This window comes from Anas platyrhynchos, chromosome Z, assembly GCF_047663525.1.
Source record: "Anas platyrhynchos isolate ZD024472 breed Pekin duck chromosome Z, IASCAAS_PekinDuck_T2T, whole genome shotgun sequence".
Classification (NCBI taxonomy): Eukaryota; Metazoa; Chordata; class Aves; order Anseriformes; family Anatidae; genus Anas; species Anas platyrhynchos.
The window spans coordinates 51463506-51535594 of NC_092621.1; the positions used below are offsets into that span (position 1 = coordinate 51463506).

The 72089-nt window shown below is 40.9% G+C and overlaps 2 protein-coding genes and 1 long non-coding RNA gene across 3 annotated transcripts in view; 2 read left to right on the plus strand and 1 right to left on the minus strand.

Annotated features, from left to right (window-relative positions):
• Nucleotides 1-1238: 1238 nt before the first annotated feature.
• PHAX (phosphorylated adaptor for RNA export) lies at nt 1239-11308 on the minus strand. The gene is made up of 5 exons (XM_072031155.1): nt 11111-11308; nt 8755-9374; nt 5892-6012; nt 4140-4223; nt 1239-2557 (listed from the first exon to the last, which is right to left on the minus strand). The coding sequence occupies exons 1-5, from the start codon at nt 11213-11215 to the stop codon at nt 2288-2290; spliced, it is 1200 nt and encodes a 399-aa protein (XP_071887256.1). The 5' UTR covers nt 11216-11308; the 3' UTR covers nt 1239-2287.
• A 12468-nt stretch (nt 11309-23776) lies between these two features.
• On the plus strand, nt 23777-25359 carry LOC113840307 (E3 ubiquitin-protein ligase Topors-like). Its single transcript, XM_072031512.1, has 2 exons — nt 23777-23983; nt 24106-25359. Exon 2 carries the CDS (start codon nt 24190-24192, stop codon nt 25171-25173), a length of 984 nt encoding a protein of 327 aa, XP_071887613.1. The 5' UTR covers nt 23777-23983; nt 24106-24189; the 3' UTR covers nt 25174-25359.
• A 45212-nt stretch (nt 25360-70571) lies between these two features.
• Nucleotides 70572-72089, plus strand: part of LOC110351618 (uncharacterized) — a 5069-nt gene continuing 3551 nt past the window's right edge. Inside the window, exon 1 of the long non-coding RNA XR_005261773.2 lies at nt 70572-70712. This is a non-coding gene — a long non-coding RNA (uncharacterized lncRNA). The remainder of the gene's footprint in view (nt 70713-72089) is intronic.

The window sequence follows — 72089 nt, forward strand, 5'->3', positions numbered from 1 at the left end:
ACCTCTGCAAGTACCAGTGCAGCACAGACTAAATAAATTCAGTACACCTGTCAGTTGAAAAAAACACTGAAGCCTTAGCCTGTGCTTCTTGCTCTGCAGTTTTGGGAAAAGAAAGCATAGATGAATGCAAAACTGATTGATGAGGAAGCTGCCAATGATCACCAAAACGTTCCTCCCACTTTTCAGCAAACTCAGTTAAATACAGAGAAAAAAGCCTGACCTCTAGCAATACATAGGAAGATCACAACGTGTTCTCTCTCACCCTTACACATTTGCATCAGGCCAACGTGAAAACCAAGTTGGACTGAGCATCCCACTCTTCCAAATCTCTGGGCTCCTCAGCTGCAGAACTGAGCTCCATGCTCAGCTCAAGTCTTGCCTCTACCAGCCCCAAACTCCGTCACCCACAGACTTAGGATGTGGCCATTGCCACGCTGTGCAAACAGATGCAGCCCACAGGAGATGTACTTCCTTTTGAAAGGACCACGGTAAAAGCCATAGACAATAGGCAAGAGGGAAAAAAAAAAACACACACAGAAAACAAGTAAATGCCAGTTAGACAGTAGACATCGTTGGCATGATCTTCCTTTCGTTAAAAAGACAACTTTATACACTGTTTCAGTAGTCCATACCTGGGAAATAAACCCTAAAACCAGTAACATTAAAAAAAAAATACACAGTAACTAGCAGCAAATCACCTGACAACAGAAAAAACAAAAAACCCCCAAACCTTAACCTAATAAAAATTTGCTGTTCCATCTACAATATTTTGAAGATATTCCCAAAACTAGGATCAACTGCTACAGCCCCAAACTAATCAAGTGGTGCAAAATTCTGTATCTTACATGAGTTACCAGTTTAGTACTCTGATCACCACAGGTGTGTTAGGAAAGCCGACGAATAAATTAAAACCTTCTGCTACTTCAGTGACAGCAAATGTTATCAGCAAAGGTGTGCTTCACATCTGATGAACAACAGGCGCATGAACAGAAAAACGCAGAACAGCTCTAATTAAATTTGGAAAAGCACATAACGGAATGTGTTGCATGTTTAAGATGTCTTTTTCAAGATATTTAGTGCATTACATTTTAGTGCTTTAAATGTTACTCTTGACAGTAATTTCTTTATGTGCTTCAGTGATATGCTTTGCTTCTGAAATCCAAAGACTTCCAGGTAAGCAAAATTCATGCCCAGAACTTTGTTGTTGGGTTTGAAAGTGAATTAAAAACGCGGAAAGATTTTATACTGAAAAATAGCATATATTCACAGAAAACACAACTTATTAGTGACCAAGATATCACACATATCAGTGTTGCAAATGTTCTTCAATTATATTAAACACAATGTTCAATGTAAAAGTTATCTTCAAACTTACGAACTACATAAGTCTTCTGCACCAAATAAAAATTATCTTTTGCATACTATTATTTTCTTTAGATTCAGGCAAAGAAAAACTTCTGAATTTTTGCAAGATGCACATTGCTTAATTCTACTTCACATGAGAAAAAGCATGGAGACAAGAATTGCAATATTCATACCTGCACATAGAGCTTACAGACCCCTCAAATGAAACACAAATTAAATCTCTGCTCAGGAAGAATTCACTTATGTTTTAGAACAAAAAAATCTGTATAAGTTGTCTGTGGGTTCACAGAAAAAGCTTAGTCAGAACAAGTTGGAAGCTCAAACCACTATTATAAAATGGAGTGAACTGCTGCAGAAATTTACAACATCCATTGTTCAACAGTACTTATTTACAAGGTTGTTATCAAAAAGTCAGTAGCTATGAAAATTTGGTTAATTTCACAAGCCAATCTGCTTTTACAGGTCTTCATCCTATAAACATTGCTATTCTTGTCAACTCACTGTCATATTAAGACCACAGGATCTTTCACATCAAGACTGACTTTATAATCGTGTTTCTGTCCAGCTGTAACTAGGAATATCCCCCATTTGATGGCAACTTTGTTAGCTTCAGCAGATTATGTAGGATGTATTTGGTTAAAACAGACTTAATGCCTAAATTTAATATATGGCTAGAAAGAAGTTCCTAAGGGACAAACATAGTGATGCAGTTGTCATCTAGAAAAATCTTATCAGTTTTTGAAGACTTAGCAAACAAATAACAGGACAACTAACGTTTCATGCTGTTAAATTTAGCTAGGAATTATGTCACTTTCTTCACCATCAAATATTTCCCATGTTTCTGCAACTTACGAAAACATGAAGTCATGGGATAATAAGAAACACTCATTTAATGTGTTTCATGGAGACTTATCACTGTGAACTAAAAGATCTCCAAATCATGAGCATTATCAATTTCTATAATATCTTCAGGTTCCATTTTTGCTTCATGGTGTCCATCCTGTAAATCATCCAGAGAAGCCAGAGCTTCATTTGTATCACTAGCAAAAGTCTCACGAGATGCATCATCGTATTCTTGCAGGTTAAGCCCTTTGATGGCTTTTTTCATCTTCTTTCCTAGAACTTGTATTCTCCTCTTCTTTGCAGCTTTCTTGTTTTCATACTCCTTTTGGTTTTCCAGATAGAATATTTCCTTGAAAGAAAAAAAAAAAAAGTTTGGTACATTCATTTTACTAGTGCTTCCTAAAGAGAACATGAAGTAAAATTCTTTTTATGACTAGCTGAGCAATAACTAATATATACATTGTTCAGAGTAAAAGTATGAGTAGAGATAGCAATTAAGAAAAATGCCCCATAAATAATTCTATTATATAATTTCTGAGACGTGATCCTTCCTCTTTCCTCAGCGATGGAGAAGCCACACCTGGAGCGCTGTGTCCAGGTCTGGGCTACCGATTGCAGGAGCCATACAAACATATTGGAAAGAGTCCAGTGACGGGCCACTAAGATGTTAGCCTGGAGAAAAGTAGGCTCCAGAGGGCCCATATCTCATTAATATATACAAATACCTGAAGGAAGAGCGTGAAGAAATCAGACTGAGGTTCTTTTCAGTGGTGCCCAGTGCCAGGACAAGAGGCAACAGGCACAAACTGAAACACCGAAGGTTCCTCCTGAACACTGGCAGATATTTTTTGACTGTAAGGATGACCGTATATTGGCATAATTTTCAGTTGGCTGAATTTCTGAAACAATCAGAAGCTGCCTGGATGTGGTCCTGGGCAACCTCTAGTAGTGGGGCCCTGCTTTGTGCAGGCCAGAGGATCTACCTCCAGAGGTCTCTTCCAATGTACACCACTCTAAGAAAAATGTTTGCCAAGTTGAAAGAATTTTTTAAAGGTGACCTGTAGAGAAATCCTGACAGAAAGTTTCTATTACGAGTTTTTTTTTAATTTGGAAATGAGGTGAAGCAATTAAAGTCACATCTTCTTGTGACTACTGTAAGCTGTGGAAGATTTTTTTTTAAACATATAACAAACAATCACATTTACATTAATTCATCTCTTTCCCAGTACAAGATACTGGGATGATACATAGAGTGAGCTCTAGCCACTAGCCACCTACAAGCAAGTAAGTGAGTCATTCTTGAAACACACTTAAATAAATGGCAAATACTGTTCAAGAACCAAGTTGTTTTAATAGCATGAAAAATACCATATAAGACCATTTCATACTGTAAAATGAAAGGCAGTAATATTTACAAGCTCTCAAAACTAAGGTGGTGATCACCACACATGAGGCCAGAGAGCAGTTAAAACTACGTTCAGATCACAGTGTGACAGTCCATACTGCCTGGTGCTACAGTTGGAGCTGTGCAGGACAGAAGTATTTTATAAGAGAACACCATTAGTCCAAACGGAAAAATATTGTAATAACTAAAGTAACTGTAGGTAACATTACTGCAAAGCATATACAAAGTAAAGAAAATACAGCATTTAACTCTTCAGACTCTACAGTCTCATTATTCCTGACAAGTTTTTGTGACTAGCAATACATAAAAGGTGTTCCTTTTGCATTGTGTGAATGTACTTCATCAATTGTTATTTGCTTGTATTTTTAATATGAAAAGTTGGCTTCTTTGGAATATACTTCCTTTGAAATAATAGAATTAAACTTGCTAAAAGTTATGAGAAGGATTCAACTGTAACATTTCTGGCAGAATACCCTTCCCTCCCCAGTTTACTTTGGACAACCACTTGTACTCTTGACAATTTTACCTTGATTTGTTCTTCTTTGACACTGGGTGTATTCTTCAGCAGGTTTAAATAAACACCCCCTGGTGTTCTCCTCCTGGTACCATTCTTAATAGGGAAAAAGTGAATTAGTGATAACAGCAAACCTAACAAGAACTTTTTAATATAAAAACAGCACAAAAGACGATGCTTTCTACTGAGACAAAGGTTAAGTTCTGCTGTGCTATGTGTTATATAACCATCACCATGGTTCTTTTTTACCTGTGGCTGTTCTAATCATACGAAGGTCAACTACTAGGTTGCTATATTTTGACAGGTAATGCATGAGGCTTCAAAAAAAAATCCGTTTTAGAACATCACACCAAACTGTTCAGCTACACTCTGCTTCTGATTTTGGTAGTGAAGACATAAAATGCTTATGTATTCTAACTACCCTCACAGCTATCTGCAATAATGCATGTATTAGGTTAGATATTCAAAATATTCCTAACATAAAAGCATAGTACAAAGTCAAACATTAATTTCATAAAGTTATGTAGAATCTAATTTATTTATCCGCAGAATTTTGCATTTTTGCCTAAGGCGTAAGTTTCTCCCCACAATGCAGTAGTTTTCAGCGGAACAACAGTGGCGTGATGCCTAATACCAAAGCATGAACAGACCCAACTTTGAAATCTTTATGAATTATAAATACTAATTATCAGAATATTTTTCAACTACAATTCACATCATATAAAGTTGAGCTGCTGCTTTAATACACTAATACCGTAGTAAATGACACTTTTCTACTGCATAACAAACACGATCCAAAAGTTTTAACAAGGAGCCTCAATTTTTATATCTGTTCTTGAAACAGCAGATGCCACATACTTTTATCAACCTAGTTGCACAAAATCCCAACCAAGACAAACAGTATACGAAATCTGCCTTTCGAATGGTATACTCAGATCTGCAAGCCAAAGAACCTGACACAACTCCTAGTGGTACCTTTCATCTCCTTTGTAAATACTTATTAAACACTTTAATCCTTCATGACAATAGACGGACCTGATCTGCAATGATTGAATGTAAAAAATATAAACTATATACAAGGTTCTTCCTGCTCCTCCTTCAATTTTTGTTTTTACTTGCCTTATAGATCGTTATTTAACAAAAACATGCGCAGAAACTTACAGCCTATTCATTACATATAGGATTTTTACTATAATTTGTAATAGAAATCAGTGATTGTTTCTGCTCTCCTGGTACAGAAACTAGAAGTCCTATAATAAAGCTAACAGATTCGCTTTTTTAAGTTCGTTTTCAAATGTGGTATTAGATATGCTCAGCACAGTACGTTGACCTCTGACTGCATGCTGATTAACCTAAGTAGGCTAGTGCTGGGAAACAGCCTAAAAATAGAAGCTTTTATTCAGGATTTAGAATTCCTTACTCTTAATTTTGTGAGGGAAACAACACAAGAGAAGGCAGGTTACACATGTTAATGCTGCAAAAGATATACTGATCTGAGGACACAAAGTTGGGCAATTTCCAGTTTCATTCATCTCACTGTTTTCACTAACCCTGCTGATGGTTACGTTAGTATTTACTGCTAAGTCACTTTCATGGCTCAAATGAAAGACCTCCTTCCTGAAAGAAGGCCATAGGTTAACGCATGGCATCTGGGAGAACCTGTTAAATGTGAAGGCTATGCAATAGCACATGTATTACTTAAATGTTCTGCAGGTAAAAAGCATCCTCCCCACCCCCAAACCCACAATATCACATCCTCCTTACCACTATGAACAGTCCACCGTTTTGTTCCACTTCGGCTGTTTCCATGAGCAGTTCAATGGCTTTTCGCTTTCCAATTATTTTCACTACTCGGGCAATTAAATCTTTCTTTGGCTCACAAAGTCTTTAAAGAGAGAAAACAAACAAACAAACAAACACGTGTACAGTCAGCAGAATTTCAAGTAAAATCAGCCAAAAAACTTCCATAATCACCAACGTATTCTGCAGGACGTGGAACTGTGCTGAAACCTGTGTCTACAAATTTAGATGTGTTTCTGTGGCTTCTAAAATCTAATTTTATAATATTGAGTTTCTAAGTACCAGTAACTTCTAAAGTATGCATTTTAAATAATTATTTCAATAAAAATGCACTGCTTACCCTCTATTGAATTGTACGAAGTTAAGTCATATAAGAAACTGTAAAGCTCTTTTTAAACATCTGAAATTACAATATAAAAGAAGTGTTACACCAGACTGTGACTTTAAAAGAATTATGAGTACAAAGTCAGCAAGGAAGACGGACATTACAGTAAATGTAACATTTAGGCTAGTTAGAAAGTTAAATCAACAAGTAACAGGAGATAACAGCAAATGTAAAAGTTACCCTCTAGCATGTGCAACTCAAACAAACCCACATAATAAAAAATAAAACAGGATGTTGACCAACCTGTGATCCAACCTATCGAACTATCTACCTAATTTATCAAATGCCATCAGAAAAAAAAAATCATTACTACTGAGTTAAATTGCTTTTTTTTTTTCCTCCAACAACGATGTCCTAAGTAAAGTTTTCTATTGTGAGTCTGCATGAAAGAGAAGTTTTTACACAGCATCAAGTCACGGTGCCAAACTGTGAACTCCTACTGGAAAAAAACCTAAGCCCACAAACCAAAACTACCTGTCCGGAGCAAGAGTTCATGCTCTGAACTCTCTTTTTTTAAATGACAAAGCTAATTATGCACAGTCCCAAACAGTAGGTTTAACCTTTGAGGACCAACAGATCAAAGCAATTACAAAAAATTCTTGAAAACCATCTCCAGCCCTCAGCACTCTTAAGTGACATGACTGCTACACAGCTACATACATTACATGTTGAATCTCCCCACATAATGACAATTGTCCTAACCATGCAAATGTTCACCAAGCCAGCTACATTTTATACTGTGCTTAACTGAATTCAAAGAATGATAAGGCATCAGAAAGTGAATGCTTTCTTATATTTTTACAGGATTGAGTTCTAAATTGTGAATTACTGGAAGAGAGGAAAAGGTTTCTCAAAGATGCAGACAACTTTAAGATAACCAGGACTCCTTGCAAAGGTTTCTGTTAGTAGCAGCAGCAGCAGCCTGACGAAGTCAGATCTCCACCTAGCGCTCATTCTACCCCAGTACAACCCTCTTTTGGGCACTTCAATGCTGTACAGAGCCAACAGGGACTGAGCAAGATAGGAGGCAAAAATGATACAAGACTGACAGAAAACCTCTTTTATTTCCATGCACTGTGTGGGCCAGCACAACACAAGGTTATGAATCCACACACAGATGGCACAGCACAGCTTAAATAATGGTGCTGTCATCTCTACAAGCACAGTTCTACTGACAGTTCAGTGCAGCTATTCCTATAAGCAATTAGAAAAAAAAAAGGGGGGTCTTCTGCCCTTATTGTCACGAAGCTAAACAGAATAAAGAAAAGTTTATTACAAGAGACATGCTCTAGGTTTTCAGATTCACAAATGAAAAGATAGTGAGAACTGATAACAGCATTAATCACTGCCTAAATGCTAAATTTCAGCATCTGGCAATACCAATATCATATGTCAGAAATCAACAACGATCAACAAAGCCAGCTGAGATGTCAATAGACAAATCAGTAAGTCTTTTAGCTCCTGTTGCCTAGTTATCAATTTTGTTCCTTTGCACTGCTGAAAAGACTACAGCAGCTTAAATCAATCTTAAATCACTACTGCCATGTGCTCCCATATCCCCCTGCATCAGTCAGCCCTGCCAGTGCAAGCTTAAAGGAACCTGTGAAGCAAACTGATAGGGGAAACAAACTTACCTGAAAACTAACCCTTAAAAAAAGAAAAAAAAAACAAAAACAAAACAACCAAACAATAGGATTTTGAACAGGTAAATTCTCAGATTCTCAGCTCAGTGTGCAGTCAGTAAAGAGCAGGACTGTGAAAAGGATTTGATAATGTGCGTGGCTGAAACTTGATAACCCTAACAATGGCTGGCATAGATTAGCACAGAACAGCAGCAGTTTTACAACACAGAAAGAGACAAGACGCTTGATTTCAGTGCTGGTGTCTAGCCCTGGCACAGCCCTCAGAGATACAGCAGCAGTGAAATGTCTCTGCAGACAGGGATGTTCCATGCATATGAAGCAAACTTGTTTCAGAAGCCATGCTCCAAAGCACTACACTACCTAAGTCAACTACAGTTTCAAACATTTGTAACTCAGATTTTCGTGGTGAAAACAGCATGTGTACGTTGGTGTCTAACTTTAAATTCGCATTTTCAAATACAGGGTATTTCCTCAAAAAGCCACTGTTAAATCTAAATAGTGAGAAACAGTATTTGTCCTTGTCACTGCTGTCAAATAACACATCATTCCAGTCAACCTCTACCTACCTTTTTCAAAAAAGAAACAAAAATTTGGATACCATTCCTGGATGCCTCTAAAAGACAACAATTATAATGCTGTATTTTCATTTCAGGACTTTGGAAATTGCCACAAGGCACTCATGCTTTTTGTAGATTGGTATTACAGGTTTAGCAACTAGAAAGCTTTTTATTTTTTTTTGCCTTTGTTTCTATCAACATCTTACCCATATTTGAGGCAGATGCATCATTACCCAACTTACCGATAAGCTATTTCATCCGCCACTTTTTCCTCTGAATCTTCTTCTGTTATTTCATACCTTCCTTTATATTTCATTTCTTGCCTTTCACCCAGTCTATCTTTTACAGGCCGCTTCCGTTTGAGAAAGCCTTGTCCATTTTCCTCTTCTGCTGGAGTTGTTCTCTTGTCGTCATGCATGTATTCATCCAGTTCTTTATCTAACGTCTCTGCCTCCTTTTGCTGAGCTTCCTTCATCAGCTTTTTAGCCAATAAATAATTGTAAGTCTCAGACTGCCTGCTTCTGTCAATACTGCCATCCATCCCTAGAATCCCAAGTTCAGTAGCCACTGCATCCTGATTCTGCTCCTGAAGCACAACACCCCAAATATTGTTGACCTTCTTACCACCTACAGCAGTTTGTTTTTGGTGGCTCTGGCTAAGTGGAAAAGGCTCAGGCTTTGCAGGAGGAAGGTTGAAACATTTCTGTCGCTTTCGTTTCCACAGACAGCTGTCATCATCAGATTCGGAAAAGCTTTCATCACTTGAATCCACACTTTTGGTTGTTCGATAAGGAACGCTTGGTGCACAGGATGAAATGCTGCTCTGGAAAGGTCTGCCTGAATTACTGCCATCATGAGATTTCTGGAATGAAGAAATAAATGTCTGTTAATCCAATTACTTCTGTAAAGAAAAAGAGCTATCAAGTCATGCCAAAAATTTCATTAGTTAGCAGTTATTAATCTTGATTTATGGCTGTTTGGGCAGTCTTCTATAAACATGTTATGGACTACAGTTGACACGAGCATCTTATGAAATTCCTTCTATTTTGAATGTTTCTACAGCATGGTTGCTACAGGAAAAAAAAAAAACACAAACGAACAAATCAAGAGTCACTGATCTGCTTAACATAACTTTTATTGAATCACATTAAATTAGATTATTAAGAGACTGGCAAACCTATTTATTACAAATCCCAATTCAGATGAGACACATGCACAGAGGTTTTAAGGAAGTAAACCACCAGATCAACTTAGTGAAAGGTTTTGTAACAGTAGAGAAAATAATGTTTTCTCTGTAGTCTGACCTGCCAGAATGAGATCTGAACTAGTGTGACCTGTAATGACAATAGTGCTCCTCAGGTCGTTAGCGAGAAGGAAAAGAAGAAAAAGAACTACAAACCCACAATACTTGGATGCTGCTTACACTTTGAGAAGTGAACTGGGCGTGCTGATTCTGATTCACATAGGACAGGACATGAACAGTTAGTGATGGTAATACCTTAGATAAGAACTCTGTTTTCACAGAATCACAGAATGGCCAAGGTTGGAAAGGACCTTGGAAGATCACCTAGTCCAACCCCCTGCTGAGCAGGATCACCTAGAGCACATTGCACAGGATGGCATCCAGAGAATTTTGAGTGTTTCCAGAGAAGCAGACTCCACAACCTCTCTGGGCAGCCTGTTCCAGAGCTCTGTTACCCGCACAGTAAAGAAGTTCCCCCTCATATTCAGCAAGAGCCTCCCATGCTTCGTTTTTTTCTTCTTTTAAAGCAAAAACATGCTATTGACTCATTGTAGTTACTTACTAATTTAGACTAAAGAAACAAACAAACAAAAAAAAAAGACCAAAAAAAAAACACAACAAAACGAAAGGTTTTGTTTAGAATTTTCTACAAACAAGTCCAATTGCTGCAATATTCATAAGACAGTTAATAACTCACCTATCTGATAGGTAAGTTTAAAACATCAATTCAAACCTGCCTAATCCATGGAAACACCGCAGGCAACATAACCCAGAATGCCTATTCGCACCTGGAGGGAGATTCTGGCCACGCTGCCCATACAACGAGCACTTTCGTTATTGCTAATCCCAGGCCTCCCCCGGCCGGGATTTTTCTTATCACAAAGCTGTGCCCTGTGCTGCGATAGTTACATTTCGGCTTCTTTTACACCGAGGTTAAAATCCCTCACTGCGCTCACCACAATTAGGGTGACACCTCTTCTCTTCCTATAAGCAGGGAGAGAGGCCTCCGACTTATTTTTCATTACAAAACACCTGTATTTTACGTTACCGCACACGCCGCGGGCGCTGCAGCCGCACACCCCTTGCCCCCCTTCCCCCAGCGCCCCGGGGCGCAGCCGGGCCTCCAGCCGGGGCAGGCCGCCCGCCGCCCCCACGCGTGCCCGGGGCTGTGTGTGCCTTTTGTTCCCCACCAGAGCCGCGGGGCTGCCCCCTCACAGCCCCCAACCCCCGAGGGCCACCGGAGCCTGAGGGGGGCTCCCCAAACCCCCTCCCCTCCCCCCCAACAGCCCGGCCGCGGCCCGCACCCACAGCGGGAGGCGGCGGGGCCGGGAAGGCCGCAGCCGCCGCGCCCTCACCTGCTGCTGTCCCCCCGGGGAGCCGGCCCCGGGCATGTCGGAGTCCGAGTCGGAGAGCTCGCCGTCCTCCACGTCCCCCTCCATCCGCCGCGCCTCCAGCGCCATGCCCGCCGCCAGCCCGCAGCGCCGCGATGCCCCCGGCCGCCGGGGCGGGGATGCGGGGCGCGGGGCACGGCGGGAATGGCGGCGGGGAGGGCGGCGCCGCCATCTTGTGGGCGGAGAGGGGTGGGAGTGGGAAGAGGATGGCGGCGCGGAGCCGCTGTGGGGGTGTGACAGGAGACACGGATACAGCCCGGCAGGGAATAAAATGTACAGCCCCGGGGCTGCCCCGAGGCACCGGCTGCTCCTCGGCGCCGGGAGCGGGGCAGGAGGGTGGCCCGCCCCACCAAAATGCTCAGTGTCAATAAAAAGAAACAAATAAAAGAACAATCTAGAAGCGTGTGTGTGGGGGAGAGAGAGAAAATGTGTGTCTGTGTGTGTCTGTTTGTGTGTGTGTCAACCTCCAGGTACTCTATAAAACTATAGATATCTATAGTATACATTATATATGTGTATATGATATATACAACGAATATACTCTATAATGTGCGTGTGTGTCTGTGTCAATGAATATAGAGTACCTCCGGGTACTCTATAATAAGTATAGATATCTATATAATATATACTGAAAGGTATATGTATACTGCATATATATAAAGGTATATATTTCTTTACCGAAAGGGTTGGTAGACATTGGAACGGGCTGCCCAGGGAAGTGGTGGAGTCACCATCCCTGGAGGTCTTTAAAAGACGTTTAGATGTACAGCTTAGGGATATGGTTTAGTGGGGACTGTTAGCGTTAGGTCAGAGGTTGGACTCGATGATCTTGAGGTCTCTTCCAACCTAGAAATTCTGTGATTGTGTGATTCTGTGATATATTATAGATATATATGTATACAATATATACAATGAAAATACTCTATAATGAATATAGAGTACCTCCATGTGGTATTCCCTGCAGGAAGACAAACAAGCAAACAAAACTTGCATTGGATTCCAGACACAGAGACTTCAAAATGTTATCACTTGTACCTTGATTCTTCAGCACGCAGTAGCTCTTAGCTACAGAGCATTTTAGTTCTCAGAACTCTTCTGGCTCCAGTGACGATCTCCTTCCCAGGGATCCAAGATGTTGTATATGGAGTGGTAATTCGTGTTGAGAAAATGGTTGATATTAATAAAGAAACGGGAGATGTGGGAGTGTGGCCATGGGGGTCCACAAGCCCCGTGGTCAATGATAACATCAGACTCTTAACGATGAGGCCATCAGGAATGTAAAAGAGTTTGGAGGGAACAAAGAAGGGTGATTCAGGAGATGCCATGCCATCTAGGGTTGCTTGTTTTCCAAGTTCTTTGAAAAGAACTGCTGTGGGGAGAAGGGTATAAGAGGGGAGCCTGCCCTCAAGGTAAAAAAAAAAGGCAACACGATATAATGAAGTTATGTCATCAATGAAGAAGCAGAAAGAAGGAATGAAAAGGAATGGGCTAGCAGAACGGAGACCAGGATGGGAACAGGCACATTGATCGCCTCACTGAGGTAGGTTTGGCCAGACTCTGCAAACCGCTCAGAGAAGCTCGTACTCAAAGTCGCTGGAAATGGGTGCACCGGATCTGGAGAGAAGCTCAAGCTGAGAGAAGCGGAGCCATGCACACAGCTGCCCCTCGCTGGTAAGCAGTTGCTCATTATGGGGAATCATACGTCCTTAGAAACAAAGACTGTCCTGGTAACCTTACAGCTTATTCTCCTTATTAACAATCGGACAGTTTGTGATCCCGAAACATGGGACCAAATTGAGGTCAAGGCATGGGACTCTGCAACTAAAAACGACAAGGTTGCAGTGGGATTGTTTGGCACCTAGCGAGCAGTCTCTGAGGCCTTAAGTAGCCATGTGGGATCACAGTCAGAAACGTGTGGTTTGCCAGACAGTGAGGGAGCTGCGGGCTGCTTTACTGATCCGACTGCTACACCATCGCTCACCCCCCCCCCCCCCCCCCCCACTACAACCATTGCAGGCCTTTGCTGTTATGCCCCCTGGTGACCTGGACGTGCCTTTTGACACAGACTATTGGCCTTGAAGAGGAGATGGATACGCTTTTCTTCGATCCAGGAGGAACGGGATACATAAGGCTTGAAGACCGAGTTGCTTGACAACTTAAAGCAAGAGTTCAAAAGGAATGGAAAACGGAGACTTATTTGTAATCAAGAAAAGGAATGGAAAATGGAGACTGTTATAAGTCATGGAAGATAGGGGAGCACTTCACCCAGGCCAACTATGCGCCCCCAGTCATAGACATTGATAGTAATAGACTTAAAGGATTGTTTGTTACCTTTTCTGATTGTACATATGTACAATCGGGCATACTCGGGTTTAGTATGTAAAAGCAATGTTCTGTGTATTTAGAATGTTTGATGTTCGTGTGTGCGTGTTGGTGGAGCGTAGACTCCCTGTACACCCAGCGCTGTTTACTTGCCTTTTATACCTTTTATAAATATTTCTTTATAAATATTACTCAATTCAGATTGAGACTTCATTTATAACAAAGATAACCCCAATGTTGAATGTTCTTGCATGCATTTTGCATGCGTTTGTTTGTTTTTCTTTCTCTAAAAACAGCAAATTTGCAGAACACATGTGAACTGTTTAGTTTGTCTAACATAGTGATAAACGCTATCTTTAAGAATGTAGTCAAGACCAAGTATATCACAAAGACCAAAAAAAATCTCACACCCATGCTCTTTCCTTTCTATCATTGACTTTAGCTGAGCTTGAGAGAGTACAGATGTATCTGATCAGAAAACTTATAAACTCCAGTGTATCTTGTTGTTCTTGTCAATATTCCCCAACTGGTAGAGAGTTGTGCAGTTGTGATTCAATGAAACAACAATGAGGTGCTGAATCTTTATTGTTCTTTGCCCTTTACAAATACACTGTGTGCAGGAATGAAAAGAAATAAATATTGTCTCAGTGCATGTGTTTAACAGAAGACATTTTTTTTTTTAACTGTTCTTCTCTAAGACAGCAATCAACCACTGAGAAGGAAATGTTTCATATCAGTGATATTGTTGGGATTGCTAATCCAGACTGAGACAGCAAATGAATCCACACTAGTGGAACTATGTTGTCTTTTCAAAGTGCTAAGCAAGTAGGACTCTCAAAACTAATATATATATATATATCCAAAAGATTTTAACCATGGGAAAAAACTTCTGGAAAAATTAGGGCTATTCCATACATCTCTTTGCATAACAATACTGCACTCAGCACTAAAGTGTTTCTCTAATGCACATGGCTTTATATTCACAACCATTCACATGTGCACTGACTGTTTTCATGAAACTGGCTGTTATAATGATCATCTTAGTACCCACTGCTTTGTATGTAAAGTTGTGTGCATATATCTTCTTTGTCACGTGAATCTAGGGTGCTCTACGCTATTCCAAAGAATGTTGCAGTGTGAAGTATATTAGCTCATTCTAGCAGCATTCCTGTTGTTATTACCTTCTCAACCATCTATAGGATCCTACTGGACAAAATGTCCACCATACAGCTAAATAAAAACATCATACGATGGGTGAGCAATTGGCTAACGGGCAGGGCCCAAAGGGTTATGGTGAATGGCGCTGCGTCAGGCTGGCGGGCGGTCACCAGTGGGGTCCCTCAAGGCTCCATTTTAGGGCCGGTACTTTTCAATATTTTTATAAACGATCTGGATGTAGGAATAGAAGGTATTTTGAGCAAGTTTGCCGATGACACCAAACTTGGAGGAGTTGTGGACTCGAATGAGGGTGGAAAGGCCTTGCAGAGGGATCTGGATAGGTTGGAGAGCTGGGCGATCGCCAACCGCATGAAGTTCAATAAGAGCAAGTGCCGGGTCCTGCACCTGGGATGGGGAAACCCTGGCTGCACGTACAGACTGGGCGATGAGACGCTGGAGAGCAGCCTAGAAGAGAGGGATCTGGGGGTCGTGGTAGACAGCAAGTTGAATATGAGCCGGCAATGTGCCCTGGCAGCCAGGAGGGCCAACCATGTCCTGGGGTGCATCAAGCACGGCATCGCTAGTAGGTCGAGGGAGGTGATTGTCCCGCTCTACTCTGCGCTGGTGAGGCCTCACCTCGAGTACTATGTGCAGTTCTGGGCACCACAGTATAAAAAGGACATGAAACTGTTGGAGAGTGTCCAGAGGAGGGCTACGAAGATGGTGAAAGGCCTGGAGGGGAAGACGTACGAGGAACGGCTGAGGGCACTGGGCCTGTTCAGCCTGGAGAAGAGGAGGCTGAGGGGAGACCTCATCGCAGTCTACAACTTCCTCGTAAGGGGGTGTCGAGAGGCAGGAGACCTTTTCTCCATTAACGCCAGAGGCAGGAGACCTTTTCTCCATTAACAGGACCCGCGGGAACGGGGTTAAGCTGAGGCAGGGGAAATTTAGGCTTGACATCAGGAGGGGGTTCTTCACAGAGAGAGTGGTTGCACACTGGAACAGGCTCCCCAGGGAAGTGGTCACTGCACCGAGCCTGACTGAATTTAAGAAGAGATTGGACTGTGCACTTAGTCACATGGTCTGAACTTTTGGGTAGACCTGTGCGGTGTCAAGAGTTGGACTTGATGATCCTTAAGGGTCCCTTCCAACTCAGGATATTCTATGATTCTATGATTCTATGATCTATGAAAATTTCTTTACCTCACCAGCAGGCAGTTTCCTCTCTAAATTTATAAAGTAAAAACAAAATCACTGTATTACAGTATAGCTGTAAGCAAATGCTTTACAATTACTAAAACACTCATTAATATCATGTCTCACCTCACTGAGTCTAGTATCTATATATAGCTACACAATCTTTGTCAGAGCATACTGCGAATGTGAGAGGATTTACATCAGCTCAAAAGGGATTACAAATACAAAATCAGTCAAAAAGCTGTATGAGTTCAAAGATACCTTTGGCTTGGCATGTATTTGAGAACTAAATCTGAGCAGAGATCACACACTATGACAGGGATAACTGGGAAGATTTACTTCTTTATCTGTCCTGTGCTTAACTGCTTCCAAAGCCAGCTATTCTTCACTATTTTGATGAAAAGTCAGCCTGCTCTAGTTTGGCTTTTTGTTTCTTTTCATATGTATGAGTGGGAAGAAGAAGGACTCATGTTTTAAAAGCAGCTATTTAAAATAGTTTAGAATATGTGTGAGTGATCTCTGCCCTGTACAGCAGTGTAGGGACTGGCCACAGGACTGGCCGCAGCCTCCTCTGTCTCTTTCCAGGGCACTTCATTCTCAAGAACAGGAAAAGGGACAGAAGAGGGGTGGGTCAGACCACCATGAGGAGCAGTCAGTAGAGGATCTCTGGCAGGGCTGGTGGTGAGGAACAGGGCAAAAGTGGGAGACTCTCCCAAGGACACAGCAGATCCAGGGGAAGCTACAGGACTGCCTTCCTGCCTCGTGGCAGTACAGAAGTCCTGTAGGCTCAGCAAATGGCAGTCCTCTTGAATGCATTGGTGCCTAAAGTCAATAAGCTGGTGAACAAACATTGCTGTAATACTTTTCAGAAGGAACCCCAGCAGCCTGATCAAGACATTTTCTTGCAGCCTGAAGGTGCTTAGGCTGGACATCATTAGGTCCTCCACCACATCTGCTTGGGGATTCTCAGCCCCAAGAAGTAGCTGCAGTTTTTGGTGCAACCAGGGCAGCAGGGACTGGAGCAAAGCTGGGTAGTCTTGGCAAAGTGATGCTCAGATGTGGGGTTGGAGGCCACACAGAGGAACACTAGCCAATGATCCCACAGCCAAAGGCTGGGATGCTGAAGGGTGAGGGAGACTGTGTGCAGCTGGGCTTCCAGGAGCTCTCCTTGCATGGTTGTGTGCAGTGGTGCAAGTGCTGGTGCAGGCTACAGCTATTGTTGCATGTGAGGATGGCCATTGTGATGTCCCTGACTGGCAGACAGTGATGTCTGCAAGTGATGGATTGTGACCGCATGGTCATCACTGCTGATATGCTGATACAGTCTCTGTACCAGCTTGTGCCTGCACTCCAGCTAAGCGTGGTTTGGAGGTCTGGAGTGAGGAGCAAGGGTTGCCTTGGTCCTGGCGCTGTGCTTTGGGAGTTGCTGGAGCAGCCCTCGAGCCAGCAGAGCTTCTCCCACGGCCCTGCCTGGTTCAGGCAGCCAGGGCACCCGGGAGGTGATCTTGGAAGAGCAGAGATGAGCACTGTGGGGCACATCCCCCTGGTCATCTGTAAGGGTTTCTTCCTCGAGGGTGCTGGACAATTCTTCCACCACTCCCCGGCTCAGCCAATGACCTTGTCCTCTCCTCCTTTTGTAGTGTGACAGCAGCTGCTACAACACCAGTGGGAGGGAGCAGCTTGTCGTCCCACCTCTGCCCAGCCCTTTAGAGCATGTGGAGAGTATGGCCTCAGTACTGGATAAGCGCTGCCCAATCTGCCTAGACATGTGGAGTAATGCTGGCTATGTACTGCCGTGCCTGCACCGGTTTTGTTTTAAGTGTATCCAGCGCTGGGCAGAGGAAGCCTGAGTGCCCCCTTTGCAAGGGGAGAGTGACCTCCATTGTGCATTCGGTGCAGACAGATGACAACTTTGAAGAAGTGACCATCAGACCACCTGTGGGGGCCTTCGTCGTCATCCACCGTAGAAGGAGAGCTCATGGAGGCCCAGCCATACGCAGCTCCCACCGCCCTGCAGCATCTCAGTCATTGACCGTAGGATTTGCGCCCAGCTGTTCTGTGGGTGCCGTTCAGGCCAGCACCTGGGCATCGCTCTTCCGAGAATACCCAGATTTGCTTCAGTCCCTGCTTCCCTGGCTGCGTGGAGAGCTGAGGCAGTTCTTTGGGCATGAATGTTGGGAAGCAGCTGCAGCGGAGGGTGTCATCATGTCCAGTCTGTGCCTCGTTGGCTTGGATGAGAATGCCCTGATCCGGCTGCTGTGGCTGTCTCTGAGATGGCACACGGTGATATTTGTGCAGAAGCCTGTTGACATCATTGTGCACCACTGCAGCAGGGAGGCCCAACATCTGCTGGGCCTCCCAGCCTCCAGCACTGCCTCTGCAGGGACAACTCCTGCCCCTGACCCGTCCTGCCATCACATCCCCGCTGCATCCAATGCGGAAGAGCTTCCCAGCAGCTCCACAGCTGCCCTGCGTAGGGGTCCCAGCTACTTTCCCCCCACCCCTGTTCCCATCCCAGGGGAGGAGGAGCAGCTGCAGGAGGGTGGCGAGGCTGCAGAAGGCCCAACAGGTCCTGCCCAGGGCACGCATCATTCACATGGTGGGCTTTGGTGCCCCCAGTAGAGGAATGTTGGCAGGTGCCCTCATAAGCAAGCTCTTAGATTACACTAGGAAGGTGCCCTGGGATCTGGCAATAGCGGGACCATGCCAGCAGCTGGGTCACTCTGCAGTCACCAAGGAGATAGAGGGGGGGGAGGGAGCACTTTCTTTAGTATTACAGACCTAATGATCAGATATAGGCATGAAAACTAAAATAAAGGCATGAAAACTAATGAAAACTACAGAAGAGTCTCCTAACATGCTGAGACGAGTGACCCGGAGATGTAGAACGCCTATTCTTGAAGACATTCAAAACTCACATGGACAGCACTCTGAGCAAACTTTTCTAGGCTTGATACTGTAAAAGTTGGTTGAAGAAATTCAGTTTGGAGTTTTAGAAAGCAGGCATTCTTTAATTGCGGTGCCAGATGCACGGGGAATTGCTTCACCTAGAGTGTGTGCCAAATTGTCCAAGCTACAGGGGGTATAAACAGCCAACACATACATATCTGTTACATTCCTGAGAGATTATCAATATAGTCAATTTCCCATAACTTGTTAAAAACATGCCAATGTCCCTGAATGCACTGGTGGTCTTCTGAGGGTCTCTGGTGGTTGTCCGTGTTCTTCCTCACTACGTTTGCTGCTTGTTCTTGTGTGTGCTGAGCACATCCCGCTCTCCCTTACCTTGCTGTCCCTGCTCAGGTGTGCACACCAAGCCAGGTCACCTGCACACCCACAGACACGAGTACTTCACCACCTGGTCACAGGCACGTCCCCCAGGACCGTGTTATCTTCCCCCTCGATGTCTTTAGAGATCACGCTGGGTAATTACTGAGGTGGCACCAGAGACACAAAGTTTCCAGCCTGCCCTCCCTCTGACCAAACACAAAACACCCCAATTTTGGTCGCATTTTTCTGTCACTGGGAGAACCCAGACACAAAACTCTTCAGATTTGGTCCTGTTGCACCACACAAATCACCACATGCCCTCCTGCACCCCAGCACCCATTCCACATGAGTTAATTGTGGCCCACCCAGGAGGGCAGGGTGGGGCATTTAACAGAGGGAGGGGCATTTATCAAAGGGAGGGGCATTTAACAGAGGGAGGGGCATTTAAGGGGGAGAGACTGATCAGCATGGAGCTTGCAGAAGCAGAAGCACCTGCAGGAGGAAGAGACTTCACCTGAACCCTGAGGTACTCTTGTAGGCTCTCTTTGCTCCTCTGCTGACTGGAGAGAACAGGCTGCTTCAGGCTAACAAAGCTGTCTTAACTGGCAAGACCAGCCTTTGTGAATCCCAGAGGCCAGAGTGAAAGGCTTGAGCAAAGACAAGATATATGTGGTAGAAGAGAGTCAGCTCAGGCAATATGGGCAATGTTATGTCCGTGGGCCCTGATGGGATGCACTCATGAGAGCTGAGGGAGCTGGCAGGTGTCATTGTGAGGATATTCTTGATAATCTTTGGTTGATCATGGTACCTTGGAGAAGTGCCCTGTGACTAGAGGAAGGCAGATGACGCTCCTATCTTCAAGAAGGGCGGGGGGACTGTCCAGGGAATCCGGCTGGTCAGCCTTATGTCAATGCCTGGGAAGGTGGTGGAATAGCTACTCCTGGAAAGCATTTCTAGGCAAATGATAGAGAAGAAAACTATCAGGAGTAGTCAATGTGACTTCACCAAGGGGAAGTCGATAAAATTCTGCAATGAAATGACTGGGTAGGTAGGTCTCGGGAGAGCAGTGCATATTGTCTTTCCTTACTTCAGTAAGGCCTTTGATGCTGAGGCACAAGATCCTTATAGAGATGCTTAATCAGCAGATAGCGAGACAGAACAAAAACTGGCTGAACAGCCAGAATGAGAGAGCAGTGGTAAGTGGTGCAAAGTCAGTTTTGGGGGCCAGTAACTAGTGGTCTCTTCCAGGGGTCAATAGGGGTCGGCTCTTATTAAATACCCTCACTGATGATGTGGGTGATATGCCAGTGTGTACCCTCAGCAGATCTGCCGACAACCCAGAAGTGGGAGGGGTGGCATATACATGAAAAGAACATGCTACTATCGAGAGGGACATGGGCAGGCTGCAGTAATGATCTCACAGATCTCCATGAAGTTCTACAAGAAGTGCAGAGTTGTGCACCTTCAGAGGAACAACATCAGGTGCTAGTACATGCTGAGGTTGACCCGGCTGCATAGAAGAGAAGGCTGTAGGGGGCCTGGTGCACACCAAGTGGAATATGAGCCAGCAGCGTGCCATTGCCACAAAGAAGGATAATGGTAACCTGAACTGTGTTAGGCAAGGTATTGAGAGCAGGTGGAGGGAGTTCATCCTTCCCCTCTTCTCAGTGCTGGAGAGGTCAGAGAAGTGGTGGAGCATCCCTCAGAGATAATCAAAAGCTGTTTGGATGTGGTCCTGGGCAACCTGCTATAGGTGGCCTGTTTGAGCAGGGGTTTGGGCCAGGTGATTTCCAGGGATGGCTTCCACCCTCAGCCATTCCTTGTTCTCTGACTCTGTGAAAATGCAAACTCATTGCAGTCCCTGTGTTTCAATAAAGAATGCTACTTGTGGGAAATGAAAAAAGTGTACAGGGGGAATACCCTTTCCAGCTCCAAAGATAGTATTTCTCACCAAAACAGTTTTGGACGCAATGAACTCAAGATAAACAGGCATTCAGTGGCATTTGTGTAGTCTTGGGAATCTCAGTGTCTGGTGAAACTGGTTTTCTTCAAGCACTGTCCATGCAATTTGTTAGAAACTCTTGAACCATAATTTTTTAACAGGTTCCTTCCTATCCTGGGGACTAAATTGAGGCTGTCTTCCAGGATACATAAGTAAATTTGAGAATGTCCAATGGTGTTGGCATTTAGCAATGGAGCTTCAGGAAAGTCAGAAATAGCATTTTTGTTAGCTTTGGGTAAAAGTCACACTTGGCTATGAATTGTTTCACCCTTGGTGTTTAAGAGGATTGTGATCTTTTTGCAGAATGAATGCTGTTGGGTTCATCCTGCCTGCAGTCATTGAGGTACTGATCCTGTGTCACTGCTGGAGGTGTCTTGACATTGCTAAGAAGGATTCTAAAATTTTCCCAGGGATATCCTAAGAAATAAATTAGTTATAACTGCTCTTCTCACTCCTATATACTATTATCAGTCAACAAATTATGCTTGGATCATAAGGCACAGCACCAGGATCAGCAAGATTAATATATTTTTGTTACATTTTTGTCTGCACAGTAGCTCATCATTACCTTGAAAAGCTGTGTTTGTGCAAGCAAAGGAGGAGAACAACACTTCTTACTGTGGAAAGTGGCTAGGGTGAGACTGTATTGCTATCAGTGGAATTTACAGGATAGTTTGATAGGACCTTTGAAGATCTTGTCCAACTGCATGAGCACTTCAGGGCTATCCAAAAGCTGAAGCTTATTAGTGAGGGCATTACCCAAATGCATCTTGAATGTTGACAGGCACGGGGCATCAACAACCTCTCTAGAAATCCTGTTCCGGTGTTTTCCTGCCTTCATAGTAAAGAAAATTCTCCTAAAGTCCAGTCTGAACTTCCCCTGGTGCAGCTTTCTCCTGTTCCAAGCCCTGTTGTTGGTTTCCAGGGAGCAGAGGCCAGCACCTCCCTCTGTCCTACCTCTCCTCAGGGATTTGCAGATAGCCCTGAGGTTGCTTCTTGGCCTCCTTCTCCAGACTGGACAACCTAAGTGTCCTCAACTTCTCATAGGAGGTGCCTTCCAGCCCTTTTACCAGCTTTGTTTTCCTCCTCTGGATGCTTTCAAGTACCTTGACACCTTTCTTATATTGTGGAGCCCAGAACTGCACACTGTATTCAAGGTGAGGCTATGCCGATGCTAAATACAGTGAGAGAATCATCTCTTTATGACTGTCTAGTTGTGCTGTGGTTAATGCACCCCACAGTGCAGTTTGCCTTCTTGGCTGTCATGGCACACCGCGGGCTCATATTGAGCCTGCTGTCACCAGCACTCCCACATCCCTTCCTGCTGAGCTGCTCTCCAGCCACTTTTCTCCCAGTTTTTACATTTGTTGGGATTATGTTTTTCTTTTCTTTCTTTTTTTTTTCCTTTATAATTCTGTTTCTTATAGCAGCGAGTGTCCCAGAACCTTTAAGAGTGAGAAAAGCAGAGAAATACTGCTTTCCCTACTGGCTGTATTGATCCAGCACTTCTTCAGTGTTGTACGCTTTTTCTTCCCCTTGGGGGGATTATCACCACCTCTCCATTAACTGTAGAGGAAAAATAGACAATTCAGGTGTAGTCATCTATAGTAAACAAATTAACTGAGATGAATTTCACTTCTCTAGAACTTTTCATTTTGTCTTTTCTGCAACCATTAATTTATTGCATTTCCTATGTATTTTTTTCTTTAAAGCTAGTATTTACTACTCAGAGCTTTCTTGCCTGTTCTTGGTGCCCTTTGTCCAGTTTCTGAAGTAATTAGAAAATGCTGTACTTCTGTACTGACATTCTGTCTGTCAGTGAGTTTGGGCCAAATGCCACTGACACTCAAGAGAAATGTTTGTACCACCTGTTCAGTACAGGCATGTAGTTTCTACATTCAAAGTGCAGAAGACTGAGGCAGTAAAAAATTCCTCAAACATTTGTTCAAAAGCTTAATTCCAAGACAGTGAGTATTTCCTTCATTGTGAGTGGGTTTGATGGCTGGAGCATCAGAATCAGGATGAGTTCTGGTGAGTACATTGAGGGAACTGTGGTGACTTCTCTAGCATTATGTTATAGGTAAGCATCCAGCAGGGACTGTGAAGAGAGCACACTGATGCTATGAGTGCCCTTTTGTTGACTGTGCCAAAGCTTTCCTTCCACTGGCTCTCCATTTAAGTCATCAATTGTGAACATTAAGTGTCAACTAGGAGCAAGACTTTCATTCATTTCTTGGATTCTTTAGTTTCATTGCACACTTTGTTGTGTTGGATAAAAAGTGAATTTTCTCATATGTTGAGGGATATATCACTTTTGGAAATCTGTTGTGGGGCGGTTTGGGTTTGTGAGACCTGTTGTAGTTAATGTTCTGACTAATCCTTGCAAGAGATGTGTACCATTGCCTGAGTGACTTGACTGGGCCCTGGGAAGCCATGGCCAGCCAAGGCCTTGTCAACTGTCATGAAACTTGGAAGTTCATCAGAAGCCAAATGATGCGGGGGATGGAGTGGACAAGGGCATTTTGTAGGATGGCATAGACACGTGTGTAATGGTGCAAGTGTTGATGCAGGCTAGAACACTGTTAGGGCAAGCGCTGTGGGTGAGAGCCAACTGTGATGTCACTGACTGGTGGACAGTGACATCTGCAAGTGATGGATTGTGACTGTGTGGTCATCGCTGTTCATCTGGGCAAGGTGTCACGCAGTCAGCTTGTGCCTGTGTCCCAGCTGAGCTTTTATGTTAAGTCTGGAGTGAGGAGCAAGGGTTGCCTTGGTCCTGGCGCTGTGCTTTGGGAGTTGCTGGAGCAGCCCTCGAGCCAGCAGAGCTTCTCCCACGGCCCTGCCTGGTTCAAGCAGGGCACCCGGGAGGTGATCTTGGAAGAGCAGAGGTGAGCGCTGTGGGGACACGTCCTCCTGGTCATCTGTAAGGGTTTCTTCCTCAAGGGTGCTGGACAATTCTTCCACCACTCCCCAGCTCAGCGGATGACCTTGTCCTCTCCTCCTTTTGTAGTGTGACAGCAGCTGCTACAGCACCAGTGGGAGGGAGCAGCTTGTCATCCCACCTCTGCCCAGCCCTTCAGAGCACATAGACAGCATGGCCTCAGCACCGGATAAGCGCTGCCCAATCTGCCTAGACATGTGGAGTAATGCTGGCTATGTACTGCCGTGCCTGCACCGGTTTTGTTTTAAGTGCATCCAGCGCTGGGCAGAGAGGAAGCCTGAGTGCCCCCTTTGCAAGGGGAGAGTGACCTCCATTGTGCATTCGGTGCAGGCAGACGACAACTTTGAAGAAGTGACCATCAGACCACCTGTGGGGGCCTCTTTCTTTATCAGCCGTGAAAGAAGACCTACTCAACTCTCATCGTTACGCAGCCCCCGCCGCCCTGTAACATCCCAGCTATTGTCTGTGGGGCTGGTTTCCAGTGCTCCTCTGGGTGGCATCCATCCCTTTCTGTGGGCATCGCTCTTCCGAGAATACCCAGCTTTGCTCCAGCCCCTATTGCCCTGGCTGGACCGTGAACTTCATCATCTTCTTCGTGCTGAGAACTGCCAAGCAGAAGTGGTGGAAGACCTCATTCTGTCCAGCCTGCGCACCTTTGGGCTGCAAGAAGATGCTTTAGTCCCGTGGCTGCAGTTCTACCTGAAAAATCACACAGTAATGTTTGTTCACCAGCTCATTAAGTTCATTGTACGTCATTGTTTTCGGGAGGCACGTCGTCTGCTGAGCCTAGATAACTTTCATGCTGCCATGGGGCTGGAAGACAGCCCTGAAACTTCCCCTGGGCTCTCTGTGTCCTTGGGAGAGTCTTCCACTCCTGCTCTGTTCTCCTCCGGCAGCCCTGCCAGAGCCAACGTAGAAGGACTTCCTAGCTCCTCCACTGCTGCTCCTCATGGGGGCCTCAGCCACCCCTCTTCTGTCTGTTTTCCCATTTGTGGGGATGAAGTGCCTCAGGAGGAGCCAGGGGAGGCTGTGGCTGGTCCTTCTGCTGGTCAACAGGGCAGAGGCCACGCACGAAGGGGGGGACGACAAGCCCCCAGAAGGAGGGCATCGGCTTCCCCCAACTCTCTGGCCCCCTAGAGGGCATTGCACCAGTGACACTAGGGTGGTGCCCCAGGAGCAGGCAACCAGGGCCAGGCCAGCTGCTGGGGCAAACACCAGCCCCTCTAGGGGTACCTAGAGGCTCTCAATAGTAGTATGAATCTAATTGTCAGACACTGAAAAAATAAAAGCAAAAAAATAAAAACCACAGAAAAAGTCTCTGAACTGCTGTCAATGTCCTGATGTCACTATTCCTACTACTGCTGCTTCCTTCTACTTTCCTGCTGCTTCCTTGTGTGCCTGATGATTCCAATGGGGTAGATGTGCTGGGAGAGGAGTATGGCATTGCTTTTGAATCTGCAGTAGTGGAGATAAACATAGCGTCTCTGGGAAAAGTATGTCAATTACATGCTCAGTCAAGAAGTGATTCCTTTTCAGACAGAACCTCTTGTGTTTCACCTTGTGCTCCTTGTCTCCTGTCCTGGTGCTGGGTATCACTGAAAAGAGCCACAGGTGAGTGAGTAGTGGGGGTGGGGCTGCAGGGATATAGCTCTCATTTCAGCTGGAGCTGGCTCTGCTCTGACATGGGGCTCTGCTCACAGAGACTACTCCTGCAGCCCCCCACTACCAAAACCTTGCCAGGTAAACCTAACACAATCCCTCTGAGTCATTCTGAACAGTGTATCTGGCACCCCATTCCCTGTTCAGACTGTACTTTTCAGTTTAAAAAATTATGTTTTCCTCAGTAAAATGCCTGAGAACTTGCTAAAAAGCCAGCAAAACCAAAAGGAAAACATTCTCTGAGGGTGATGCTAAGGGCATTTTTACCCAGCATTGATCAGAAACGTAGGGCTTGTGCCTAAAGCTATCCCATTCCAATCTGAACCTCGTGCGTAATCACCTGCTGAATCCTACTGAAAAGTCTAAAATCTGCACTCAGAACTCACCTCAAGCCTGACCATAATAGTTTAAATTGGGTCAAGCTTACATAATTTAAACCAACCTCAATTCAAACTGGTACTGTGAAGAGTTATCCTACTTGTTTCCTTAATTCTCTATTTGCTGCACTGACATTTGCATAACTGGTCATACTGATCTGTTAGACCCAGACTGATCATCTCTGTTTTAGGTTTTTCATTTGCTTTTTAAGGTGAAGTTCATTTTCTGTCTGATTTCTCTTTTCTAGCTCAGCACATGGTATAGTGATTATCTGATATGAGGAAAATGGAAACAGCAGAAGTACATGTAAGTTCCTAAGTCAAACAGGAAACAAGACTCTTGCTAGGAGTTCAGATTTATATACTGCCCACGTAGTCAAAGCACTGGGCTGGTGTCTTCAATGCACCCTCTCTTCACCATTACATATTTCTGCGCTGGGAACATCGGCAAGACATTAACTCCTCCACCTCACTCTGATTCACTTTCCCTCTATAGGGTGAGAAAAATCTATTCAGGAAAGAAAAACCAAACCACCATCAATCCTTCCCCCTAACAAACAGATACCAACATAAAAACAGCACTAAAAAACTCTCGGCTCTGCATTTCTAGTTTCTGTGTTATCAAGTAACTGAAAATTATCAGGAATGGATTTTGTAAGCGAAAGTGAGTGAGCAGTGATCTGTGCTAATGAAACCAGGACTAAAATAATCCCTTCTCTACCCTCTTACTCATTCAGGACTGGCGAGGTTACTTAACAGCCTTGAGGAGTCCATGCCATCTGCCGAGGTAGTAATTAACCACAATTTAACTTCCTGGGCTGGAATAGCTAGGAGTCCTCTCCCCACGAAGTTGTGTGTCCAGAAACTGCTGAGAAAAACATTAGAAAGTTTTTGAGTACTTAGGTAAACTTCACCTAAAGTGTGGCTGAAGGACTGAAAGGTACACATCAAAGATTCAGTCAGATCCTTCCAACAACAGGTTCAGAACTGATGTTTAACTAGAATCTATCTTTTCCGCAGCAGAGGGAAATCCTCAAGGCTAATTGCAAAATTCTGTTGGAATTTCAACAGTTCATTCACAACAATGAAAATACCATCTGGTCAAGAGCAAGAATTTTGCCTTGTTCATATATGCATGGTAACAGCCCACTGAAGTCAAAGGGAATTTGACCTTGAAGTCCTTTATGAAAGAGTCTGTCTCTGCCTAGAAGTCTGAGCACTTCTTTGCAGTGAAACAGAAGGTGCAGCCACATGATTAAATGATATCACTTACCTTTTTTGATACCGTTAAAGTGAATTGAGGTATTTGTTCATTTTCTTCCATCAGACCAAAAAAAAAAAAAAGTCACTGCACTGAATTTGAGGTCTGTAGGCCTAAAAATGTTATGCTTGTATTTGGTCACTCATTTTTGACTGGAGTTCACTGCTGCTTTTGTAGTGTATTAAGGGGATTATTTAATATTTCCACAAGCCTAAGGCATAGCATATAAATAGATTTGTAATGTCCAAGCCCTTTCTTAAAATGGAAGCATAATTGTTGATCAAGAACATTAGGTCATTTAACAACAATGTTCACCCTATGTACTTTATCAGGACAACTTTATGCAGTTTTCTTCTTTTATTAATAAGATGGCTAAAGTAAAAGTAAAGATGAAAGTACAACAGGTAAATCTTTATAATAAAGTCCACAGTTTCAATAGTGCTGAGGAAATATAAAGTTGTATTTCCTAGATTTGCAGAAAAAGGCTGGAAATTACAACTATAATTTTAAAATAATGAATTGCATTCAGTTGAACCTCATTAGACCTCTATGAGACAAATAAATCAGATCTAGGAGAAACACTAATCATAACAGAAGACAAATTACTTCTCCCCCAACAGTTTATATCTCTTTGATATCTTGAGTTACTACTCAAAGTAGTAACAATAATCATAGCAGGAAGAACAGATACTTCAGAAAATGAATATATTTTAATGCATAACTAGAAATGAAATAATATTAATGCTCCGAAGACCACTTGTTGTTTAGATTTGGAAGAGAGTTAGGCACAAAGTTCGGAAAGATCAAGGATAGTGAAAGTTTTTCACTGTATCGTTGTCATCACTCAGTCTGGAACCTCATACCACTGCTATTGCAGTGCTTCTGAATTATTCAATAAAAACCTGTAAAAATGAGATAAACCATACCATGTGCCTTTCTCTGTTCTCACCTCATATCCCGTCAAGTTTAATGATTGTAGTACTTGCTAATAACATCCCGTGTTGCAAAAAGCCCTATTCCATAATGTTTGCAAGGACATTAAATCATGTCTCTGGGATTTCAGGTGAGAGTTATAGACAGTTCCTAGGCTAAAGTGGAGTGTCAAACTGTGGCAGAAGGGGATTTAACCCTCCAGTAGTTCACATGAATAAGTTCTCTCTTCATAACTCTTATGTACTGTGTGCAGTTCTGGGCACCACAGTATAAAAAGGACATGAAACTGTTGGAGAGTGTCCAGAGGAGGGCTACGAAGATGGTGAAAGGCCTGGAGGGGAAGACGTACGAGGAACGGCTGAGGGCACTGGGCCTGTTCAGCCTGGAGAAGAGGAGGCTGAGGGGAGACCTCATCGCAGTCTACAACTTCCTCGTAAGGGGGTGTTGAGAGGCAGGAGACCTTTTCTCCATTAACACCAGCGACAGGACCCGCGGGAACGGGGTTAAGCTGAGGCAGGGGAAGTTTAGGCTTGACATCAGGAGGGGGTTCTTCACAGAGAGAGTGGTTGCACACTGGAACAGGCTCCCCAGGGAAGTGGTCACTGCACCGAGCCTGACTGAATTTAAGAAGAGATTGGACTGTGCACTTAGCCACATGGTCTGAACTTTTGGGTAGACCTGTGCGGTGTCAAGAGTTGGACTTGATGATCCTTAAGGGTCCCTTCCAACTCAGGATATTCTATGATTCTATGATTCTATGTGATGCTACAGAAAGATAAAACTTTCAAATCAGCTCAACCTGAGTAGCTCATTCAGGTATTTCATAAAACATTCAAGAGCAGGTCCAAGATGGTAGCCCAGGGACATTACAGTTTACCAGACTCAAAAGAATGGAAAGTCAGTTTACTCTCAACGCTGTTTGTGGCTGTGGGTTTCCAATATGAATTTTCTCTATGGAGACTTCTTTCCCTGTCTTGATCTTTAATGCAGGCTGAGCTGTAAAAGAAATTTTTCCAGCCTGAGGTATATTAGGGGCTGTAGGCAAATCTTTGGTAGAGGTTAAAAATAGAGGTGCTTGGTTAAATACCAATCTCACTCTTGCTCTCTATGATGTCTTTTTTTTTTTTTTTTTTTTTTTCTCTGCACACCTTCAATTTACATTTTATTAAAAACAACTGACCTAACAACAACAAAAAACGAAACTTTGAGAAAATTAATTGAAATGACATAATCTCACCTTGAAAATATCACCTACTAGTATTCTCAAAATTCAGGCAAGTGGAAAAAAGCAGAATCCCACTGTCTGCAAACTATAGCTCCTCTCTGTTATTTCTGTTACTTCAGTCTTGTGAGACAAGAACCTCAAAACTGTAGCTCCAGATAAGGCTTACAAGTAAAGTATATCTCTTATTACAGAAGGTTTACTGTAGGAAGTCAGCATCCTACCAAATTTGCAGTCAACACTTTTTGATACAAAAATGTGCAACAGTGTACAAAACAAATTGAATAAACCAATTTGAATTATTGAATTATTCAATTCAATAAATTGAATAAAAGCACTCCTCCCATGCTCCAAAGGCTCCTTCTGTACTTCTTGCAGTGAAAAGTGAATTTGTTTAGGATTCCTCATCCAAAGGAATGGTAATACCTTCTCACAGACCATTGTTTGTCCTTTACTGGCTGTGAAGTGCGTGCTAATTTCAGAAAATGTTGCCTAATTAGCTAATATGTTCGTGAAGCCCATGCTGCGTTTTCTTGCCCTAATAAACAAGTCAAACAGAGAAAATGTGATTTGAGACATACATTTCATTAAAGTGACTGCGATTGTCATGGTTTTTCTACTTCACCAGGAGTTGAATTCATGACAGTAAAGAGACTTTACTCCTCCAGGATCTTTTAAAATAATTTGATTTGTGGGGATAAGACTAAACAATTTGTTCACTAGCGGAATATATTCCACTCTATCAAGAAAGTCATTTGGAAAAGGCATTATTCAGAGATTCTGTTGCTCCTTAGAAAGGAGGGGTTATAGTAACGATGCATTTTGCCTGTGCTTCTACTAGCTAGAAGATGATCTGATGTTTCTAATCTTGGTTTAATTTAGATGAGGAAGCAATCTTTTCATGTAATTCATAATAAATACCAATCACCCAACTCTTAATTCAACACCACAAATTCCTGTGTAAAAAATCAACTCCAAAAATACTGCTTAAAGGAAATTGGAAAATTGGCTTGAGTGATGAGTTGTGAGTTGTTTGGTGCATATCTGGTATGCCCTTACCTATTTTTTTCCTTTTTCACTCATGAAATTACCCCTGAGAGCTTAAAAGTTTCACTATTTATTTATTTATTTAATCAAGCACTAACAATCCCAGAAGCTGTGATGTTAGGAAGATACTGTGGGGTTCACCGTAGAATCAGGAGAAGTGTCAGCACTGAACCTGTAAATGCAGGTGAGGGAAGCACAGAGCTTCAAAGGTGGACAGTGTACCAGAGTGTTACACTGTGGTTGAGAAACAGAGCAGTAAAACCAAATTCTGATGAGCTTTGTACAACAATGCTTTCTTTTTTCAACAGAATTTGCTCACTTAAGTACTTCTTGTTTGATAAAATGAATCAAAACACTTCAAAAGCAAACAAATTTTAGTAACATATATAGATTCAGTAAGAGAAGAATTTTTGATGCCTGTTAGTGAAGATGAGCATTGGTCTTAAAATGTTCCAATGCATTTGCAATATACAATTCTGAAATCCTGGTGAAAATGAAATCCTAAACTGAATCCTAAATGCATAAACTGAAAGAGATGAGCATACAAGCATGCACATAAAGAGCATGGCTCTTGAACTTAGTAAGGCTATGCTGAAGCAAGCATTTAAAGAAAGAGATGTGGAGACATCTTTTTCACAAGAAGAGTTTAAGAGCACAGAAAGAAAACCCTCATTCTGTATCTCACAGAGAACTCAGTAAATTAGCATTCAACGGATTTTCTATTTCAGTGCAATATCTTCATTTTAGTACTTCTGCTATCATTATTCATTGCATTGAAGACCTTTGTGACTGTGGCCTGGAAAGCTGCATGGGAAATAGTTTAATTAGAAATATTGTGAAACCAAAAGATATTCTGGCACTCACAGTATTTGTATTTCAAATGAACTATCACAAATAAGTATTTGGTTTTAATAAAGCTGTTACTAAAGGTTATTTGCCAGCTGATAAAAATGAGTGCTTTAGCAAACAGAAAGTAAAAGTGAGACTGCTCATACTACTTTTTATCTAGAAGTTACAGAGGTATAAATATTGTGATTATTTTAACACGTTAAAACTTTATGGGCTTAATGTTTGCATTTGCAAATAAATAACAATTATTAATCAGTTAAACAGGCTTTGTAACAATGCTCACCAAGATTAGGTCATATGGTGACAGTACAGATGTAGCACAGATAGATGAAATAGGTCTGACAGAAACAGATTGAAATTTGCCTTTTTTTTTTTAAATATTTTTTTATTATTATTTTTTTCCCCAACACATTTCAGTAGTGATAAAATAAATGAACTTGAAAAGTTTGGAGGCTTTTGCTACGGTTTGTAGAGGTTGACCCTAATAAAATAAGTACTGTCTTGAGCTTCTGGTGCTGCACCATTATGACCATTTCAGACTGTCCAAGTCATGAAGTGCAATCTTGTAAGTCACAAGAGGACACTGATAATACTCCCTAAGCTGCTGTCTCCACTGACAGGGAGATGTGAAGTACACTGCTCTCACCATCTGCAAATCTAAACAATTAACAAAGTGTAATAGTTAGCATAAAAATTATTTTACAGTAATGGGACAATCTATGAGAATGATGATTGGAATTGCAACACAGAACAACAACAATAACAAAGAAACAAAAAGAATCCACCTCCTTCCTCCCAGAAAAAACTCTCAGTCCTCCAGAAAAATCCTAAACCTCTCTCCCTTTTCTCATTGTCTCAATAATGAAGACAGGGGAGCTGGCTGCTTAGTTCCAGAACCATCCTGACATGTTTGGAGGTTCTCCAAGAACTATACGCACCTTCTTCACAGCACCCAAAATGTATTCTATGTATAATATTCTGGGCAAATTTTTGATAGGAGTAAAGGGTGCACCAGTGAACTCAACATTTTGACCCTTCTTTTCTCCTCACATCTAGCCACAGGGTTGGCTTTAGTGTACATGTGCCAAAGCTGGACTCACAATCCTCGTCAAAACAGATGATCCTGAAAGCAGCAAGCTGCAAATTCATGTGTACAAACAGAGAAGCACCTTTTGCCAAATCAATCAACATAATAGGGTGAAAAAATGGAATACAATGAGAGGTCAGAGCATTTACATTTCATTCGCACCACTAGCAACCATGCTGTAAAATGTTATCACCTAAGTGGTTCTGGAATAAATAGCATTATAAAGGTTTACTAGGAGAGAGTGCAGCAAGGCTCTAGCTTTCTGAGCTTCAAGGCTTTCTGAGCATATTCTGCAGATGAAGATGTTCTCTTTTGGATATGGAGCTGTATTTCTCACCTCAGAAGCACTTGGAGATCTTTGGGATGACCTGCCAGCAGTCCTGTCTGCTGTGGGAGATGGACCGTTACATGCATGTGAACAAACACACACTTGTCACACAGCACAACAGGTGAACAAATGGGCACCACCTGCCTTAAGGAAAAGCCCCAGATCTGTACATTATTTTCAGTGAGACATTTTTTTTTTGGCAACCCTTAAAAATCTGTCTTTGAGAAGGGGTTAGAAAAGAGGGAGGTCCCCAGACTCAGTCCATCATTTCCAGTGCTACAGCTGAGCTGCTTACAGCTGAGGGTTAGAAACCTCGAAAGAGCTTAACCAGTTTGCCATTCCCTAAAGAGAAACCTCCCTACCACCGTAACTGCAGGGCTCAGACATTGCTTTCAGAAGTCACAGCTGCACACACAGCACACATTACTCCCAGAGACTGTGTCCCCAGCCCGTGGAATCAGGAATCCCCTACATGATTTATGAACCTAATCTATTTCTTTGTCTGATGTTAAAATAACGATGCATCTCCCTGTTGACATTTTAATTCCCAGAGATTACTTATGTTCAAGATCATTATGGTCTTAAGTAATATACAAGTTTAAGAATAAAAGAAGGACATCCCAAACATTAAAACAGAGTGGTTTACAGAGTAAATGGAAGAGAGGATAACCCTCAATAAAGGCAATGTTTTGTGGGCTGGAATATATCTTCCTGACACAGAGATTGATTTTATCAGCTGAATGAATGAACAAATAAATAAATAAATAAATAGATGAGGAAAGTGAGAAAGAGACTTGCACATGCTTTGCTAGATGCAGTATCTCCAGTAGCTAACAACTACCATTGGAGAGCTGCTAAATCCTTGGTCCTCTTCAGAGGACGCCTGGAGCAGGAATGACATGGATGGTGTCTGGGGTTGTTCCTGGGACCTAGGGGTCTAGAGCCTTGTCTTTCAGCCTATCCTGGAAAGCACCAGGCTCTTCATTGCAGGCAGACTTTTGTGGTGGTGCACCCTCCTTGGTGCAGAGAGATGGGTGCCTCTGTCCCACTCCCACCTTTCAATGCACCTGGGTTTGTGGCATGCCGCGACCTTGCAGTGGGAGGAATTGAGGTGGTGGTGCTCAAACCTGTAACAGGCTTTCCAAATATTGGAGATGTAGTCTCTGGAGGTGTCAGCCGTATTTTTGCTCTCCTCTTAGCTTGGTACTGCCTGAACCAGTGGAGTAGGATTTGTTCCTTTGGATGAAGCAGCAGATGCTAGCTATTTGGGCTTGGGAAAGGATCAGCAAACGGCACCCACTCCTTAGCACTATCATACAGGCTCAGCTTCCTCTCATATAGCTACTAGAGTGACTATACTTGCAGGGTTTTGTTGGTGCAGCAGAGGAAATCAGCGGAGACTATGATTGCAGTCTTTTCCATAGCACGCTGCACGAGGTCTGTCTGATGGTGGCTAGATCAGTGCAGCAGAGAGATGCCCAGAGTAATGACCCTGGCAGAAGCTTTCCAAACTGCTGAGCAATTTAATTACAAGAGTAAGATATGGAAGTAATTTTTCTTCCCTATTGCTACTGATGCTTATGCATATCAGCTCCTACAGAGGAAAAAGTCAATTTGCTCAGCCTCTTATCTTTCCTTTACTTCAGGGACTGTCTGTTTTTGAGAAGGCTGCTCCATGCAGGACTGTGGCAGAGGACAGCATGCATATAGATACACCTGATAAAATTCATTTTTAGAATCATATTTTGCTTTCCCCATTCAACTGAATGGATGATAAAGGCTAGTTAGACATCTGTTAAATCAACATCATCTGGTCAACATAACAAAACAGGAGCAAAAGTTTCTCTCTTTCCAGCTAAGGTGCTTTGTACAGCAGCCGGTATTTCTAGGAAGGATCCAGGAATGTGTGATAAAAATCCTAGAGCATATGAGCTCAAAGATTTTTTGTGGCTAGCAGGTTTCCTTTGATGCCGATGTTTTCAGAAGAAATGGTTCTAGGACTTGATGGAGCCAGATAGTTATGTCTGGTTTTCTGCCTCTAAATGAGTGGGAGGTATATTTGTGTGACACTGTAGCAAGTGAAAACAAAGATATATTTTTGTAACTACCATGGTCTACTTCCAACTGATTCATACATCACATGTTTCTCCCTTTGAAAAGCAGCTACAAGAAACTCACCATCTTAAAAAAGGAAATAGAAATAACTACAGAAGAGAAGAACAGCAGGGAGGAATTACTCCTCTCTTCTTCCTGTAACCTGCCTGTTTGAAGAAGTAAATATTAACCATCAGTAAACTGAGGAATACTTCTGCAACTCAGAACTTATTTTGACTTGAATTTCTTTTCCATAGTAAAAAAAAAGAAAGTAATGGCACTTTTCTGAAAACACCAAGAGGTTATGTTTGGACCTCACTAGCATGTTTATTTCAAGTGTGTTGTATGTGGGTATTGTTTATTTTGGTTTTCATGCCAAGGTCTGAACAACAAAAGTATTGAGAATAGAATTCTTATTGTATGTGTACTTCCAGATTGACTCTCAGTACCTAATTCCAGAAGCAAACTGTGGGATGAAACACTGTCCCAGTTGCCACAATTCCTCTCTCTGTCCTATATGAGGTTAAGAAATGTATCTGGGATCCTTTTATGAACATAAGGCTGATGAATTATCTTTATATAACAGAGTTGCCCTACCACTTGTATTTGCCTCTACTCTGCCTAGTCTGATACAAAGAAATGTCACAAAATGCTTTCAGAGGAATTCACTGAAATAATGTCACTTAGCCATATACTCTGCGAGTAATGAAATATGCAAAATCTATTTTGGATGAGAGTAATTACTGTTAGGTGTTGTGACTGTAGCTTGCATACCAGCTCTCATCCTCAGAAACAAGAGATGAACTTTCCAAATGCAAAATAAGCTCTTCATTTGAACGCTGTAGGTCCATTCAGGAGAGAATCAAACAAGTTGCAGTGAGATAAGGCTCAGCAATAACATGTCCCTTTATTTCAAGTGTGTCTGAAACTGTAGTGTAAGAACAGAAAACATAAAGGCATACTGCCTTTGTTTATAGAACATGTATATTGTTTGTGAGAAGATGTCAGTCCCACTAGATAGGTCCTCTGAACTAGTCCATTATATGACAGCCTAAACCAAATACAGAACTAGAAATTTGTGTGGAAGTACCATTCCATCCCAGAAAACTTTGAAGCTGTTAAACAAGCTGAGTTATTACAGATAAAAGAAGCATCACCATCCCACATTCACAACTTGCTAACAGACAATGTTCTGCCCTTAATTTCCCCCTCCTTGCACTTGAGTGCTGAGATAGCTTACCAGCCCTTACATAAAGCTTGTCCTTACTTTGTATTCTCAGATCTCATTTTTTACAACCAGCAGGCAACCATGACTCTCTTCATGCACAATTATGTTTCAGTGTAGACAGTATGCAATTTAGAATAAAACTCAAACCCCTAAAACACTGATTTCTTGTGCCAGAAAAGAGACTAAATTATAAGCCATGACACTTACAATGATCAGATGACAAATGCACTAGGCCTGCTGGAGAGAATGGAGTATCAGTACACCTTCATCAATCACAGTTAAACTGTTCTAAATCAACTACCTTGGAGAATAATATACTCTGCTTTCACTTATCTTAGTTGAAGGAATCTGTTAGCCTGTAAAATCTGTGTTCTTCTTGGTTTGGGAGCTGGGCTGTCTTTGGCATTGCTAACTTTCCAGTTTTTTGCTAAAATAAAGGACAGGGTCATGACATAAGGGATCTATATTAATAATGAAACAATGGTCATGGAGAAAGTGCAGCATGGAATGGGATTGACCAGGGCATGTGGTAGGATACCATAAAATATTCAACATGAAAAAAGAGATTTCACAGTCATTGAAAAGGTACCCATACAAATCAACAGGGATCAAGAATCTTTTCTGTAAATCATTTCATGAGTCAAATTAAAAATACTTCAAGAAAAAGCTAAGGATTATTTTTCTGCTGCTTAGCCCTAGTATAGAAATTGCATTGCTCCTACAAATTGCAAATCTGGTCACCAGTTGTTGACCATTACAATTTTTAATCAGGACACATCTATTCTTAGACTTTAATTTGCTTGTTAAAGCATTTTTCAATATTTTGATGTTGAGACAGAAAATTTTCACTAAAATATTGAAAATAAAATTTGAAAAAAATAAGCTGCCACTTCATCATTTCACAGCATGGAATGACAGCTCCTCTAGTCTTCATGCAATTTAACCACAATAATTTGTGGTTACTCTGTATTCATTATCCACCCTGTGCACTAGATCATAGAATCATAGAATCATAGAATCATAGAATCATAGAATCATAGAATATCCTGAGTTGGAAGGGACCCTTAAGGATCATCAAGTCCAACTCTTGACACCGCACAGGTCTACCCAAGTTCAGACCATGTGACTAAGTGCACAGTCCAATCTCTTCTTAAATTCAGTCAGGCTCGGTGCAGTGACCACTTCCCTGGGGAGCCCGTTCCAGTGTGCAACCACTCTCTCTGTGAAGAACTTTCTCCTGATGTCAAGCCTAAATTTCCCCTGCCTCAGCTTAACCCCATTCCCGCGGGTCCTGTCGCTGGTGTTAATGGAGAAAAGGTCTCCTGCCTCTCGACACCCCCTTACGAGGAAGTTGTAGACTGCGATGAGGTCTCCCCTCAGCCTCCTCTTCTCCAGGCTGAACAGGCCCAGTGCCCTCAGCCGTTCCTCGTATGTCTTCCCCTCCAGGCCTTTCACCATCTTTGTAGCCCTCCTCTGGACACTCTCCAACAGTTTCATGTCCTTTTTATACTGTGGTGCCCAGAACTGCACACAGTACTCGAGGTGAGGTCGCACCAGCGCAGAGTAGAGCGGGACAATCACCTCCCTCGACCTACTAGCGATGCCGTGCTTGATGCACCCCAGGACACGGTTGGCCCTCCTGGCTGCCAGGGCACACTGCTGGCTCATATTCAACTTGCTGTCTACCACGACCCCCAGATCCCTCTCTTCTAGGCTGCTCTCCAGCGTCTCATCGCCCAGTCTGTACGTGCAGCCAGGGTTTCCCCGTCCCAGGTGCAGGACCCGGCACTTGCTCTTATTGAACTTCATGCGGTTGGCGATCGCCCAGCTCTCCAACCTATCCAGATCCCTCTGCAAGGCCTTTCCACCCTCATTCGAGTCCACAACTCCTCCAAGTTTGGTGTCATCGGCAAACTTGCTCAAAATACCTTCTATTCCTACATCCAGATCGTTTATAAAAATATTGAAAAGTACCGGCCCTAAAATGGAGCCTTGAGGGACCCCACTGGTGACCGCCCGCCAGCCTGACGCAGCGCCATTCACCATAACCCTTTGGGCCCTGCCCGTTAGCCAATTGCTCACCCATCGTATGATGTTTTTATTTAGCTGTATGGTGGACATTTGTCCAGTAGGATCCTATGGGAAACCGTGTCAAAAGCCTTGCTGAAGTCCAAAAAAATCACATCAGCTGGTTTCCCTTGGTCCACCATACAGGTGATCTTATCATAAAAGGAAATCAGGTTAGTTAGGCAGGACCTACCCTTCACAAACCCATGCTGGCTGGGACCAATGACTGCTTTGTCCCCCAGGTGCGCCTCAATACTTTCAAGAACCATCTTCTCCATGATTTTACCAGGCACTGACGTGAGACTGACAGGCCTGTAATAATCTCCTAGGATGGTAGGTTAACTTCAGTCATTTGTGCAAGAACAATTAAATTACTGTCTACTTGGCAGAAGAACCATTAGAACAATAGTTTTGTTTTCATTTTGCTTATGGAAAATTACAAGAACACTCGACTCAGCATCAAGTCTGTATCAGCACTATGGGTATTTCTAAATTAACTTGAACAGGCAAAGTGAGCTTATATTTTCAACACTTTTTTTGAATGAAATTTGTTCACGATAGAAAGCTAGGAAACTCTTAAAAGCAGGTGTGTCATCTTATACAATCACATTATTAGCCGTACCCCAATTTAATCCATTGCTCTTGTCTTTCGTTCTACACTTCTTCCCCAGTAACTGTCCTTTTTGGGGTTCAGATCCTCCCTTTTAAAAGCTTCTACCTTGTCGTTTGTGAAAGGACAGGACTGCAGGTGCTCATCATAACTCACACTTTATGATATTTGTTTTAGTAATATGATTTACATGCTGTTTACTTTTCTTTGTCTTGCTTTAAGGTGACATAAAACCCATTAAACATTAATGTAAATCAGCAAGGAATCACAGCACACAAAAAAGCATTGTGAGCTATTCTGTTGAAAGGAGCAGAAGTAAACAGAAACAACTAGCATGAGTTAGGAACAGCTCTTTAACCTTTCCACTTAAAAAGGCTTTGTAAAAGACAGTTCAGAATTCCTAATGAGTGGGTGGACTATAGAAGTGTAAAGCACAATAACCAGTGTGGGCTATGTTTAGTGATGACAGTCTAACTGGTACAGAAATAATAATTACATTGTCATCTCAGTTGCGGACCAAGGCCAGAGCATTTATAGTATCTTTAGCCATGGATGTCCTTATGTGAGACAACATGCTGAGGCTGGATGTGTGTGTTGGACACAACTAGCAATTTTATTATCCAGAGTGTCTTTGCCATCCCACAGCAGTGTAAGATAACGTGGGTGAAAGGTGTGTGTAAAATTAATGCAAAGGGGGAAGATTGACTTGTTAGCTTTTTATTTTTCTCCCTTAAAGAGAAGGATTTTAGAAGAGCTTGAGGAAGAAGATAAAGGTCTGATGATGATAGCTTGCTTCCTTTATTATTTTATCAATTCACTCCGATTAGTCAAAATAGGTAAATACTTGTATATAACTAATACACTTGTAAGCCATGTTACCTTTCACTCATGCATTAATTATGTTAATTATCAGCAGAAATTGCTTCTGTTTGTGATCCAGTTTACCAGTTTCATGGATACAGTATTTTTGCCAATACTCTTTTGACTCATTCTTCTCATTTTGAAAATAGATTATATTAAACTCCTGTCATTATATTGGGTTTTAAGCTGATGGCCTGCCCTTCACTCTTCAGCATCCCTTGCACTGGCTGATGTTAGAAATGTACTTGCCAATCTGCCAGAGCATTGCAAAGGTTTGAAGCCTAACCTGAACACAAAGAAATAATGTGTTAGCATTTTGGACTGACACCATATTAATTTTATATTTCAACTAGAATGTTCATTTTTACATTTAACTTTGAAATGAATGATGATAAAGTACAAAAATATACATGTACAACAAACAGATCAAGCCACTTAGACGGAACAGGCATGGAAAGATAATAGGAAAAGCAGCAGAGGCAGATCTGATGATTAAAATCACTCAAAAATGTACATGCATTTGTATGCTTTCAAAAAGAAACGTTGCAGCTCATTAACTATGGACACCAAGGGACACATTTGCTCCATCACTGGTACAACATGTCCTCATCTACTAGCCTCAGTTTTAGAATATTCTCAGTTCAGAGTGATATTTTTTCTTTTATTTCTTTCTTCAATTCATAGAAAGTCTAGGCATAGAATGCCTAGGATCACTAGGAAATGCAGGAGCCCTATCGGACACACCATGCATGTTACATAGACAGTCACTGAAATGAATTTACAGCCCAAATAGTTTTCAAGTAAATGGTTTGTGTGAAATACTGTCCGTGTTACCAAGAGAAAGACATGCACAAAAGTGTCATTGTCTGAAGACATCTATTTTAAGAAGGGTATAGCTGTAAAGGGAAAAGTACAGTGAACTTGATCAAGTTAATCAATTACTACATGAACAGATTTGAGGGATTTCCACACCTCAAGTTGTACAAGTTCTGTCCATTGCTGGTTATTGCAAATCAGTGTGGTGCCCAAGGCATTATATTGTTGATTGAATGCTCAACAAAATTCATTATTAGATCTGAGGGCTATTAGCATCTACCAGTCTCATTAATGCCTTCCGTTCTTTTTAAAGGACAGCAGCAATGATTACAGTATAAAAGCAAAACAAAAACAAAAACAAACAAACAAACAAACAAAAAAACAGCATTAACGGAAAAAGTAAAAAAGCAGCTAGAAACGGGCAAGTAATTACAGACACGAAATGCTACAGTGACACCAAGCGGTGAAATGCTAGAAATTCAAAGTTAGCTTCGACAATTCTCTCTTTCCTACTTTCCCTTTCTTTGCTCCACCATGCAATTCATTGACATTATTAGTGTTAAAACATATTCCATAGCAAGATATTGCCTTTTCTACAGTTCTACAGAAAACAAATCTCTGTGTGTCTCCCCCTACCACTGCCCTCACACCTCCCACCCCCAAATTCAAATTTCAGTGGAAAAAGAAGAAAAGGTTTAAGGTTTTATATTCACGATAGGTCCCCTACATAACAAAGGTGACACAATTAACTGAGAGTAATTTTCTCATTAAATTAAACTGCTGAGGAATTGTGGTTTGAGAAATCTCTCCAACTGCTTCAAACAGTTTAGAGTTATGAATCATTTTGAGACAGAGAGTAAAGCGAAGGTTTTTTATAATTTGCCTTAAGATCTTAGTTACACTGATTTTTTAAAGTATTTTTCTTTACTGAGCTCTTCATTTGAACAGGTCCCCAAAGCCGACCAATTGCAATGTATACGCACATGAAATGGCTTTCACCTGCGTAATACCTAATGCTACTGTGTTCTTATCTCTGTTTAGGTCTACATGTATTTGAGTTGCTACTGCAACTTCCTAGACATAACCTTTCCCACACAGTTAGAACAAGTACCCAATTCAATTTTGCAAGATACAAATTACAAAAGTACAAATTCAAGAAAAAAAAAAACACAACAACTTTTGAAAAGATTTTGTTATTCCTTCGTACTCTTGCTACATGCATAATATGCTATTTTGTGATACTACTGTTTTTCTTGATATTACTATTCTACCTCTAGAACAGTTTGCTCACATTTGTGATATATTTATTCCTTAGCTTACATTATGGTAGTTACGTCATGCACAATTTAACCTAGTAAAAATAATTATGACTTGCATGATTTAGATGGGATTTTATCTAAAAGAAATTTATTCCAAATTATAACAGGAGTCTGACATGTATTTTAACTCTAAAAATGCACTTAAAATTCAGACGATGTTACTCAGATACTAATTCAGATACTAAAAACATTAGTTTGCATGTGAGCAGAGTTAAACAAATACTTTAAAGTGTAGGTGGTAATCTAAAAATATCATGTCAATATTACTTGCACTGATTGTGAATTCCTTGGCGTACTAGCACATTTAAATATCTAGAGAATAATGGAAGACTTGTATTGCTTTATTGCTGCAAGGGGAGCATGAGAACTACAAGTTCATTGACGCAGAATTACTAACCCAAAGGCTTTGATTTATTAAACCAACTCCTAGAAGACATTGGTATACTTATATAAAAATCACTATAGAAACTCTTAATTTCTTTTATTGGTGTGGAACATTTTTCAGGACGGAAATGGAGGATTGAATATTTTTGCAGTCAGAGGAGTTTCCTTCTGGGAAATGTCCAGCCATTTCACAGAGACTGCAGAAAAAAATAATGGAAAAGTGCACAGGTTCTGTCTTTGTTTTTCATCTTTAATGGGAAAATTGAATTCAAGTTTTGTCATGTTCCTATTGCCTTTGTCTTATGGATAAAGGAAAACATGAATGACAGAAAGACAATACCTTTAAAAATTGCAAATCTAAATTATTAATCTTCACTTTCCTTGCCTGAGGAACCATCTCATATTTCTTCTGAAAGCTAATAATATGTCAGACAGCAAGACAAAGGCCTGAGCTGGAGTTTATGAGGCTGACCTAACAGATATTGCAGGTCCAGAAAGAATCATTTTAGCATCTTATGTTACGGATGATTTCTATCATTCCCAGATAATTAAGACTAAAGTCAAGACAGCAGAAGGACTTTTCCTTCCCCTCCGCCTTTCTTTCTCCTGTCCTGTCCTGTCCTCTTCTCCTCTCCTCTTGCTGTCAGGTTGAGCATTTATGGTTAATAATGATGCTTATCACCTCACCATGCCATGTGTAAAACATTTAGACAAAGTAGAAACTTGAGTCTTTGGAGTATTACAGCACTTAACTTTAGAGCTGAAGGTTTATACATATGGACCACATGCACTTTTAAGGTAAGAAATTCCATAAAATATTTTTGAAAGTGTAAGAAATTAACAATACAGGAATTCAATGACGTGTCATTCTTACAATGGCAAACCCTTTTTCTAAAGGGTCAAATTTTGTAACTGTTTGTGAAGGGCCAGGTAGAGAATCATCCTTTCACATGGCATCTCAGAGCTGTGACACTCTGTTTCTGCACCAGAGAGGAAGAAAGAGCAACACTCTTGTTCCTGAACATCCTATCAAACATAGACCTCCATTGGCTGCAGGTTGCAAAGTCAGAATAGCTGTCATCATGTACCAGAATTAGTAGAGTTCTTGGGTTAGGGTATACATCTAAGTACCTTGCTAAATTAAGGCCTAAGGTGGCTGACAGAACATATCTAAACCTGCATATTCCCTGATATTAGGCACTTGAGTTTTGAGGTTTAAATTAATGGAAAGTTATGAACATAAAAAGGGGAAAAACAAAACAAAACAAAACAACACAAATCACCATGATTTCATGGGCATAGAGCATGAAAAGTAAACTGCATTAATTTTGTGGGCTCAGCATAAGAACTGCAGCAACCTCTGGATCTTTCCTCCTTTGTGCAGTCAGTAGGGTTCTTGACAATTTTATTACATGCTGACAAAGCTTCCAACTCCCCCTACCTTTTTGAAAAGTCTTGAGGATCTAGCATTACATGGCTGCTCTTCCACAGCTAAAACTGAGAAAATTTTCCTCTCTATCTTGGCAACTATTGATTTGCGGCATATGACTGAATGTGGATATAGATGCTTTTTATTAAGTGGAATAAGGTTGAATTGCATGAGTTTCCATGCAAATAGGCAAAATAATAATAATAATAATAATAAAAAAAAAATCTAAAATCATTTAGGCTGGAATACTAACTTCTGCATCTCTGCTTGAGTCATGCTGTAGTAAATGCCAGCAGTGGGCATATACTAATTTTCAAACACAGAACCATGGCCGCTCATTAGATAAGTTCATCGCTTATCAAGTGGATCTGAATTCCAAAAGCTGGAATTAATCAGGAATATCTGTTGCATACCTACAGCAAATACTGAAAACATTTTTACTGAAACTTGCAAATATATGCATAGGCATAAACATACATACATATACAAATACTCACACGTATCCTTACATGCAGAAATAGACATATGTGCAGAAAATGCATTTCTGATTGTGAAGGGGCTACAAACCATGAAAATGTGGTGAAGCTACAGGATAAGTGAGTTCCAGACGTGTTCCCAATTGCTGGCAAGAGTAAATCTGACTGTCCTCTCTGAAGTCCATGTTTACAAGCTGTTCCTTGCCCCAGCATCAGAGACTGGGTAGAGCTGCATATACCTCAGCTGTGCAGCAGGAGGATTGGAGGCTCCACACTGTCTGTCTCCAGGCTACAAGTGCTTTAACTCAGCTATGTAGGCAAAATTGCACACTGCCTGTGCTAGGTAGCCGTAGGGAGTGGCTGATGGGGACAAAAGTTAATTTATTAGAGAAGCTTTCGCAGCTTGAGGGTTGTACTTGTCCTCACCAGATCCCACAGAAAGCTTGGCGTTCAAGAAATGAGTCAATTTCTGATTTGAAAATTAATATTTTAGTGCAAGCACGTGAGTAGATCTGACCGAGGTTTCTCTGTACTTTGAGAAACTTTAATTAGAAGTAGTATTAAATGATCAGAGATTAAAACAAGACTCACTATCTTCACCCCTCTGCATGCACACTATATTTACATTTGCATTTATGTCTGTAGATGTGTCACAGATAGGAAAGAATAACTGACCGGTTTGTTAAGAAGTGACAGATTTTATTGTGCACTGAAATAAAAGTGCAAAGTAAAGTTGTGTATTAAAAGCTAGGAAACATTTAAAAGCTGCTTTGTATTCTGCCACAATGATTTTTTTTTGATATTTTTCTTAGAACTTAAATAAGTTTTAATCAATTTCTAAAATTACTTTTTTTTTTTTTTCATTTTAAGATAAAATTTTGAGTTTAGTGTTGTGTAAGCTGCAATGACATCAGGCTATTTTGCTTTACAATTCTAGTGAGAATATTTATATGGAGTTGTAGAAGACGCTGTGATTTTTTTTCATTTTTATTTTTTTCCCCACAGAAGTTCCCATCTAATTTAGGAAAAACTGTATTTCACTGGTTACTGCAAATGATAGTTTTAAAGTTTTCCTCCAGGTCTAAGAGCTTATCACAGAACATTAACATCACGAGGCAATCACAAATCCACTGAAGAAGATTTCAATTTTATTTGTGATAACTAGCAGGCCTGCATAAATCTCAAACACATGAATACATGATGTCTCCTGAGAGGGGAGATTTTGGAGATTTTGTGTTTTATGAGCCCTGTGTGGATACACCCAGTTACTCCTGAAATATCTGTTAAAATATCATTAATAATTTCACATTAGCAGATATCAGAAGGACTGTTCCTGAGACAAATCAAAACAATTGCAAAATCCCTACATCTGTTACAGAGTCATATCAGACTATGAAAGCAGGCATCTTGCAATGAGTGGTAGCAAGGTGACACCATCGAATAACTGAGGAAAAAAATACAGAAAATATAGATGTAAGGTTGATTTTGCATATGCACACCTCTATATCATTGTATTCCTGCAGGAGTAGTTTCCAAAGCTATGGAGTTAATCTGTGAGGGATCTTAGGGTCATTCTCTGAAATAAAACAGACACTATGTGCAATATTTCAATAGATCCAATTACTAAGTAAATGTGATATCAAGTTATATGCTACATTAAGGAAGACAAAAGAAAAGTGCAGAATAAAAGTCTGGTTACCTGCATGTAAGGTCCAGTTTGTAGCCATTTGAAATCATCTTTGCTTGTCTGGAGGCAACAGCCATGACTGAACTCCCAGAAAAGTTAATTGCATCTTCTGAATCATGTGGAATTTAACAAATAAAAGATTTGTTCAAGATGCACATCCATCATCTGCATATGGAATTTAGAGGAAAATAATTTGTCATTATGTCAGCAAAAGGAAACATAAACATCTGTTATCAGAAACTGCCTGGTTAATTTAGTAGCTTATCTAGTGGTGAAGGCAGAGCTCAGAACAACCATTTTGAGAGTACCAGATGTTCTGGCAGGTTTGGGTACAAAAGCTGTCATATGTGACAAAACATAAGATTTGAATGAGCTAGAGGCTTAGCAGCTCTTAGAAGCAAGCAGAGGTCCAATAAATACACCTTACTCAACAGAAGAAATGCTTGTGCATAGCAGCCAGTACAGAACAGTTAAGGCTGTTTGTGCAGACACTTAGTCTATGCAGTCAGATGCAGAAAGAACAACCCACAAAAGCATGTTTTGATGAATATTTTTAGAAAGTCCCTGGAGGCCAAGATTGGAGGAGCTTGTGCACATGCCAAGCCACCCCAGACCTAAGTATTTTATGCAATGATTGGAAAAGAAGACCTTTGCCTATAGAAATGAAATCAAGCTGCTGTATATGCAGTCTGGTAATATGACAAATACAAGGCAGTAAGATATTAGTCATCATATATACATTGTTTTAGATTGATCAGTATGACTGCAAGGAATAGTAAGAGGAGTCAAAGAGTAGACTGTGCAAGTAGAACTGCTGCTCAACTCCTGTTCAGAAGAAACCCACTGAAAATGTACTTGCTAGTTTTGCTCTTGTAATGTGAGGTAAAACACCAGACCTGTATAACAGAAGAGGGAGACAATGCTACAACTGAGAAAAAAAGTTTGGTATGGATACCTCTACATTTATAAAGTCAAACTGGTTTTACGATGCAGGCTTTAATACAGGCTCTCTATTACGAGAATTTCTGCTGCACAAAAGTATGTGTTAGAAATGTTTTGCAGTGATCACTGAATAACATGGAAGCACTGCTGGCAGAAAAATGTTTGTGTACTTAAGCTTTCTTTGACAGAAAAGAGAAAAAAAAAATTACACAAGTACAGCTTCCCAAACTATTTTCAAACAGTGTCACCTGCAGCTTCTTTTTACAATTGGAAATATATATAATATTCAGATTCACAACAAATATATATATATCATCCTCCATCATAGCTTAAAGAGAGAGAGAGCTAGAGAGAGTTACTAATATAACAATGTAGTTTGGTTGTAAAACATCATCCATGTAATTGATTAGTGTGAAAATACTATTTTTTGATGCAGAACAGTTTATACACTTTTTGTTGTATGCAGCAGAAAAACTCAAATGACATCTACTTTGCTACTTTCTGCAGAAAGGACAAGTCTCATTCATTTAGAATACAGCTGTCAGGACTGAGCCATCAGTCAGCAAAGGCAACAATGAAAATTTTTTGGTGAGAGCACCTCTTTCTGTATTTCTAAGATGCCAGGAGGGACCCTGCTTAAGTTGAGAAACGTAACTGTTCACCTGCTTCTCATTTTGTTGAATTACTTCTCACAAAATTTTCACAAAGCAAAATGTATGCTGTAAGTTTTTAGGAAAAATACTACTTGTTTCAAAAGAATTACTGTCCTGTAAAAATATGGTGTTACTTAAAAATCTATAAAACCATAATAGAAACAGTGAAATCTGGAAAAGGCTAAAATAGCAGTCTTTGGAAGAATCCATAACAAAAAAAAATTATTTGCACCCATTGGGAGAACAGATCTGAATGGGGCATCTGCAGGCCACTCAGCACAGATGGACATCGTACTACTCTTATTGCCTTATTGAGCAACACCTCCTCATCATTTCCTTCACATCGAAGGAAGAACAAAGTGGTTGTAGCAGCTGAGGCTTCTGTGAGGCTCAGGGTACACCAATAAAACTTCTCAACATCCAGCATTGTGGCCTCAGCCTGACCTTGCTTGGTAAGCAGGCTTGTGCTTTCTTGGGGCAATCTGTTTTGCTGGTAATTTATTTCCTTGAAAGCAGCTGCTCCCTTATAGCTAGGAACAAGCTGGTGCAGGGAACATAAACCATGCCAGTTGACAGATATTTCAGATGAAGTGTTCGTGACATCTTTACTGTCTCTGTTTTCAAGTGACACTTTCTGTGAAGGCAGAACAGAGCTGAAAGGGCTTGTGACTGTATCACAGCTGTCTGTTTTCGATAAGACACAGTAGTGTCAAGGAAAACATCAGGAACTGTTTTAAGTGTTTGGGTCAGAGCCTTTTTAAGTAGGAAACACAGAAGTACATAAACGTATTTGCCACTCTTTTGCTCAACAGCAACAGCTGAGAGTGGTTTAAAACCAGACTAATCAGAAAACCATATTGTCACTATAAATAACATTATTGTTGATTAGCTAGATTTGATAGGTGTTGGAAAAGATTAGCAAACATTTGGAAAATACCCTTATAATTTTTTTATCTAAATTCTGGTTAGAACTGAAAAAGGTAAGGAAGAGAATTGAAGAGTTTAGAGCTGGAAAAGAGATGTGGAAAACAATTTGGTGCTCACTGAGGCATTCATGTTTAATCCAATGAAGTTCTTTGCTACTTTTTCTGTGTCTGAACTACCATTTTCAAGCACGCTATATGGTAACATCTTCCTCCTTCTAGCTAACCACTGAGACGCTGTGTATGGTGGAAAGTAAGCACCTTCTCTGGATTTGATGTCATTGTGCACTGGACATCCTTTTGGGTGCCTGAGCTCTATGGCAGGACTTAGGTAGACAGAGAAATGAGCAGTTTCATCCAGCCCATCAGTACCCATGACAAGAGCTTTCTGTGGGGTTCCTGCTTTCTCTGTTTTCCTCTGCCTGTTGCAGAAGGCTGCTGTGACTTCTCTGAAGGTCACTTTCCTAAGGAAAGTTGGTCTGTTCTGCCTGAACAATTTTTACAAACCCAGAGTCAGGTTTTGCTGGCTCTGTTATCTGTTGAGCAGTGAATGGAATGACTGCTGGTGTCTAGGACTAAAGACCTGCCTCTCACAGCAGAAGCCAAGCCTCTGGCTTTATTTAGACCAAAGTTTTGCAAGAGTGATGGGATTTAAGTTACAAGTGAGGTATGAGTAATCATTTACTTATAATTATGGTATTCCTAGGTATCAGGGCAACGCCTGTGTACACACCTGGTTCACTTCAGTCATTAATTCGCTGGGTGGTCCAGAGACTCCACTTCTAGTTATTTTCATAGATGAGATAATGAACTGATTTATAAAAACGGACCAACTTGAAAGTAGGTGACTGGCTGAGCTCCTAGCCACCCTCACAGCAGAATATTTGGCTAAGTGGAGCAGGAGGTTTTTCAGTGAGAATTTGGACCGTCTTGAAAAATTCCTCCCAGGTGGATCCTGTTGTGCTCAGAACAATTTAAAAATTGTTATTTCACATAGTATAATGTGGCCAGTCCTAGGTAGATCTTGCTGAGTCTGAACATAGGTAAGATACTTGTAAATGGTCAGTAGAAACTGGTCCTGCAGATGCAATGTCTTTCATATGCATGGTCTTTCATGCATTGGTAAGTTAAGGTAAATTAATATGCTTTATGACCATGAGAAACGATGGACGACGCATGGTCTGGAGAGTTGACATATGACCGTGGGTCATCTGGATGATTAGGACTGAGCAGAACAGCATTTCATGGAGTCTCGTTCACTACAGCTGAAGAGATCATTGCAAGGACTCTTGCAACAGGGACTCCTTCCACTACCCAGCTGTGGCCAACCCCTGCTTGAGACATTTGCTTCCCCATGTGACCAAGACTTTATGTCAAGATACAAATAGTTTAGCTTTGACTTTTTCTTTTGAACAAACACCCTGTGCATGACTGTCTGTCTATAGCAGCCTGCCTGTGTAGTCTGAGAGTTACCCAGATGTTGGTCTGAACTGATCCCTGAAAGCTTCCCTGTAGGTGGAGTAAAACCACTAAGTTTTCATCCTTTCTTTGGAGCTGATCTTGGATGCCTGTCAGAAGAGCAGAGACTTTGTATAAACATACTAGTCATTATATAAATACAAGCAAGGACAATTAGTGCCAATGATGTTTTCGCTGCCTTAGAACTGTTGCTCCCCATATTGGGGTATTTCCAAACTAATAAATAACAGCCTTTTGTATTTACTAACTGGGAGAGCAATTATGCAGTAACTATGCCCACAAGGTTATCTATTGCAGCCAAATTTTGAAACGAGGTGTCTAGAAAGAGCAGCAGATGAGGAAACAGCCATTAAAGGCAGTGGTCACTCACTTAACAGTGAGTCATTGATTAAATTATCTTCATGCATTGCCTCCCACCTGTTCCAAAAGGGCAGCACATTTGGAAGTTTGTTTTCTCTGTGGAAGTTTTAGATCTATTTGATAGCTATAGCCAAGTTTCCATATTTATTTATTCATTTATTTATTTATTTATTTTTATCACTAAATACAATCACAAGATTCCTTGGACTTTTCCAGATGTTTTACTTGGAAAAAAATGGAATAAATAAGTAGATAAATAAATCTGAACAAAGCTACTATTCTGATCTTGCTATGTATTTTTGCATATTTGGGTGGTTGTTTAAAACTGTGGATTACAACCGATGCTTTTACAAGAAAATAAAAAGATAATCACAAAAAGTTAGAGAATTTGCTTTCTACACAGAAGACTAGACGAAGTAAAACTCTTTTAAATGGAAGACAGTTTTTCACTCTTAAAATGTGCAAAAGAAATGAGTTGAAGTGAAACTCACAGCATCCCATTTCAGTTGTACTGTGAAACATCAGATCTTTTTTTCCACTGCATGTTTCTGCTTAATCTTAAATTTTAGAAGAATCTGTGAGATCCCATCACTGATCCCAGAAGAAGACCACGAGGGCAAATAACTCCTTGCCTCCAGGTTTTACAGAGCTACAGGTCAGCTTTCTTTTGAGGTAACCACTATTCAGACACCACTAATGTTTTTCACTAGCTGAAAACAACACCCAGTGTACTTCACCCTGCCAATACTCACTTTTTCTTTGACTTAATCTTTTCAGCAGCTGTAGGCATCAAATTATGTGAATATTTGGAATGTTCTGTTTCAGCTTTTAGCACATTCCTGTAGGTACTTGACTGAACTTACCTAAGTCTTTTAGCAGATTATTATGATGATTGTGATGGAATACGTGAGTTGAGAGACTCAAATGGAATCCCATGACTTTATAACAGGGGAGAGATAAGGTTTCTGGTGAGGCCACATAGCTTGTTCTTTATGACAAACCTGTAAATTTGACAGTTCTTTAGTGTGTGATACACAGTACAAAAGGCACGATAAAAGGATGGTATTTTGAAATCCAGTCTTGGCTAAGGAGTTATAGGAAATTCAAAATATTTATCCTCCCTTTAGCAGACTATTCACAGGTAAAATAATGCAAGGAGAGAACTTGTAAGGCAGCAGAAGTAGGAAGGAGAATATTCATTTAGGATCCAAGATGGTTATTTCCAGGGACTGCCCTGAAGCCACAGGCAGATGTGAAAGTCAATGATTTAAGGCTCTGGTTCTTACTGCTTTGAAAGATCTGATCAGGCCCTTAGATTTTCTGTAATTTTTATGTCTTTTCAGACTTGAATGGCTGTTTCTGTCATCTTTTAATGTTGTGTCCCTGAGCAGTGGTGTGGAAAGTAGCTGAAATCCAAGAGATGTGCAACAGAACAAAACAGCTGTGTAGAGAGAAGCAAAAGATAGGTCAAGACTACCTCTAACACGGCAATGCCTCTGCTCAGACAGGTATCCAAAACCATATCAGGCATGACAGGTGTCAAGTAATATCAGACTTTTACAAATGAAGTAAAGGAAAAAATACATGCCAAGAAAAACTTCCCTTGCTCTCTAGGGGACCCTCAGCTTATTCTCTCTTTGTAGGGATTTTTGAGGGCTTCAGAAACAACTGGAAGATGCCTCGCACTGTGTTCGTTCAGCCTAGTGCCAATGCCCATGTAAGCTGGAGGGGAGGAGAGGGAAGAGGTGAGAAAAGGAGAGCCTTTTCCTCATTGTGGGTTGTAAAGAAAGAGTAGAATTGCCAAGGTAAGCATATGTATCCCTTCATTTATAACAAAATAAAACAATGTGATCATAGGTAATTATATAAGTCAGAACACTTTATATCGATGGCATAATACAAAAAGATTTCACAAAAGTTTGTATTCATCTTAATAATATTTGCTGAGACTTATCTGTGGATGCTCAAATTCATCTTGAAACTGTAACTGAATTTGTGTTTCTCTTTCTTGGCCTTTCATCTTATTATAGCACATGAATTTTCAAGGTTATACTCTTATCACATAAGTCTTTTTATTTTATTATATTGCGTGGGTCAATTGCAAAGTAAGACTATTTGTATCCATTACCCTGAAAGGTGTATAGTACTGAGTCTCTTTGGGGAAAGACCATTCTCACGAATTCACAGGTATAGCTGCTGTTTAAGGTTTTCTTGTTTACCTTGCAAAACCCTGTCACTCCAGCTGTGTCTACTTAAGGCAGCTTTATTCCCTTTTGTACTTCCATTTGGTGGTTCGGATGGCTCCTCTCTGCAGCCTGCTCCTTACAGGAAAGCACAAGTTTAGTCCTGTTTGCAGCATGCTGTCAGTACTGCTCCTGCTCACCAGTTGAAGAAGTTTGGACACCTCCCAGGTCCTGGATTGCTCAGACATAGTAGAGTGCAATGAAGTGCGTGCTTAGAACATTATAATTTGTACTTATTCCTTCCAGACATATAAGATCTGCCAAATCAGTCTTTATTTTTTTTTTTTGTTAAGTTTATTCTAGCAAGTCATGGGGTTGGTAGTTTAGCATAGAAACAATATTTCAAACTAAAATTCAGGACACAGTCTATGACAGGTAGGGAACAACCATAGCCACTGCCTCCTATCTCTTAGCCTGTTTGAGTTGCACTTTTTCATCTTGCTCTCACAGCTTGGGCTGCATCAACAGAGTCATGGACAGCAGGTTGAGGGAGGTGATTCTCCCTTGTGAGACCCCACCTGGAACATTGTGTTCTGCTCTGGGGCCCAAAGCACAAGAAGGGCATGGATATATTATAGTGAGTCCAGAGGAGGGCCATGAGGATGATCAGGGGGCTGGAGCAGCTCTCCTGTGAAGACAGGCTGAGGGAGCTGGGGATGTTCAGCCTGGAAAAGACAAGGCTCCGGGGAGACCTCATTGCTGCCTTTCAGTACTTAAAGGAGTCTTGTAAAAAAGATAGAGAATGACGTTTTACACATGCAGATAATGACAAGGCAAGGGGATTTTTTATTTTTTATTTTTTATTTTTTAACGGTGGAGATTTAGATTGGATGCTAGGACAAAATTCTTCACTGAGAGTGTGGTGAAGCACTGGAACAGGTTGCCCAGAGAAGCTGTAGGTGCCCCATCCCTGGAGGTGTTCAAGGCCAGGCTGGATGGGGCTTTGGGCAACCTGGTCTGGTGGGAGGTGTCCCTGCCCATGGCAGGGGGGTTGGAACTAGATACGCTTTAAAGTCCCTTCCAACCAAAGCCATTCTGTGATTTATGATTCTATGAGTCTTTCAAGGCATATCCTTGCACAGCCTTCATTCTTCATTATAAGTGAAATATTCAGAGCTTAGAGGGTTTTAGAAAAGAAATGCTAAACCAACAGAATTTCAATTCTGCAAAAGAAACTAAGAGTATTTTTATGTAAGTAAGGTGCTAACTGTTTTCTCAGAGACAGCTGGAACTAGAAATATAAGAGAAAATCTAGAGTCCAGATAACATATATGGCTAACAGATGCAACATTTCATGTAGAAGGGGGACAGAGTATCTGCTGAGGTGGTGCTCAGCATTGCTTGTGTTAGTGCACTGCAAAGGACTCTGCCTAGCACTGTCTGGAGGCTCTGCCATGATACACCAAAGACACTGACACTGACATCCTACCAAGGGAGGATGCAGCCCTACAGGTGCTGGTTTCCTTTTCAAGGAAACTGGGGGCTTTTCATTGGAGCACAAGGAGAGGGTGTCCTTGGCCACAGGAATTGTGCACTGGTGGTGAGTCTGTGTAAACTAGTTGCAGAAGGTCAGCAGACTGCAAGGAATCGGTGCAAAAAGCAGGACTAAACATCCTCCAAGACCTTTGAGATACAAGACCAAGTTGCATCAAAGGAGGGGCAGGCAAAGTCTGTGCTTATCAAGCTGTGAAATGCAGGCTCCCTTCATGGTGAAGGTTGTTAGTTTGTGAAACTTAGCACCAGGAAGATGTTTCCTGCTCCACCTGCAGATCTGCAGTTAGAGAGCAGGCTTAGGGCCCTGGCAGCAGCTGAGGGGTTGGTGACTCTGTCCCATGAAGCACATGAGCTGGCTAAACCTCAGCCTGGCAGCACCACAGCAGGAAGCTGTGGGGGAATGGCAATGGGAGACTCCCTGCCACGGGGAACAGAGACCCCCACTTGCCAGTGTGACCTGCTGTCTAGGGAGGTTTTTTGCTTGCTAGGGTTTTCAATCCAGGTCTCTATGACTCCTCAGAAGGTACTGTTTTTCCATGTGGGCACAAGTGTAAAAAGCACTCAGACAAAATAGGATTCAATACATTCTGCTACATGTACTATTTATTTTAAATATTATAATTTATATAAATATTTATATTTATATAAATTTTTATAAATTATATATATATATTTATATTTATATAATTTATATTTATAATTATAAAAAGGCTACCTCTTCAAATTTATGTATACTGCAGATGTTTCACAATTAGCAAATCATCCCTCCAACCCCCTCCCTCAAAACACACCAAATCTTTATTAAGAGCATCCTCTTGCTTAGATACAAAGCAGAACTCAAAGGACTTTGAGGGGAGCTAAAGATCTTCAAATCAAAAACACAAAGATATTATTAAGCCTTTTTAAAAATAATTTGAGAAGAAGAAAATCCCATCAAAAAAAGGAAATTCTGATTAAAAGAAGAAAATAGGAGACTGGTTTTCATGTTCTGCCTAACCAAAGACTTGCCAATGTAAAAGACTAACATCTGAGCTGTTAAGTGATTGAGTGAGACTGAACCTGTAATTATCATTACTTTCCAGTCATTTGTTAAAGCAAAACAAAACCTTTTGCCAAATGACCTCTTATGTAGCAGCTACTCAGGTTTTTGAGGCATAGCAAATGCATGCTGCTGTGGCATCCTCCTCATGGGCTGTCATACTCAAGCCCTTGGGGATGGAAAGATTCAGTTCACTCTTCCAGCAGAAAGCCAGCTCCCCCAAAGACGAACTGAGATGCTTGCCAGGTTCATAATCTGAACTGGCTTATTAAGAAAGAAATCATGGAGGGTTTACAGGAAACATGTCTCTCCACAGGACTTCTCCTTACCTCCAGTGCCAGCTGTTACTTTAGCTCAGCTGTCTCATCTGACCATTTCTTCAGAGCTAGGCTTGTGGCTCAATCTGCTGTCCTGGCAGGAAAAGTGAGAAACCTGAATAAGAAGCAGGCTCTGATGTTGGAAAAGGGGTTACTTAAGATCGTGTAGCCTGGAGGTGTTCCACTGACCCATTCCAGCTGCTGGGAAGCTCGCCTATGCTTGCCCCACACTGTTAATTTGTTAAGGCAAAACAATTTGAAAACCAGAGGACAGATTTTGCTTGTTTTGGTTTGTGGTGACTGTAAATAACCACTCCAGTGAGATTTGTAATACAACACAAGTGTAATGGAGCTTAGGGATTCTGTGTCTTGGCATAGAAGAAAAAGGAAACGGACTAAACATTCCTGTTAAACACTTCAAACTGAATTTCAGGTTAATGCATTTCATCCAAGAAATTACAAGTCTTTCATTCATTGTATATGTGTCTATCATTTTTGTTTTATTTTGTTTTATTTTGAAAGACTAAACTATTAAAGGAAATTCTCAACACCAAATGACAGAATTTGCCTCAGTTACATTCACTTTACAGAAATACCTCACTGAATGCTTTGCTATCATGACAACACCTTCTGGAATACTTAACTTGAAGCAAAGGTTGTACAAAATGAATTCTACCTGCCTGAAAGATACTTAATTGTAAACTAGGTGATGTTATACTCATTCAGTTAGGAACAAGGAGAGCTCTATATGATAGCTGTCCAGTCAGAAGATGGCCTTCTCTTCCCCAGCCTTACACATTTTTTGTTAAAAGAAGTTCAGAACCATACAGGTCATTTCCTTTGCTGAGTTGTAAAACTGTAGTGGTACAGACGTGGCAGGTCAAACCTAGAGGATTCTGCATGTTACTGTAAGACAGATTTGTGAAATAATCTAGCTTTAAATAAACCTTCAGAAACACGAAGTGCGTGCTGGACAGGATCCCCATCCTTTTGGTTTTGTCAGTGAGAGAATAGTGATGTAGAAAGACCATAGAAGAACAAAGGCTGCTGTTTGTTTTCTCTGTCAGTGGAAGCAGATGGAAAGGTTTCTTCCTCCAGCTGCTCTATTTCTTGTGTGCTGAAGTCCACTAACTTCTCCCCTGTGCCAGAATAATGCTTAGTAAGGCTAAATGGCAGTGATCCCACTTAAAACATTAGTCAAAAGTTGTTAGAATGGATCCAGAGGAGGTCTATAAAGTTGATCAGAGGGCTGGAGCACTTCTATGACGACAGGCTGAGAGCTGGGGATGTTCAGCCTGAAGAAGAGAAGGCTCTGGGAGACCTCACTTCAGCTTTTCAGTACTTAAAGGGAGCTTATAAAAAAGAGGGAGAACAACTTTTTACTCAGTCAGATAATGATAGGACAAGGGGGAATGGTTTTAAACTAATAGAGGGGAGATTTGGATTAGATGTTAGGAGGAAATTGTTCTTCATAACACTGTTTTGTCAGGTTTCAGTTTATGTTTATGTTTGTTCAGATTTTTGTGTTTGAAGCTTTTTATTTGCTTATTTATTTATTTTTCCTGCAGATAATGCAGAGAAGACATATCATTTCATTAGGGATGCTGTAACCTCATTGAAAAACAAAGATAGCCTGTGTGCAAATGTCTGGTGCTCAGTACACTCATCAACAAAAGGAAGCTTGCATAGTCTCCTACCCCTTGGTAAATTTTTTAACATATCTGAGCCAGCAGAGTGAGTTTGTTCCAGACCACTGCTTTGTGTTATCTCTCCACAGAGTCAGCAGTGCCCTGTAATGACTTAAAACCAAGTGTCATCAAGTCGTTGAATGACAGCCCAAATGATTGGATGAAGGAACTGTGAGAACTGGCATTTCATCAGGTCCCTGGCAAATTGAAAAGATGATGGAATTTGCATGAACTAAAGCAGATCAGCATATGGATTGACCTGAGAGGAAGAAATCACTGTTTCTGGAGGAATACCAAGTGGGGTCAATCATAGTAAGTCTTACTTTCCAGAAGTGACAGGAAAGTCACTCATGAAGAGGAGCAAGTTTCTAACAGAAATTTAAATAATGCATTCTGTATGACAGCTAGCTAATTTGATGAGGGACAGCGAATGTCTCTGCAGTTACAGATAAAACCTCCCTGTACCTCAGACAATCAAGAGTCAGCAAAAAATTTAGAAAATCATTTTCAGGAAACCAGGTGTGATAATGAAAATAGCTGCCCTTGGGCATTCAAAAATAAACTGCTTTCAAATAAAGAAAATCAAAACCTTCCATAAGTAAATTCTGGTACCTTTCAGATTCTCTTCTGTAGCTGAAATTGGCATTAACCAGTAAATATATTACAGCTTGTACTGCAGCAATATGAAATCTCTTCTTGCTAGGGACTTGTGCATTTAGGTAATAACTAAATTGTACTGCAGTTTTAATTTAACTAAAAGTCTGTTATGTTAAAATCTGGTGTAGACAATACAAGTGTGTGCTCTGGATAATGGCTCTAACAACAACTGGAGATGCATGTAAGGCTCAGTGAGTTGCTCACAATGTGTAATTCTAGTCCAGTTTGAGGATGAGGTACAATGAGATACAAAGTAAGCTGCTCTCCTCCCATTGGGAAGAAATGCAGTGTTTGTGGCTGTCCATGTAGTGCTGTGCACTGCAGACACATCTCTGTCTGGAAACAACTGCTCCCGGTTTGACTGTGCCTGCTGCAGGATGGGTAAGAATTTCCATGAGTTTTTGAATTCTACCTCAAACCAAGCAGTGCTTAAAACAGAGGGTTGTGGTACAGCACAGTTACTACGTCTTAGAAACAGACCTAGCAGGCCTTTCCCTAGAGAGAGAGTACCATTCCTTGTTCTGAATATCAATATCTTCCAAAGTGATCATGGGGCAGCCCGTGCTAACTGGAGTCAGCTTTTTGGAGAGGTCCTGATGTGCTTTTCGCTTTCACACCTCCTTTTTGTTGTTGCTGCTGAGTGAACACCATGTCCAGCAACTGACAGCAAATATATAAAGAGCAAGAGAGGTCAATATGTAAAGAACAAAAAGCTCTTGGGAATAAAGGCATCCAAATACACTTATTAAAAAAACACAGCTACTAAAGGCTTCAGTACACATGGTGAAATAGCTTCCAGAGTAACAAGCCCAACCAAAGCACCTGCTGTTTGCATTGTGGAGCTGGCAGAACTCTTTCAACACAGTGTAAGAGTGTCTTGAAAGCAATTAGTTGCTTTTATACCCAGGTATTGGTGCAGGGAAACATGCAATTAAAAATGCCATTCATTGGGTTGTCATCCAAAAATGATTTATTCTCTATTAAGAGTGAAATCCTGCAAAGTAATAATAAAATAATGTGTGATGATCATTTAGCATTTGACAGGATTAGATCCTTATTTCTAAATCTGTTGGAGCTACATGACGACCAGGGTATGATATTACGACAAAACAAAACAAAACAAAACAAAACAAACAATGGACAGACTATTATGTGCAGATTCAAGATCCACATGGTTCTCTGATGTATACTGAGGCATAATGTTTAACTTTATTCTGTGAATCATTTCCAAACTGTGAACAATTTTTTTTTTTCTAAATGCAGTTACCCACACTCAGAGGAAATTATGAATCCCTTTAGTTCATGATTTTGAGAGATGAATGCACACAAGAACAAGTGAACATAACCAGTTACCTGTATTCAAACTTAAACTCCTTCATCTTCCTCTGATGATTTTAAAGATTTCAAGATATTCTGGAATCAGTTATAAAAACTTTATTTTTGTTTGTTTGTTTCTTTTTTTCCTCTCTCATTAGGGACTACAACAAATCTAGATTTCTGTTTCAAAAATACAGTATCAGCATATGTAGTTTGCTTCTTAATCTAAAATATGGACAGGAAACTTCTGCTGTTCTGATCATTCTGATTTTCAGAGACAGTCTCACGTGACAGAATAGCAGGAGCCACGGATAGTAATGGGCAAAAGGCCTCCTATAAAAAAAAAAAAAAACAATATGTCCATCTTTACAATTATTCTAGAAAGAAAATAACATACATAATGAAGAGAGAATATGTGATCACTGTGCAGGCAAGGAAAAATGGGCTAAAGCAGGAGTTGGGATGCAAGTATAAACAAGGACTTCTGAGTACAGACCAATGTGCTAAATTAGAAGAAGGGAAGGCCACCTCCTTGCCACAGGCTGTACCGGTCATGGGAGCAGCCAGCTTGTAACTGGGGGAGGTTCATGGCAATGTGAGCTTATAAAGACACTCTTGCATGAAAAAACCACCTTGGTGGCACAAACTACAGCCAAAATTCCAACCATTGCAAATACCTGATCTCTCTCTCTCTCTCTCTCTCTCTCTTTATATATTTATCATGATAAAAAGCGAAGCTCAGCAATTTGCCAGCATGGAATCAATGCAAGTAGTGTTTTTGCCACTTCAGGACAGACAGACTACAGGAATGTAGAAATCAAAATGCAGTAGAGGATATCACTCTTGGGCTGGCCATCTCTTTAACTTCTATTTGTTTTCAGTGGGATGGATATTGGTTTAAGAATCTGCTGGGATATGGGAAGGACAGGAGGAACACCAGATCTACTCCAATACCTTCTTGTCAAAGACTTAAAATTTCTTCCTTATTAAAATAAAAAAATAATAGTGCTAGGTCCACAGAACATAAGCTGAATGAGAAACATAGAAGAAAGGAGCAACTAACAATTAGCAAGGTAGCTATATTAGATCCATTGTTCTGTAGACTGCTATACTTACAATGCCTGTGCAGGGGTATCATTGGCAGAAGGACAGTTATGAAGTACCCTGAAACTTCATATCATTTGTAAAACTGGACTAATAGTTCATCCTGATCTCACAGGAGTGAAATGAAAATATAGGTGGATAGCATTCAGGCGGTAATGAAGACTAAAGAGGAGTTCATCTGTGTTCATGTGTTCATCAGATCAGTACATGCTGTCACCTTGACCAGTTAGCCCTTTTTGCTGTTTTGCTGAGGGTGTATTACAAGAGATCTGATCTCTTGTATCAGACTTTTTTTTTTTTTTTTTTTTTTTTCTTTTCACTGAATTGTATACTTAGCCAGCAAAGATTGTTGTTTCTTACAACACTTAGTGCTATTGATTCCTGTTGACACTTAATTCACAGGAGGTGTCTGGCATCTGCTGGGATGGAGTCTGAAGGAATTAGAGCTCATTGCTGCAGTTTCTCTTAATTAGAGTATTTTCATTTGAAGAAGCTAGCACTGGCAGTCAGACATTACCCCTTTGACAGGCATATGATCCAAGCTGACTTTTGTTCTCCCAAAGGGTCAAATGAACATCACAATTCAACAGAGCCAAGTTTAGCCTACATTGCAGCACTATAATGGAGAGGGATATACTCTCCATTGAACTCTTCTCAAGCTGCTGTCTCTGTGTCAGCTGGGCAGCATGCCTTTCTTCTACCCCCTGCCTTGAAATTGGGCTAATTGAGAAAGAATGACTTAAAAAGAAACTATCCCCATGTTATGTTCCTGCTTTGTAATTTTTTAAGCCAAAATTGTCATTCTGACTGACCTTTACAATTGTTATATTTTAAGAAGCTAAAAAATGAAAGAAAAAAGAAAAAAAAAGCCAGATGGTATGGTCAGAATGGAAGCCTCCCTCGAATATTACTTTTATTATCATTATTTTAAAATCCAGTTGGTGTGGAAGTCAGTCCTGCATCACTTATCCTCTGACCAAGCATTACAGGGACAGACTGCTGCCAGGCTGCTATTGCACACATCCATTACAGCACAAACAGCAGCTGCCGTGCTGGGCCTCCAGACGGCATATGGCAGGCACCAGCCACAGGAGGCCGATCGAGCCCTTAACAGCTGCAGGCAAACGGGGCTTTTTTTTTTTTTTCCTTTTTTTTTCCTTTTTTTTTTTCCTTTTTTTTTTTTTTTTTTTCTTGCAGATCTCACTTTTAGTGAAGGCCTCTTCAAGAAGCTACACTAAGCGATAGTTTTAATGGGTTTGGACTGAGTCTGGAATGTTGCAAATGAAGCTCATGCAAATTGTGGTGAAGAAGGAAAGAGTAATTTTTTTCTTTTTAATTATTATTATTTTGCACAAATAATTTTTAGCTATTGATTTCTTTGCAAAACATCACCGTGTCAGAAGGCACAGTGATTTTTACAGTGCCACTGGAAAAAGGGAAACCTCCTGAGACATAGCAATAGGAGGTTCCAATGAATGTTGGGGAAAGTTGTTTTATTGGAAAACAGCCATGAGCTGACTCCATGCCTGTGAACGGGGAGGCTAAAGGTACTGCTGTCCTAGAAGGAGATGAGGAAAGGGACCACCTAGGGAGCATGGATGAGATCTGCCAGGCTCCAGGGGAGATGAAGGGAGCAAGCACTGACAGGACAAGTAGACTCTCCCAGCCTCTCCCAGAAGTGGGGAATTAACTCAGTGAGATAAACATACAGGTTCTTTTAACAAAAGATTAAGGCTTATATAATACAGAAACCTGAGAGCAAACCTGTGCTCTCAGTGTTGCATGCCTGGGTGAGAAGTGCCTTTTCTGGATTCACTTGGTTAAGCTTGCAAAAGAGATTGGTTCTGCTGCACCCAGGTATGAGGTTGCAGGGACAGAGCAGTTTCAAATGGGAAGAGCTGCAAGCCAGTCCTGTCCTTACAGCAGGTTTACAGAGCTGCGTGGCAGGAGTGGGCTGCTCTGCACAGGAGGGCAGCTGGAGCTGAGGGTGACACCATATCCCTGGTGGCCAAGCCAGAAGAGCAGGGCAGGGCAGACACAGGGTCCTGACAAGCTGGAACTCCAATGATTTTGCAATACTTCCTTTCCTTTGATACAGATCCTCTCCTATAACCAGGGCAAAGTGGTTAAAAGGAATTAACATAAAGTCTCTACCAGCCTTTATAGGTCTTGCAGTAGATAAAAATGGTCAGCTGTATGTATACGATGTCAACGTTAGACAGGAGGAAAAGAAATATCCATTCTTGCAGCAAGACTAGAGAAAGAGAACTCTGTCTTGTAGGGATTCAGGCTGTCAATTTTTCCTGATAGGGAAAAGAAACCAACCAATAGAAAGATATTCCAATACAATTGCTAACTACACATTTGTAGTTCTGAATCCAATTCTGACATTTTCCTGAATTTTACACATAATGAACTGGAAAAGTATCAAAGGAGAACATAATTTTTTAATTATTTATTTAATTTTTTAATGAATCAGGAGGGGGAAAAAGAGGAAACATCTTTCCTTTATTATTGATTCAGGGAGAACACACAGTGAAAAATTGGGCTGAATGGCAGGAAGACAGAGTCATACCAAAGATCTCTGTCCTCTCTAATATCCTTCTTTTCTTTCTCTTGGTATAGAATTCTTTAGTGACACTTTTCTCCACGTATCATGAAAGTTAGTTTTACTTTTTCAGACTTTTTTTTTTTTTTTAAATTTGTGATTATATTTCAACACAGGTATGTTTAATCCTGTCATTCTTGCCTCCTGTGAAAGACATCACATGCAGAAAGAGTGATGAAAAATGAAAAACCAGGCATTCTTGTTCTGATGAAAAGAAAGCCATTCTGTCCTATATAATGAAAGTCTGTTTACATACGTGCGTGGGTGCACATACAGACTGTGCGTGCACACACATAGGCAGGGACGGCTGTCTCACCACCTTCCTCAGGACTGGATGGTCCTGGTCCAGGATGTGAGCCATTCTTTTCCCTTATGTGGTGCATCAGAAATGATTTACTACTTCCTGCCAAAGTCCTTCAACTCAAAAATTACTTTTACATATGCTACTCTTTCTTCAAATGTGCAGGCAATTCTTTCTTCTGTGGTCAGAAACCCATCAACCCAGGTTCTAGATTATTTTCTGCTTTATGTTAGTGTAATCCCTCTGACACCAGAATACACGTTCAATCCCCGTGCATGGGTGTACTTCAGTTACATCACGTAGGGGACTAGATTTTCTTTTACACCTGGATTTTTAAGTCAGGGAGGGGGTGCAACAAGGAACAGAAGTGGAAACACATTTATTGTGTGGGCTGATTAGAATATTTGGTGGTGTAAGGTAACCAGTCGTGTCTTCTTGATTGATGAGATTTTTTTTTATTGCATGGGGATATAGACTGTAGACAACAATTTAAGTCTTCTTTGTGCATGTGTTTCTCTGATAGTTTTCTCCAGCATCATGCTCATCTTCTACAGTTGTTGGGATGGATCCTGTTGTGTTCAGCAGGTACTGGGCTAACAGAGATGGCCCTTGCTCCTGTGGTGCCCCTTATCTCCAGCAGGTAATACAATGAGCCATTGAACAGATCATGGATAAAGCAATGTCTGACAATGGAAGTAGTACCCTGAGGTCCCATCTTCCACTTCAGAGTGACATTGTACTTGTTCTTCAGAGAGGGTGGCCATCCAAAGCAGGAGAAGGTACAGGTAAAAATACCTAATAATTTCTGAGCCTTTTAGCAAAGGGGTGATATGGGGTCATTTAAACTAAAGAAGGGGAAAAAGAAAACAAACAAAACTCTTCCTTCTGTATTACAGAGAACAAAAAGAATTAATCCCCTTGGAAGCAGAGCTGTACCAACACAAGATTAATCTGCTATTTCAAATGTCAGATGCAGACTTGATTGAAAGCCAAGTAGTAATTGGTATCTGGGCTGAACATGGTGCTTGCAGTAGGACCTTAGCCTGGATGGAACCTGTAGACAGGCAGTTTTCCTCGTAAAGGAAAATCATAGCATGAATTAGTTGTTGTTTTCCTTTCACAAAGAAATTTTTAAGAAATCAGTGTGTTCATAGATATGGCTCACTAAAGAACTCTATAGTTATGATGTCAAAGAAATATTTACAGTAACTTCAGAGACATATAGAGCAAATCTTGATTGTGGATCCAGAGACAGAGTTGGAGACCCTAAACTTTTCTGGACTTTTGCTCAATGCAAGCACTTCAGAAATTGACTGAGAGCCATGGTAATCAGGTAATACCAGTGTGTGCAAAACTCTTGGTGTAACCCTTCTGCCAGGACATGGCTGACAGGGATAGGGGCTTCCTGCAGTCACCACCACATTTAGGACCTAGTCAATAGGCCTGGTGAAAAAAAAATCAAACAATCTATATGTTGATTGAGATATACTTCCCTTCAAAGTGTAAAGGTGAGCAGATTACTCCCGAAAGAAGAATCCTTCACCTCTGTGATGATATATATACGTCTTCTCAAATTTTCAATAAGAGCACTTCTTATGCCCTGTTTACAATCTGTGTTGTCATATACAGCACAAACAGCAAAACCATAATGCCAGTTAAACTTGTTTTATTACTTCTTCTCCTCTTCTCACATTTCAGACCTCTGGAGTGATCTGGAAAGAAGTGGTGTTGTCTTCCAGGCATTAACCACCAATCTTAAATATGAAAAAGGGAAGGAACATGAGGTCAGAGTAGCATGTGAGGTTTAAGTGAGGATCTTGGCTAACAACAAATCAAGACGAAAAACAGAGAAACCTGTTCAGGTTGCTCTCTTTGCTCCATGTGGACTTGTGCTGTAGTTGTTGCCTAGTCTGTCAGAGGCCAGAGGTGGTATAAAATAAGTTTTAGAACAGGCAAGATAACATGCACTAAATAGTGAAAAGAAATATAGTCAGTGCTGTATGCTTTTTCTCTTTGATCACAATCTCTGCCAAACTCTTTCTCCTAGAAGTGCTATGGGTTCAATGTTTTGGCTTGAAGTCAATATTTTGATGTGTTCGAGTCCTGGTCCAAGAGTTGCACACAGCAACTCACACAGTCCTTGTAGGATTTTAATGCACAGCGCCTCAGTATTACCAGTCTGTGCTGCATTTCACAAATGGAACATTTAAATTAGACAACTTCAAAGATGTTAAAGAGTTTGAAAGGGGTTCTTTGAATATAGGTTAATGCTAGGAAGCAATCTTTCCTATGGGATAAGAGGTTAAAACTTTTTTATGTATGTATTTATTTATTTAAAATCATCTGCAGATATGACACCTTCTACAAAGGTAATATAGTATTTGATAAGGTTCTGTGTTGAATGACAAGTCATGTGTTGTTTCTTGGGCATTGGATGTATGTGGGAAATATTTGTTCATTTTCAAATAAACTTTGTAGAGATTTCTCTCTAGTCCACAATGACATTGCAGAAGGCGAGAATTTAATTTAAAACTTGCAATTTGAGCGCCTTTCCTCCAAAAGTCTTTAAAGTCAGTGGAACAATTTCCACTCCCCACAAGATAAGGAACCTGATGGGTGCTCTGTTTTCACCAGGTTGTTTCAGACTTTAACATTCTACAAAGATACATTTGGAAAAAGGTAAACATAGATATTTGCAATTATCTCTGTGCATGTGTGTGTGCTAGGTTTAAATACTTAAAGAAAGTTCAGTGGGGATGAGAACAAGGAAAAAAAAGACATTCATTTCATCTAATTATTCTTTTTCTTCCACTAACTTTATACAATAGCAGAAGAATTATTTTAATATGATAGTTATTTAAAGAACAGATACTCACAGGCCATGTTGATTACCTTAAGCTCTTCAGGCTAAGACATCTGATTACACTGCTCTGTAGAAGTCACATGTTTTTGCTACTTTGATCACACTACTCTGCAGAAGTCAAGTGTCATCACAGTTTCAAAAATATAACCTCAAATAGCAAAAGCTTGATCTCAAAAACCAGTTTAATCCAATCATGAAAATCATGAACAAAAGGCTGTTTAGAAACAGTTATTAAAATAATTTCTTTTTCACTTTGAGAAAGCAACTGTTGCAAAATTTCAGCACATCTGTGCCATAAATAACTCTTACTCAATTCTTTAAGTCTTTGTAATTTATATATTCACAGTTAACACTAGAGAGACCATTAATTCATCCGGTTCGTCCAAAGGCCAGGGAATTCCATGCAGTTACTCTTACACTAAATCCAATAGCATGTGCTGTGGGCTTACTCTTATCTCAGGAACAGTATCCTGACTTGCCTGGACAACATTAGGAGGCGGAGAACGTGCCCCTTTCTGGACTGATTCTTTCAGTGATTAATCTTTCGCAGTGTTCAATACAAATATCTTATTTCTAATTTGAATGTGTCTACCTTTATTTGGCAGCTTTCTGTTTTCACCCTCTGGAAGGCTCGCACAACCCAAAATGCATACAGTTTTAGGAAGAGAAGATGTCCATGACCTCTGCAGAACCATCAGTAAATCATAATTCCATCTGAAAACGCAATATTTTTAATGAGCAACAAGGGATTAGCTGATGTATCCATACATTTATTTTTATGAGACTGACCCTTGATCTAAAATCATGGTCTGTTCCATCACTGGCTTCTTTACATTCAGGCTTCAGAGTGCTGGGAAAGAGATATGATTCAGTTATTATTGCTACTGTCATTTTATATATGTTTGGATACTGGGGCACAGAGGTCTCTGCTTTGTAAATATTGATGTAAAATAAGATTTTTTTTTTTCATTAAAAATGAACAACACAGAGAAAGTGAAATAATACTGTCATTGGAAGTTGCTTTTACAGAGATGGAAAAAAAAAAAAGAAAAAAGAAAGAAATGAAAAATTAGTGTCACTCCTTTAATCTTTCTTGTAGGAGAGAGAAAAGAATCCAGGGATCCTGGAGTGTCACACAAAATCAGAGTTGTGCATCTCTCAGAATTAAGATCCTTCATCGAGTAACTGGTCCTTGTTGCATCTAATTCATTGTCAGGATTAGAGCCTGTGATACATGGCCAGTGGACGTGGGTACTTGAGAAAAGTGATGGAACAAATGCAGCATGACCAGGCACAGCTAATTCAGTGCAGGCATTTGTGATCCCACTAGGGAGAGCTCACGCACTGTATTCGCACCACAAAAAACTTGCAATATGCTCCTGCCTTCTTTTTCTTACACCAGCCTGCAGCATTACAGCAGATGCACGAAGCCTAAAGTGTGTGTATATAATGTTTAAAAAGGCAGAATACAACAGGAAATGGTTTGGATGTTTCTGCCTATATCCTTCTTTTTGTAATCAGGTTTCCCACTTTGTTCCTGAGGTGTTAGCTATGATAACAAAACCAGAACAGAGGCATCTGTTGCATATATACATATTTTTTTTCCACAGGTCTTGAAGAACAGATCACCACCCCACTCATCTCTGTTCCTTGTATACCCAACTCAGGTTGTGAACCAATTTTTCTGCACCTTGTTTCCTTATCTATAAAATAGGGATAACGATACTTCCTGCACCTGTATTCACTAGCTGGTTGGCAGAGCCTTCAAAGCAGGGGCCAGATGCGGCCTCACTTTCAATTGCAGCCCCCTGTTTTTATTGTATCCTGAGCAAGACGTTATCTGAAACATATTCTGAGCATAAAAAGAAAATATTAGGTATTGTTTGGGGAAGAGGTCATCTCTTTACAGTAAAGTTGGGCGTAAGAGAAAAGAGAGGGATCATTTTCTAATCTTGGAAAGTTGGCTCACATTAAAGTACAATTTCCATCTGGAAACAGACACTGATGTTTCTAACACAAGTACTTCTGTAGCAAGCTGCTATTCGCAGTAGAACTGTAAGGGTTGCTATAAACCACCAGAGGTTGCTGTTACCAAATTAAAACAAAACAAAAACAACAAACAAAAAAACAAACACCCACACAACAACCAACTAAACACTCAGATTCATTATAGGACAAGTAGATCTTCTTCCTTCCCACACAAGTCTCCCTCCCACTTTTTTGTGCACATCTTCCAGTCCTTACTGCCAGGTCAGTTTGGAAAGAAGAACAGAAGGACTAGGAAAATCAGGAATGTTTGGTCCTCTGACTTTTAACAAGTATGAAGAGAAAAGTTTCCCTTTCAGACTGAGGTCTTGTGGGGAAAAATATTGCCTGTATCCTTTGTTTCTTTTCTGTCTTCACACAGACCTTGGTCTTTCATTATGCTCTTGGCACAGTGACCATAGTCACAGGCCTGGGGAAGCGAAGCCACCAGAGCAGTGCTAAAGCAAACTCTGCCTTGGATCAGGCATTAACAACACTTCCCAAGGCACAAATCTGAGGGAGGTGTTGCCAGGATCCCAGGACTACTTCCATACAAGACCTCTGCAGCCCCAGCCCAGTTTACAGCAGCCCCTGGGGTCTGCCATGCCTGAAGCAGCTGTAGCCTAGCAGTTTTGTAGTTTATAGCCTCCCTAAGCAGGTGTCAACACCTGTGAAGGTGAAGCAAGTAACCTCTGTCACCCAGAGATGAAGACGTGCATTGCCCCCCTGTGCCTGCCCTGAAGCACTGAGAGGATTTTTCAGTTACCTTGAAGGAGGGACCAGGACCTGCTAGTCTGATGTAGTGTTGGTGCCCTACTTACACTTTTATAAACCTATTCTCAGTAAGGGCTGGTCCTCGTCAAAGGTCTGTCTCTTGCCTGTTCTTCATTCATACAAATAGGAATGAAACCTCCACGTAACAGTTTTGATTTCTGATACTCAGCAAAGTCCTAGGTGGTTGTCTTTCCTTGTGAGAATGGTAATATTTGTAGCATTTATTGCTCACTGTTTCTAAAGGATTAGGTGAGGAGGTCCAAAGTGTCCTGTAGCACCTACAGGATTAAGAAACATTAGACTCAATCTTCCCCTGTACTCAGTGTGTCAACCCCTCTTACTTGTAGTCAGCCATTCTTACTTGATTACACATACTCAGTTGGCAGATTCAGCAACCTTCTCACTAATGAAAATAGGTTAAACTTACTTGCAGAAACCAAAGAGAAACCCATGCTTGCAAGTATGAATCAAATATGAAACAAAAACAAAAACACAACAAAACACCAACAACCCCTCTGCTTTTCAGAGAGGAGGAAAGGAAAAGAGCCAGTGTAATGTGTGTCATGAGAAGCTATTCCTTCATCAAAGTAGAATATTAAGTGTTTGAAGTCCTCCTGAGTTCCTGCTGTCAAAACACAGGAGCTTCTAAGTGCTTCTTCCAACATGTCGTGGCTTCCTCATATTAGATTTTGTGGTACTGTCAGAACCCCGCTGGATGGTAAAGACTCACTTAAACTACATGTGATCAATTGCTACCAGCTCCTAAAAAGTTGCCATAGTTTCTACAGCTTGTTGTTCTTGACTAACAGTTGACAAATCCCTTTTACAATACCTCTTTCATTTCAGAGATACATGGTTCTGCATTAGATAAGGATGACAGCCTGCCCAGCACAATTAGTCAGAAGTATGCTTGCTTAGACTTACAGATGTTAGTCTGTTTATATTATTTTTACTCCTTTAAAATGTAACCACTCTTTAAAATGGAAATGCAATGAAATTACATCCATTCCTGTCCATTTGTCCTTTTCTTTTCTCCCCTTCTCTTCACTAGACTGTTTTTCTTCTGATCTTCTCATGATCAGAATTTCAAGGGAAGAAAGAGAGGAGGGAGGATGAGGAACATTTTCTTCTTTTTCAAGGCTCATCAATTTTATATGTTGCATAAAATGTAGTTTCTTTTGATTTAAAAATCTGGTGTCTGACACCTAAAAGAGAAATTACCTCCCCAAAAGAGAAAGCAAACAAAGAAAACAGATTCCCAAAAGATTACAGACAAAAGCAAAGTACCCTGTAGGCATCCAGTGGAAAGAAGAGAAAATAAGTAGAAAGGGCTAACAGACAGATCAGAACATTTTACATATGTTGTTTTATTGTGTATGGGAGGCATTTCTGTTAAAAATAAAAGGAGAAGGCATTCCACAAAGTGGAAAAAATAGTAATGGTTTACAATGGTAATGGAAATGAAAATCTGGCTTACATAACAAGGCTTAAGAGAGCCCGTTCCTGTCATATCTCAGAGAACAGCTTCCAGCCTTGTGTTGAAAAAGATAGAACTGAAGAGGTGAAAGTCTTTGCTTACAAGTTTCCTATTAATGGAAGGAGAAGACTGTTTTAATATTAAGAGTTACATGGGGGCTAAGAAATTGAAGTCTGCTTTAGAGTGATCTGCATGTATAAAAAGAAAATATATTTCTAAATATTGTTTGTTATCTGACTGTGGAGCTGATTCAACACCAAGCCCTGGGGAAGCTGTAATAGGTAGCAGAGCAGCTGAAGAGAAGCATCTTTGATCTGGGGAACTCATGGAGGGGAAGTGGCTCACATGGCCACATCAGCATTGCATTGATTTGGACTTTTCTGCTGTGCAGGATAATTGACACTACCCTGTGGCTAGATGGTCCTCAGCTGAAAGTAGTTTTCCAGGAGGAAAAAAAAAAAGAAAAAAAGAAAGGAAAGAAGAAAGAAAAAAAGAGGAGAAGAGAAGAGAAGAGAAGAGAAGAGAAGAGAAGAGAAGAGAAGAGAAGAGAAGAGAAGAGAAAAGAAGAGAAGAGAAGAGAAGAGAAGAGAAGAGAAGAGAAGAGAAGAGAAGAGAAGAGAAGAGAAGAGAAGAGAAGAGAAGAGGACTGTAAGATGGCTAGTTATCATCAAGTACCAGGTGTTACCGCAAATTCTTGATGACCTTACTTTTTGTTTGAGAAAACATTTCAACAATATTTTCATTATTTATTTTATTAACTAATTAATTAATTTCTGTAAGTGCAGAAAATTGCACTTCTTGAACACCTGAAAGTTGAGCTCAAATTTTCGCGGGCTTCTGACTGTGGACTCGTGGCAGCACTTTGTTAGAAACCCCTTCTGAATTTGAACAAGACCTGGTTAAGTCTGCTACACACAGGGGAAGAGAGAATGCATATTGTTGGTAAGAAAAGGAGGAGGTTGCTGAGATTTTGCCTTTGTTTTTAGAGAAAAACAACTTTAAATCATTAAAAAATTAGAATGTCTGTATTTTTCCTCCCTTCAGTTTATCTTAGGCAGTCTGTTACACAGATAAAGCTCTTCATCCCAACTTACAGAACAATGTCTGTTTTAATGTCCTGGCCATGGATTGCATAGAAGAGCTTTCCAACAACACTGCTTCAGGATCAGAACGAATGTTATGAATATTAACCTAGAAGGACATTTTCAAAAGCTGCTATCAGATGAAAGCTATCAGTCAACAGAACTATGAACACAATGTCTTAAGAAACTATTTTCTCTCAGAACTTCTACCTCTAAAGTGCTTTGGAAACTCCTCTCCCAGTGCGTAAAACACATTTTCAAAATAAGTTGGCCATGTGACAGGGAGAACCACCTGGTGCTCTCTCTACTTACAGGAATAAAAAGGAGTTGCTTAAGTCTCTGGTTTTATGGAGGTGAAATGTTCTGTGGTTTTGGAGAAGAATAAGAACAAGTTTTATGACTGATAACCTTTATTATATTTTGTTTTGTTTAATATGAATCATGGAAGCCTTCGTTAACTGGAACCAATTTTCTCTATGTCAGAATGAAGCAAGCCTGATAAATGCAAATTTCCTCATACTGATCTCTCCAGATGACTCCCTTTAGTGGTGCAAAGTTAATCCATCTGCTTCTGTTTCAGTCTTGAGCACAACACAACTGTCACAATATTTTTCAAGAGGCACCTCTGACAGAAGCTGACCTCACATAATGAGTTACTTTCAAATAACCATGTAAGTCATAATGGTCGTAAACTTCCAGTTAACACTAGGAAGCATGTATAGCAGAGCCAAAGATGGGAACATCTCTAATGCTTACCACTGCTGGGCTTGAGGAGGAAATTCTTTTGTACATATCCATCTTTTAACATGCCTGGACTTGAGTGAAAATTACATGATATGTTTCCATACAGAGCTGGTATCTGATAAGCAAGGTGGAACTCAAACATGTGGGGTGAATGGCAGAATGTGCTGAAGTTCCTGTATTGGCCACACTCTGTGTTACAAGAAAAGAACTCACAAAATGTGTAATGACA

Bases quoted from the DNA above. Each gene is read 5' to 3' on its own strand.
- PHAX (XM_072031155.1), bottom strand. From the start codon at position 11,215: ATGGCGCTGGAGGCGCGGCGGATGGAGGGGGACGTGGAGGACGGCGAG. The intron at 4,224-5,891 runs GTAAGGAGGATG...TTCCCTATTAAG, and splicing joins ACGGTGGACTGTTCATAGTG to AATGGTACCAGGAGGAGAAC. The intron at 2,558-4,139 runs GTAAAATTGTCA...TTTTCTTTCAAG, and splicing joins TCAAAGAAGAACAAATCAAG to GAAATATTCTATCTGGAAAA.
- LOC113840307 (XM_072031512.1), top strand. From the start codon at position 24,190: ATGGCCTCAGCACCGGATAAGCGCTGCCCAATCTGCCTAGACATGTGG.